Source organism: Ziziphus jujuba, chromosome 2 (assembly GCF_031755915.1).
Source record: "Ziziphus jujuba cultivar Dongzao chromosome 2, ASM3175591v1".
Classification (NCBI taxonomy): domain Eukaryota; kingdom Viridiplantae; phylum Streptophyta; class Magnoliopsida; order Rosales; family Rhamnaceae; genus Ziziphus; species Ziziphus jujuba.
In genome coordinates this window covers 3987009-4042932 of record NC_083380.1, presented here as the reverse complement: position 1 = coordinate 4042932, position 55924 = coordinate 3987009, and the positions used below count along the sequence as shown (strand labels likewise).

General features: G+C 35.4%; 3 protein-coding genes across 3 annotated transcripts; all 3 read right to left on the bottom strand.

The window, feature by feature from the left end:
* Nucleotides 1–24589: 24589 nt before the first annotated feature.
* On the bottom strand, nt 24590–26098 carry LOC132800660 (uncharacterized). The gene is made up of 3 exons (XM_060814868.1): nt 25423–26098; nt 25140–25285; nt 24590–25033 (listed from the first exon to the last, which is right to left on the bottom strand). The coding sequence occupies exons 1-3, from the start codon at nt 26096–26098 to the stop codon at nt 24689–24691; spliced, it is 1167 nt and encodes a 388-aa protein (XP_060670851.1). The 3' UTR covers nt 24590–24688.
* Nucleotides 26099–28213: 2115 nt separating this feature from the next.
* On the bottom strand, nt 28214–29946 carry LOC107417925 (F-box/FBD/LRR-repeat protein At5g53840-like). Its single transcript, XM_016026584.2, has 3 exons — nt 28981–29946; nt 28727–28888; nt 28214–28489 (listed from the first exon to the last, which is right to left on the bottom strand). The coding sequence occupies exons 1-3, from the start codon at nt 29944–29946 to the stop codon at nt 28214–28216; spliced, it is 1404 nt and encodes a 467-aa protein (XP_015882070.2).
* A 9752-nt stretch (nt 29947–39698) lies between these two features.
* LOC132800630 (uncharacterized) lies at nt 39699–40823 on the bottom strand. Its single transcript, XM_060814790.1, has 2 exons — nt 40276–40823; nt 39699–40120 (listed from the first exon to the last, which is right to left on the bottom strand). Exons 1-2 carry the CDS (start codon nt 40324–40326, stop codon nt 39863–39865), a joined length of 309 nt encoding a protein of 102 aa, XP_060670773.1. The 5' UTR covers nt 40327–40823; the 3' UTR covers nt 39699–39862.
* Nucleotides 40824–55924: the final 15101 nt, after the last annotated feature.

Below are 55924 nucleotides of genomic sequence, written 5' to 3'. Positions count from 1 at the left end.
AAAGTAACTCAATATTTTTCGAAAATAATAATAACAAAGTAAATAATCTAATTAAAGTTATTACTTGTCTCACACTTGACTTTACTTTTAAAATATTAAATATCCCAATATGAAAAATTAAAAATAAAAAAAAAAAAACAATTTCGTTTTTTTCTTTTTTTCTTTTTTTTTACCCCTAATAGTTTACAATAAATTCCAAAACGTAGATTAAAAAAATTGCTCATGGAAAAAGATTCCTAAGAAAAGCATACAGGAAGTTAACGAAAATGGAAAACAATTTGGCAATAAAAGGTCTATTGTTTTATATTTCCTATTTGAATATCTTCAATTACTTTTTCCAATAATGAAACAAAACTTGTCATACATATATAGTAGCCGAATTCTACATAATTTCAAGAGAGAACCTTCCTATTCAGTAGCTACTTCACAAGAAAAAATAATAATAATAATAATAATAATAATAAATAAATAATTTAAAGGCAATAAAATTAAATAAAAAATACTTAACTAGTATGTAACGAGAGAAGAAACGACAGCAGGAGAGGTGAAAGAGAAGAAGAGAACGTGAACAGAGAATATTAAAAGAAAAGAAAAGAAAAAACTGCATGCAGTATGGATTTTTATTATATCAACTAAATGAGCTGTCCAAACAACCCATCAATTAATAGCTTATTAATTGAATAAAGAAGATTCCAACTATTAATAAACTGAAGACATGTAATTTCTGTTCTAGGTTTACTTTCTTTTTTTTTATTTTATTATTATTAATATTTAGCATAACCAGTCATCACTTCTAATTTATTATTAAGTTTATTTTGGGTTTGAGAGATTATTTATTAGCTATGCAATCAAAGTTGTATCTTGAAAGAAGCACTTTATCATCTCTGCTCAAAAGTCAATATACTGACTCCTTATTATTGTAAGCCCTGCCACTACTTGAAATTATCAACCATTTTTTTTTTCTTGACTAATTTTGTGCTCCTTTATATAATGACAAGCCAAGAACATGGTTTTCATGACCATCATTTCCATTACAGTCAAACCAGAGCTAAACTCCGTCATCAAGCCCTTTATATTTATCTCTTACCCTCAAACTCATGGCACAAGGAGATCTGTTCAGTGCTATTACATTATAAAAATTAATGAAGAGAAGTTTTTTACCTTTTCAATACTATTTTTTGTTATATATAATCTTTTATAGCTAGCCAAAGTATTGAAAGATAATTTCTTTTTTTTAAAAATTTTTTTTTTCAAACATATATTAAATATATGCTTAAAGAAAGAGATTCCTTAAAAAATATGCTATATATAAGTAACGCAAACGGAAAAGACTTTGGAATAAAATAAAAAGGAAAAAAGAAAATATGTCCTATATATTAAAATAGTTTCCTAACTGCTTTCGAAATGTTTAAACAAAAGAATGGGTTAAAGCAATGTTATTAATATTTAGTTTGAGAGATTATTATTGTTATTATTATTATTTTTTTTTTTTCACTTTTTGGCATAGTAAAAAGTCAAAAAGTGATAATCCCTCAATAACCATTCTTGCTTGTTTATGTTACTCGCGACTAATGGACTTAAGATTTTCAGGTAAGGACAACCTCATCATCCTTGGTTGATGAAATCTGAAGAAAGCATCTATATTTATTTGGTGAAGATTAAGATTTTGAGTTATGTAAATGAGAGTTAAAAATGATTCTATTTTGTTCATTACTATTTAGATTTTAGATGATCAAAAACCCAAAAGCCCTCTAAAGAATTGGAGAAAGCTTATTTAAAGAGATTAAGAGAAGGAGAGCAAGAGAGATTATCACATCAATAGAACAAGATTGGAGCCACCTCTTGCTCCTTCCTTGTCTCAACAACCAGACTAGGAAGCTGATTTATTTTCCATTTTCTTGTTAGTTTGAATGAATAAGTATTTTTAATGGAAAATATATGAAAACAGAAAGCTCAATCTGAACTTGGATTTCCTTCCATATGAGGATGGTTTTTTTATTTTTCTCTCTCTCTCTCTCTTTTTTTTTTTATAATTTTTAAGGACTAGATCACTGTTCAGGATGAATGAATGAAATGATGCCCACACTTTGCCATTGTTTTTTGCTTCTTTTTTTTTTTTTCTCCCCATGATGTAGCAGAAGATATATATATATATATATATAATCTACTTAAGCTGTATTCAGAAGCAGCTTGATAGGCCAACATGAGCTACAGTATTCCCTGTTCTTCGTTTAAATATACTTTCAACATTCAGGTAGACAACAACAATGCAACGCAACCATAAATTCAATAGTGAACCAAAGATTGAATTCAAAGTTTCGAAGAAACCAACTCATACATTTTCAATTTGCCAAGTTGGTTCATAAGACTCATAATGAAGCCAGCCAAATAATAGATCCACCATTTGATCACTAGGAACAATGTACCACAAATAGATGAACAATACTAATAAATGTAACTAACTAGTACAAACCTTCAGTCATAAAGTAGCATTGGTTGACATATTCATGGAACTGTGACCAAAATGCCAACCCACTTAACCTTCAATGTCATTTGACTAACTAAGTTTTCATAACAAAGCTCAGAAGTATGTTCAAACAATATAATTTCTATTTTTGACTGTCACAAAATGCTATAAACTAAAAGACATAATTATATTAGAAGCATCGGATTTTTTAAATTGCATTGGAAGGAAATACAAAGAAAACGAGGAAGAAGCTACTTGAAATTGCTGAATCTTTCTAGTCACAGGTTGTCTATGTAATGCAAATGCATAGAGAATGGTCATTTTCTTCAATGCTTTTGTGTTTCTGAGAAAATACTTGATCAGCTCTATCTCATCCTCATATCCTTTAATCTGCATTTCTACTTCCTTCACTAAATGACCAAATTCCAGATTTTGAGACTCCCAATACTCTGCATTATAACATATCTTCTCGTTCTGTGATGATGTTGAGCAAGACTAATAAACGTTAGACAAAAACCATATCATAGATAATGAACAAAGTGCAGATAAGCACCCATATCATAGATAATGAACAAAGTATAGATGAGCAACTAGTAAAATAGGTTTATGTTTACCATCAGTTTGAACTATGAAGTTATGTGTCAGAAAAGAATGAGTTTTTATATGCAGCATCAGAATACAGAACGAGACCAAATTATAAACCATTTTTTCTGAAATGACACATGAACAAGACATGATAGTTAATGTGAGGTGACAATTCTCATAGACATGTGAGATTACTTACTTTTCTAAATGATCAAACCCATAGATTTTCTGAGTATTAAGGAAACTCTATTTGGGATTATGTTGCCTTTGCCAACATTAACCTCCGTGCAGATTATAGTCGATGAACGCAAGTTGCAAAATTCTGGCATAACTCAAGCGGAAATATTAGTTCCTAAATGGTAAAGAACATTTAGTGCTGCAATTTATATGAAAACAAATAAATTCACACAGTTGACTGAAGATAAGGAAACAAAAATATAAGTGATCTTATAAGCACCTGCATAGAATAATCATAGTTACAATAGATGAACTCTGCATATTGTTTGAAGAACCTTACCAAGGATTCCATTAGCAAAGGTCCATTGTTCACTGTCCGAACTGGGAGGAGGAAGTATACATATATCACAATAAGACAGAGACTCAAAATTTCCTTCATAAGAGTACCGAGAAACATCTCCACCCCAGTGAAACTGTTCAAGTTTTGGAGCATGTAATGTAAGTAGTTGCGACTCGGGGTACTCAGACAAACAAGCTATACACAGATAGCTAAGTCTCTCTGTTGAAACTTTGATACTGAAACCATGCTCGTTGGTACTATGATACATTTCCTCACCTATCAATTTTTCAAGTGATGGAGAACTAGTATTCAGGTGATGCATACCACCAACTTCAACAAGGAATAGCATCTTAAGGGACTTGCATCGTGAAATCCACTCATCAAAATTAGGAATGGTAACATACATATTTTTCAATGTCAAATTCTCAAGCCCCCTAGAAGAAGTGGAACTAGGCAGTGTTAGTGTGCCCTCAGTTCGAAATCCATTTCCAAATCTCTTAAAGATGCACAGTTCAAGACAGCACTAGGCAAAGTAAATAATCTAAAACCATGCGACTGCAAATAAATCCCTGCAACATTACACCTGGTTTCCTCAAGTAACCAGCTACCTTTCTTCACCACCATCATCATCAGGATTTTGTCTATACAAGTCTAGTTTAAATTGACACATACCGACCCCATTACATAAAGACATAAACCGATGTAGAAATACGTCAAACCTGTAAAATACATCAGGATCGTCGGTGTTCCTTAAACAAATGTTCAAGAATGGCGATGACAAGCAAACATTGCCGCATCTCCTAGACAATGTAGATTCTTGCAACGCACTTAATATCAAGAAACGAGAGAATATGATGAAATATGGAGTCCAGAAGATTTGTAAGACAATCCAAATTATTTGATTTAGGTGGCGGTTCCGTTTTAGATCATTATATATATATATATATAGATGGATTTTATCACTGACCTACTTTGCATAGACTGATACTGAGGCACCCAACACAACCAAAACCAAGCGCTTCAGAAGAAGCACAAAGATAGCAAAGAGCTTCTTTGGGATTTGGAGGATCAGACAGAAAATGGAGAAAAACCTATAAAAAAACAAAAGAGGTGGTAGTGAAAAAGGAAGAGCACGACGAGGAAGAATGTCACACAGAGCATGGCATAATATAAGTTCTGTTTGCAGATGAAAATACACTTTTGTCCTCCAAGCTTGACATCTACCACAGTGAAAATACACTCTTGCACTTGGAAGTTCCCAAGAAATACATCTAAAATGAAGATCGCAGAGAGACTAAAACAGTTTGGATTTTTCAGGTGATAGCATGATCACCAGCATTGGTTCATGAAATACAAAGCAGAGCATTTTCAGACTTTGGATCAATAGAGCAAGGTGTCACGGGCCTAACTTTTCCAACACTCCCGTGCGGCACTTAGCACCTCCCTTGCTAAGTAAGCCTTGCTCACAAGCTATGAAAATGCGGAAGCTAAGAGTGAGAGAGTAGGAAGTAGGAGAGTTTGAGAGAATGTGGAGAATACTTGTATTGCTAGAATTCTTGATGTGCTTGGATGTGCTTGGATATGCTTGGATATATTACAAATGAGAGTCCAACCCTTTATATAGAGGGCTTGGCATGTAGGAAAGTTCTAGATATGTACACATGTCACCTATCTAGTTATGGTTCTAGATTATTCTAGGGTTATGTACAAGATATTTACATGGAGTATTCTAGAGAGATTCCAATCTATATTAGTCTAGGTTTCTCTTGAATCTTCTAGAATATTCCGGGCTTCTCTTGATTCTTCATGGAGAGTGTAGAGTCTTCCGGTTAAACCTCAAGGGTTTTACTCCTTTCTCGCGGGACGTGACAAAGGACTGAGATTTTGAATCATGTAAATGGGATTTTATGTAATTGAGATATATATTGTTGATGTAATGCTGTGACAATATAGATGTAAGGTGTTTTTTTTTTTTTTTTATTATTATACCTACAAGTAACTACCCCATTAACAAGTTTGAAGTCATGTCCTTGGTTCATCAATGGGAGGTAAACATTCTATTTTTGTTCACTACTATTTAGATGTTTTTTGGCTGATTAGAAAAACCTAAAGCCCTTTAAAGAAGTGAGTTTATCCAAAAGATTATGAAAAAAGAGCAATAGAGAATAAAAAAGAACAAGATTGTGGCCTCCTCTGACTCCTTTCTTATCTCAACAAATAGACTAGGAAGTCAATTTCTTTCCCTTGCTGGTTTAAGTGATTAAGCTTTTAATTCAAAATGAAAGCAGAGTAAGCTCACTCTGCACTTTAATTTCCTTCCATTTCATTTATTAGTGAAAAAGTACACTTGAATTATCCCATTTCCAAACGTAGTTATTACTTTACTTTTGAATTTTAATTTTTTTTTAGTGATTATTTCACTGCTCATGATGAATGAATGAAATGCTTCCCACACTTTTCCTTTATTTTTTGCAATTATTTTCCAATATATAGCAGAATATATAATCTATTTAAGGTCTATTCAGAAGACGTCAAATAAACTTGCAATATTAGGTTGAAATACAATAGTGCAACCATAATCAAATATAAAGAGAAACACAATTCGGTCAAATAACTAAGTTTGTCAGAAACTGGAAGAAAATAATTTAAATAGCAAGTCAGATATTGAATTCAACTTTGGAAGAAACCATCTCTAATACATTTTAAATCTTTAAAAGAAAATCCTTGAGTTCAAGCTAGAAAATCCATGAAAATATCTGCAAGCATGAATGAATAACAAAAGCTACATCTGAAGCTCCAACAATGCTTACTGACAATTTAGAAAACAATACAGATGCATGCCAACACCAAGAAGTCTATAAGACGTTCAAGCTAGAAGTTCAAGGTTCATTTCCTAAATTAATGAGACATTAGGGTTTCTATTTTTCGATTGTTGGAATATGCTAAAGCTAAAAGGCTGAAATCAGAAGTACCAGACATTTCACAAATTAGCTTTGAAGGAAATATAATGCGATAGAGGAAGATGCTATTTGGAATTGTTGAATCTTTATGCTAATCACAGATTGTCTACATAAGTCAGATGGATAAAGAATGGTCATCTTCTTCAATGATTCTGCATCTTTGAGTAAATACTTGATCAATTCTATCTCATTCTCCTCTCCTCTAATTTCCATTTCTACTTCCTTCAATGAGTAGACAAATTCCAGATTTTGAGACTCCCAATATTCTGCAGTATAGCATATCTGCTCCTCTTCCTCCACCTATGATGATGGTGACTAAAACTAAGAAAGTTAGAAAGAAAACCACATTAGATATAATGACAATTTGTAGATTAGCAACTATGGAAATGGGTGTATGTCTACCAAGTACGAGTTCTTTTATGCAGCATCTGAATGCATATGTGACCAAATCATGAACCATTGTTTTTGAATGATATATGAAAATAATGACATGATAGTTCATGGAGGGTGACATTTCTCACAGAGATATTGTATCACTTACATCCTCTGAAATATCCCACCGATGTATTTTCAGGGTATTTAATTGTAGCGTTGAAATGAGTAAGAAAACTCTAAATAGGATGTTATCGCCCCAATAAGTGCGGATTAGAGTCAATGATCGCAAGTTACAAAATTCTAGCTGCAACTGATGCACACATATTACCTAAATGCTAAAGAATGTTTAGTACCCAATTGATATGAATACAAATAAATTCACAATGGAAAGAAGATCAGTAAGCAAAAATAACGTCACCTGAATACAATGATCATGATACAGAGTGATGAAACTCGGCATATTGTTTCAAGAACTTTACCAATGATTCCATTAGCCAAGGCCCCATGCTCATCATCAGAACTTGTACAGGAAAGTATAGATAAATTAGAATAAGACAGGGACTCAAAACTTCCATCATAAGAATAATGAGAAACAATTCCATGCCAGGAAAATTGTTCAAGTTTTGGAGCATGTAATGTTAGTAAGTATATTTGGGGCTTTACCATCCAATATTTTATACGCAGATAACTAAGTCTCTCTGCTGAAACTTTGATACAGAAACTATCATGATCATCAAAATTGACCATCAAATCCTCAAGTATCAATTTTTCAAGTGATGAAGAACTAATGTTGAGCTCAGCAATACCAAAAATATCATCAAGGAATAGCATCTTCAGGGACTTGCAACTTGAAATCCACTCACTAAACAACTCAATTGAAACTGACATACGTTCCAATTTCAAACTCTCAAGGCCCCCAAATGAAGTGGCCGCGGGCAATTTTAGCAAGGAATCAGGTACAATTCCCATAACCACCTCCAAATATCTTAAAGATGCAGAATTCAAGACACCACTAGGCAAAGCAAACATTTCTGTAACACCCCGTCCCAAATCGCACCGGAATCCGTGCACGTTGACCGTTGATTAAGCGGGTCAAAAGTTGACTTTTTATCCCAGTTGGAATTGCTAGTTGACCAGGGTACCGTGGCGAAGTGCATGATGCCTCGAGTTCGTAGACTAGTAGCACGTCGAAAACGAAGCTACGGTTTCAAAGTTATGGGCAAAACAAGTTGAGGTGCAAATAGTCCAAAAGGTGCCGGGAGTTGACTTTTTCTTGTGGTATAATTTTGTTTTGACTGTTGTATGGTTGTAAAATACTCGTCGATATGAGTTCATAGACTAACGGCACGCTTAAATCAGACGTTTGGTTAAAAAGTTATGGACGTTTGAAATTCGCCGGATACCATAATATTTTATTATATCTGGCTTAAGTGCACAATGACGCCACGTGTCATCACCTGATTGGTCCATGTGGAATGAACAGTGTCACACTGTGGCTTTTATTTGATAAAAATCTCGGGGAAGAGAGAGAAAGAGAGAGAGGAGAGAGAGAGAAACCGACCGGCCGCCGGAATTTTTAAATTTTCCTGCCGATTCACGTTACACGCACCCAATAGACGGAATCCTCTCCCCATTTCTGGCAAAACCCCAAAATTTCACGACCGTTGGTCGCCGAACGCGCCCGGATCGAGGCGGCTAAGATCGGCGGCGATTTTTCCCTCCACCACCGATTGACCCTTTTCCTGCCATTTTCAGACCACATGCGCCAGCCACCCCTCACCACCTCCTCAAGTCCTGCCTACCCACCAAATTTCACGGCCACCGGACCTCCGACGCTCCGGGATCGGAGCTTTTTCAGGCGAGGGGCCGAAATTCTTCAAACCCCGATTTCTTCGCTGTCCGACCTCCGTTTACCTCACCACTGGTCCCGTTGGATTCTTCTCCCCTCGATCTACATATTTGCAAAAAAATCTTAGCCAACGGCCACCGCACGCGCCGCCGCCGGCAACGGTTGCCGGTGACCACGGTGGCTCACCGAAAGTTACTGTTCCGGCAAGTAACCAGTTGCACCGCCGATTCCTCCCGACTGTGTTCGACCTCCTGAACCCGAATCCAGCATCCGTTTCCGCCAATTCACGACGATTTGGGAGAATTGCGAAGTCGAAACCCGAAAGCTTTCCGGCCAGATTCCGACCACCTCGGGTCCGATCACCGGAAAGTAAGACCGAATCCGTGATCCTCATCACTCGAGCTTCGATTCGGTATATAACTCGTAACTTTTACTTATCGTTGTGTTTGCTCCCCGGGTACCCATTTGGGAATTACCCGAATAAAATATTATTATATTTGGTTGGTATACTGTGGATGTTTTAGGTGCGCGTACGAGTAGTGGAGTTGATCCCGCGGAGGATCTTAGCTGATTTACGTGCTTAAGGTGAGTGACGCACCTTCAAAAATATTTTGGACAATTAATTATGTTTAATTGGTATTTAAATTATGCTCATGTGGTACAATTTAATTATGGTTTTATGGTGATTTAATTTATTTATTATGCATGAGCAAAGTATATTTCGGTAATAATCGTACGAGGTTTTAAGTATTATTTTCGGGCATAATTGGGTTAATTATTTTATGAAAATATTTGTTTAAATTGTATAAATTATGCCCGCGGTATTTTAATTGTTGAACCTCGTGTTACGAGGAAATTATGGTTTATTTGTTATCGATATTTCCGTACCGCTTGTTAAATAAAAATATGTGGGATGGTAATTGAGAATTTTGGTATATTTCCCACGGTAGATTTTGGAAAACGGTACAAATGGTTTAATAATTATTTTTAGACGCATTCATATAGTATTGGTGTTCTGGTATATGTATATGTGGTTCAACGCGCAAGTATTATTATTTCACCCGTGAGTTGCTATTGGACCGTGGGCAGGCAAGTTTGTTATTAGCCACAGCCGCCCTCCTCCTTGGTCGGGATGATGGTTCAGCAGCGGTACTGTCGGGACGCCGAAGTGCCGTTTGCAAGTCTCTCTCTTTAATCTCCCCTCCAGTCGGTGCTCAGGACGCTGGGTATTGGAGGGCATCACCGGTATATGGTGTGATGCTTCAAGTGTAGTTTTCAAATAAAGTTTCAAACCCCAAAGGTGTTCAAAAATTATTTATTATAATTTATTACATTTTAATTATATATTGGGGTATTTATTTATTTACTGTTTCTCAAATGGTTTGATCCCTTGGTTTTCGAGAAATGCGAATATTGGGTTTTGTGAAATTGTTTTAAAAAGGGAACATTTCCAACGGAGTGATTAGTGAGAGTTTTGAGGGAAAAATTATCATTTCCAACTGTTATTATTTATTTATTAATTGTTGGTATTAATTCAATTCCCTTATTGTATTATTATTATTATTATTATTGTTATCATTAAAAGTGTTCAGTAGTTAGGGTCACTCATTGAGATGATTAGCATCTCACGTTTTTAAGTTCCGTTCCCTTAGGTGCAAGGGGTGATAGACGTTCTTCCGGAGCGAACCAATTTTCCGCTGCTATCGTGTTTCGAGAAGTACCTATGTACTCATTCATTTCAGTTGTATTATTTCTTTCATCTTTGTTGTATTTTTGTTGATTAGCACTTCATAAAGCTCTGTATACTATTTGGACACTTATGTTTTATTTATGCACTGGTTTACCGCTATTGTTGTGAAGTGCTGTAAATTGTGGAATCAATTTGTAGTTTTGCGGGAGGAATAAGGGGATGAGTATAGAAGTGTATTTTCAGTGCAGGTAATTTTTGGTAAGTCCTACCCTTAGGGGAGGTGCTGCCGGATTTTCCGTTGGAAGGTTCGGTGGTATTTTCCTGGGATCAGGGCTTGTCTAGGGTTCTGGGAAGGAATTCTGGACGGGTCCTGACATTTCAATGTCGCTTAAATGCAAATAAATATTTTCAACATTACACCTGATTGCGTCAAGTACCCAGTTACCAATCTAAAATTCTACTTCCTCAACATCATCTGGAATTTGTATGCAAACTACTTTAAACTGACACATAACAACCCCATTACGCAAAGACATACACCGGTGCAAAAATGTACCAAACTTGTAAAAATCTTTGTGATCACGGGTGTAACATCCCGTCCCGAACCATGTCGGAATTTTTACACGTTAACCGAGGTTGACTATTGATCGTTAACCGAAGGGGTCAAAAGTTGACTTTTTGATCCAGTTGGAATTCTGGGTTGACTGAAGTACCATTACGAAGTACACGTTGGCACGAGTTCGTAGACTTGTAGCACGTTGAAAACGGAGTTACGGTTTGAAAGTTTTGAGCAAAACAAGTTGGGGTTCAAACTGTCCAAGGGGTGCCGGAGTTGACTTTTTATTCATGCAAGGTTGAGCTTTGACTCATGCATGGTTGTGAAGTGCTCGTCGATACGAGTCCGTAGACTAGCGGCACATTCGATTTGGACATGTGGTTTGAAAGTTATGGACCTGTAAAGTTTTTCAAATACAGAATTATTTTAATATTATTTTTACACGCATAACGAGGTGCCACGTGTGACTTAATGAAAGTGGCCATGTGTCACCATGGTGAAATGCCACATGTCAACCATGTGTAAAATTAAATTATTTTTATTATTATTTTAAATAATAATATTATTATTTAATTATTTTTATATATTTTATTTTATTTTCTTTTCTTTTTCTTTTTCTTTTCTTTTCCCCACGTGGGAAAACACCTGTTTTTCTTTTTTTCTTTTTTTTTCTTTTCCTTTTCTTTTCTTTTTTCCCTTCTTCTTCCCCGAAACACACACACACGCACAGTACCTTTTTTTTTTCTCTCCCACCGGCCGTCTCTCTCTCCCCCGTGTTTTCTTTTTCCTGCCACCCATATTGTACACGCGCCGGCCAGTGACGTGCGGAAGGAGGAGGCGAGCTCGGCCGCCAAGTTTCACGGCCAGCCGCCGCCGGACGCGCGCCGATCGGGCCGGAGAAGCCGCCGGCCGTCGGATTTTCTCTCTCCTCTTTTCTTGTGTTTTCCGGCCAGCCCACTCCCAATTGAGCCTCCTATCCCCCTATTTTGGGTCCTCTAAATCCAAAAATGGCCTCCAATCCCAAAAATTCGAAGCGGTTTGCGAGATACGAGGGATTGAAAACCGGCCGAAACTTTCCGACCAAATTTCGGCCACCTCCGGCGGAATTGGGGTCGACGGAGACCGGATTGGTGATCCTCGTCCCACAAGCTTCGATTCGGTATATCATTCGCCTATTTTGGTTAAAGTTTGCGTTTGACCCCCCGGGTACCGGGTATTATTTACCCGATTAAAATATTAATTTATTTGACTGTCTGTGAATTTTGTTCTAGGAGCACCGGTGAGTCGTGAAATTGATCCCGTGGTGGATCATGGGTTAATTGCGTGCTCCAGGTGAGTGACCCACCTTTAAAAATATTTTTGGAGTAATTAATTGTATTTATGTGGTATTAATTTGATATTTGTAATTTGTGCTTATGTGGTGTACTTTAAATATAATCGGGAAAAAAAAATATTATTTTATATATATTTACCCATTGGTAATAAATGGAAATTTTGGGGTCATTAAGAAATTCCCGATTATTATTTTATTGTGATTAAATGGTATTTGTTACACATGAGCAAGTATTTTCAGTAATTAATTGCGTCTGGATTTTATATCATTTTTGGGCAATTAATTATATTAAATTGGTATTTAAATTATGCTCATGTGGTGTGATTTATTTATGAATTATATTGTGGTTTAATTTATTATGCATGAGCAAGGTGTATTTTGGTGGTATTTGTACGTGGTTTTTAAAATTGATTTTCCGGGCATAATGGGGTTAAATATTTTACGAAAATATTTGGTTAAATTTTATAAATTATGCCCGTGGTATTTTTATGGTTGCATTTCGTATTTCGAGAAAATTGTGGTTTGTTGTTATCGCTGTTTCGTACCGGGTTGTTTAAATAAAAATATGTGGGATGGTGTTTTGTGAAAATTTGGTATACTTCCCACGGTGGTTTTTGGAACAACGGTACGGTTGGTTATTATTGTTTATTTTTAGACGCACTCATACAGTATTGGTGTTCTGGTATATGGTGTATGGACACGTGGTAGTGCGCGGTTATTATCTGGTTTAGCGCACGGTTATTACTTCACCCGTGAGTTGCCATTGGACCGTGGGCAGGCAAGGTTATTGTTGTGCACAGCCGCCCCCCTCCTTGGCCAGGTGATGGTTTCAGCAGCGGTACTGTCGGGACGCCGAAGTGGCCGTTGCAGGTTTCTCTCTTTAACTCCCCCGCCAGTCGGTACTCAGGACGCTGGGTATCGGAGGGCATCACCGGTATATGGTGTGGTGCATCGGTGTAAATTGCAATTAAAGTTTAAAACCCCAAAGGTGTTCAAAAATTATTTATTATAATTTATTACATTTTATTTATATTTGGGGTATTTATTTATTTGTTTGTTGTTTATTAAATTATTTGATGTCTTGGTTTTCGGGGAGTACGTACATCGGGTTTTGTGAAAATGTTTTAAAAGGGGAACTTTTCCAACTGAGAGAATTGTAAGGGTTTTGAGAGAAATTATTATTTTCCAATTAATTATTATCTATCTACTGTATTACTGTGGTATTATATTGTATAGTAGATAGGGTCACTCACTGAGATGATTAGCATCTCACACTCTTAAATTCCGTTCCCCTAGGTCCAGGTTGGAGACGTTGATTGTCCGGGGCGAGCCCAACGTCTCAGTTCGTTGCCGAAGGTTCAAGAAGTTTTTCTTCCCTTTTTCCTCTCTATCTTGTATTGTTTCTTTATCTGTCATTTTATAAATTTCACATTTGTTGTATAATGCTCTGTATACTGTATTGGACGTGTGGTTGTTAATTATGCACTGGGTTGCTGCTGTTGTTGCTTTTTGAAGTGCTGCAATTTGTGGAAACAATTTGTAGTCTGTGGGAGGAATAAGGGGATGTTGTTAGAAGTGTGTTTTCAGTGCAGGTAATTTGTGGTAAGTAAATCCCTTAGGGGAGGCTCTGCCGGATTTTCCGTTGGTTCGGTAGGGTTTCCCTGGGATCAAGGCTGTCTAGGGTTCCGGGGAAGGAATTCTGGACGGGTCCTAACAACGGGCCTCTAGATCGATGTTCAAGAATGGTGATGACAAACAAACATTTCTACATCTCCTAGACAATATAGAAACTCGTGCAACTTGCTTAATATCTAGATATGAAAGAATATGATGAAATATTGAGTCCGGAAGATCACTAAGACGATCGGAATTATTTGATTTAGATGGTGGTTCCATAAGATCTACACGTACAGAGAGAGTTGTAATCACTGACCTACTTTCTAAAGACTGAGGATGAAACACCCAACCCAACCAAAGATAACATAATCAATCACTTCAAAGAAGCTTAAAGGGCTATGAATTGACCGTGGTTAAGCTTGCTTCCCACCATAGTAGAGAGCTTCTTGGGGGGGTTTGGAAGATTAGAGAGAAATGGAGCAAGAACCTGAGAAAGGGGCAGTGAAAGGAAAGAGCCCGACAAGGAAGAATGTGAGACATAACTAAGAGGCGCATGCACAGTTTGGAGGTACATATATACATACATATATATATATATATATATAGTCCGTCTATGGTGCGGACGGTCCTCATGTGGACCATAGTATTGGTGACGATTTTCTAAAAAACCGTCGTTAATACTATGAAAAACCATCACTAATACTACGGTTCTCATGCGGACCGTCCTCACCATAGAATTTCCATATATATATATATATATATATATCGATATATATATATATGGAAATTCTATTTAAGTTGAAATACACTTTTGCCCTTCAAGCTTCTATAGGTTTTGATAGCATTATCATACAATCATGAATTATGTACAAATGGCTGAGAGAACTATGTCTACATGCTTTATTAAATTACTAATTGTTTCTTTAGGATTTTTTAAATAAAATATTATATATTCATTAACATTGATATAAACTTATTTGAAAATTATCAGTGTCCATGTCTGAGTTGTGAGGAATAAAGATCAACCCATTAAATCCATTATGTTAATGGGTGGATCATTAAACCCATTGACTCATAAAAAGGTATTAAAGTTATTTTAATATGATAAGGAATTTGTTACCTGTCTCTGTGCTTCATCATGGACTCATACATTTGGAGTGAAAAAAGAAAAAAAAAATTTATTTGCTATAAATTTCTCTATTATTGTTTTATGATTTTCAACAATTATTTTTGTGTTATTTTATTTGATTTTATGTCTTTGATTTATTACAGTAAATAAATATCTATATGTGCCTCTATGTTTTGTTTTTTTATTTTATTTTGTTTTTTACAATTGTATATGCTTAAAATATACTTCATTTCAAAATTTAATATATAAGTATATATCTTATAATTATATACATATTTTTTTATTAATCGGGTTGTTAATAGGTAAGGCATAATCTTAACAAATTACAAGTTTAAATTTTAATCTCCACTCTATTAGTTTAATACGAATATGATACAATACAACTCCATTCCAATACGATCCATTGCAACGCCTACTTATAAACTTATAGATAACCTCATCTGTTTCTCTTTATTATGGATAAGTAAATGCCTTAATAAACCTAACAATTTCTTCTCTCTTTTTTTCTTCCATTTTGCTTTTGATCATTTGTTTTGACTTGTACAATTAAACATGGTATTATAGCCTTGATGATTGAACATCTCAATAAATGAGGCTACAGAGTACAAAACTTCAGTCACGAAGTTGTTTTGGCTGATCATATCAGTCATGGCAGAGTGGCCAAGGCACCAGCCTTTTATGTGCTGATCATCCAACCAGATTTGGTAAAAGCATGGTCAGATTAAAGTAGGTTCACTAAAGAAAAGAATCACCTTAACCTGCCTAATTAATTTCTTATTAGCGAATATTGACTTCAAGGCTAATAGTCCCATTTATAACTTGTAACAGAAAATTCAAACTTGAAGCTAGAAAATCCGTAGCATATCTGCGAAGCATGCATGTATCACAAAGCTTACATGTGAAGCTCCAACAGTGCTTAAAGCCAATTGAAACCTTTTGCGAGGCTCCAAGAGGGCCAAGCAATACAATTACATAAATCTATAACAAGCTCAATCTTAAATGGCAATTCCCAAAATTAGCCTTGTTCAAACTATTTTTTTGACTGACAGAAAATGTTGAGCTCGTGAATACCACAAACACCATCGATGTATAGCATCTTCAGGGACTTGTAGCTCGAAATCCACTCACCAAACAACGCAATCGAAACCGACAAGTGTCTCAATGTCAAACTCTCAAGCCCCCCAAATGAAGCGGCGGGCAATTTCAGCGAGGAACCATGTGCCATATCCACCTCCAAACATCTTAAAGATGAACAATTCGAGGCATCACTAGGCAAAATTAACATTTCAATCTGGTTTAACTTCAAATAAATCTTTTCAACATTACACCTGGTTGCCTCAAGTACCCAGTTACAGATTTGAAACGCTTCATCATAATCAGTACGATTTCGCCTACTCATGTCTACTTTAAATTGATGCATATCAGCCCCATTACGCAAGAACATAAACCGTTCTAGAAATGTACTTAACTTGTTAAATTCTTTGTGATCACAGACCTCTAGATCAATGTTCATGAATGGTGATGACAAACAAACTTTTCCGCATCTCCTAGACAATGTAGAAACTCGTGCAACTTGCTTAATATCAAGAAATGAAAGAATATGATGAAATATGGAATCGGCTAGATTGCTTGGACGATCCAAATTATTTGATTTAGGTGGCCGTCCATTAGATCTATATATTTACACATATATAAATAATCAATCCCTTCAAAAACCTCAAAGAGCTAGGCACTCACCTTGGTTAGGCTAGCTTACCATCGAAGAGCGCTAATTTGGAGGATATGTGAGACAGGGCTTGTGCAAGTGCTCTGTTTGCTGGCACACATATATACATGTAAATTGTCCATGTAAGGTAAAATACACTTTTGCCCTCCAAGCCATTACATGTGTTTTTTTTTTTTTTTTTTTTTTTTTTTTTTTTTTTTTTTGGTTTAGCTCCTTCAAAAACCAACCACATAATTTGAAGAAAAACTTATATATATATATATACACACACACACACAAACACAATGGTGTACCAATAAGTGCTGCATAGAACTATGTCTACATGCTTTGTTAAATATTAACTGTTTATGTAGGAATTATAAGTTATTATTTACAATAATTATTGTTATAGTAGTAAGGATATATTAGCCTTGTTAGTCTATACATACTCTTTTTTTTCTCTTTAATCATTGATTAGCAATTTCGTTTTTATTTTTATTTTTTTTGCTCTTTTCTTATTTCTTATATTTTGCTTTGATTATTTGATTTGTGTTGAATAACTTTATGTGATATCAAAGCATTGATGACCATAAGGCTTTTGAATTTGATTCTTAGTATCTCTAAGGGAATAAGATTATTATTATTATTATTATTATTATTATTATTATTAGTATTAGTATTAGTATTAGTATTATTATTTATGGAAGACATGAAAGCAGCAAAAGCTCAATCTAAACCTAGATTTCCTTCCATATGAAAGATGTTGGCTGTGGGTTTGACGATTTTCGCAATGATATAAAATGAGTACTTATCATCGACTCCAAAGGCAAGTTACCATATCAAATTTTTAATTTTTTTTAAAGCCTTTAAGCTCATAGATTATCTTCTTCTTTTTTAAATTATCGATTAACAATTGCCTTAAGCTCCTTCTCTTCTCTCTCTTTTGCTTCTTCTTCTTCTTCTTATTTTTATTTTATTTTTATTTTATTTTTATTTTTTTTAATTATTATTATTTTTTTTTTCGCGTGTATAACTTGATATGAAATTATAGCATTGATGAGCATGAGATTTTGAGTTTATCTAGGGAGTAACGGAACTTCAGTTACAAAGTTGTTTTGGTTGACAAAGTCATAGCAGAGTGGCCAAGATACCAACCTTTCATCTTCAATGATATATCACTACTATGATAAAAAAATAATAATAATAAAAACAATAAAAAAAAAAAAAAAAAAACTCAGAATTCTGAACTTACTTATCAGAAGCAGTCCACTTAAAATATTACCAGATAAAAAGATTATACCCTTTATAATCTTTTAGAGAAAATCCATAAGTTGAAGCTAGAAAATGCATAACATATCTCCAATCCTGCATGAATCAATCACAAAAGTTACATGTGAAGCTAAAGAGTGCTTATAGCTAATTTAGAACAAGTTCAACCCAAAAAGAAATTCCAAAATTAACCGTGTCGTTCAAACATCAGAGTTTCTATTGTCAGAAAATGCTACAACTAAAAACTTTTTGCAAATTACTTTTGAAGGAAATATAAAACAATAGAGGAAGAAGCCATTTGGAATTGTTGAATCTTTCTACTAATCATAGATTGCCTACGCAATGCAGATGGATAACGAATGGTCATCTTCTCAATGCTTTTGCATTTTTGAGAAAATACTTTATCAACTCCATCTCACTGTCCTTTCCCTTGATCTCCATTTCTACTTCCTTCAATGAGCGGACAAACTCTAGATTATGAGACTCCCAATACTCTGCACTATAATGTATCTTCTCCTCCACCTGCTGTGAGGAAGTATACTAAGACTAAGAAGGTTAGAAAGAAAACAATATTGTAGACAATGACAATGTGCAAATTAACAAATAAGACGACGGTTGTATGTTTACCATAAGTTTGAATGTAAATTTCAGACAAGAATGAGTTCTTTTATGCAGCATCAGAATATAATACGTGACCAAATTATAAACCATTGTTTTTAAATGACATATGAACACAATGACATAATAATTCGTGTAGGGTGACGTTTCTCACACACATATGTTACTACTTACATCTTTTGAAATATTCAACCAATGTATTTTCAGGGTATCTAATTGTGTCATAAAATTGAGTAGAAAAACTTCAGGTAGGATTCTGGCGCCCAAATCAGTTCGGATTAGAGTAAACGAATGCAGGTTACAAAATTCTGGCTGCACCTCATGCAAAGATATTACTAAATGGTAAAAAATGTTTAGTGCCCAATTTAGATGTAAAAAAATGAATTCGCAGTTGAAAGAAGATAAAAGAAACATAGATAAAGTCACCTTAATGCAAAGATCGTGGAAACAGATTGATGAAACTCTGTATATTGTTTGAAGAACTTTACCAATGATTCCATTAGCCAAGTCCCCATGTTCATCGGCAGATATTGGACAAGGAAGTATAGATATATCAGAATAAGATAGGGACTCAAAATTTCCTTCACAAGAGTAATGAGAAACATTTCCATGCCAGAGAAACTGTTCAAGATTTGGAGCATGTAATGTAAGTGAGTTTCTTTGTTTCTTTACCATCCTCCATTCTAGACACAATATCTAAGTGTCTCTGCTGAAACTTTGATATTGAAATTTGCATTAATGCCATAAAAGCCAATCAAATCTTCAAGTATCAATTTTTCAAGTGATGAAGAACTAATGTTGAGCTCACGAATACCAGTAACACCATCAAGATATAGCATCTTCAGGGACTTGAAACTTGAAATCCACTCACCAAACAACGCAATTGAAACTGACAAATGTCTCAATGTCAAACTCTCAAGCCCCCCAAATGACGAGGCCGGCAAATTTAACAAGGAATCCGTTGCCATATCTACCTCCAAATCTCTTAAAAGATGCACAATTCAAGACACCACTAGGCAAATTTAACATTTTTTAGTTTAACTTCAACTAAATCTTTTCAACATTGCACCTGGTTGCCTCAAGTACCCAGTTACCACTTTGTAATTCTTCATCATAATCATTCCAATTTGCCCTATACATGTCTACTTTAAATTGATGCATACAGGCCCCATTACGTAAGGACATAAACCGGTGTAGAAATGTATTAAGCCTGTAAAGCTCTATGTGATCACGTACCTCTAAATCAATGGTCAAGAATGGTGATGACAAACAAACTTTTCTGCATCTCCTAGACAATGTAGAAACTCGTGCAACTTGCTTTATATGAAGAAAATCAAGAATTTGATGAAATATGGAATCCGGTAGATCACTCAGACGATCCAAATTATTTGATTCAGGTGGCTGTTCCATTAGATCTATTTATATATATGTATGTATATATATATATATATATATAGATAGATATAGTCAATCCCTTCTAAGAATCTCAAAAAGCTAGGCACTCACCTTCGTTAGGCTAGCTTCCCACAATCGCAGAGAACTTCTTTGTGGCTTGGAGGATATGTGTGAGGCACAGTTTGTGCAAATGTTATGTTTGCAAGAGCTCACACAAACACACATATACGTTGTCCATGTACACTTTTGCCCTCCAAGCTTCTACATGATTATTTAATTAATTAACTATTTATTTATTTTATTCTTCCAAGCTCCGACCAAATAGTTTCAAGAAAACACTTATATATACAATGGTATGCCAATGGTGCAGAGAACCATGTCAACATGCTTTGTTAAATATTAATTCTTTATGTAGGATATTTAATATGTTAGTAGTAAGGATGTAATAGTCCTTTTACCTTTGCTTGTTAGTATATATATACTCATTTTGTTTCTTTAATCATTGATAAACAATTGCATTCTGTCTCTTCTCTTCTTTTATTATCTTTTGCTTTGATTCTTTGATTTTTGTTGAATAGCTTTTATATGATACTAAAGCATTGGTGACCATAAGGTTTTGAATTTTAATCTTCGTGTAGTATTTGGATACGCATCTATAGTAATTGTTTGGCATGTGAAGGCCACAATTTCTTTGTCATTGTACCACATGGCATCCTTGCCCCTTGATTCATCAATTGTGAGGTAAACTTCTGTTTTTAATGCATTCCTATTTAGATGTTGCTCATTAGTCATTATTCAATGTCATAGATCAAAGCAATTTTATATATCCAAAATATTTTGCAAGAAGAACAAGAGAGACCAGGGCATAAAGAAGAACAAGGAAAGAGCCACCTCTTACTCTTTCTTTATCTCAAAAGAACAAACCAGAAAGTTTATTTTCCTTTCCCTGCTGATCTAAGGGAATAATTTTTTTTTTCCTTTTTCAATGGAAGACATGAAAGCAGCAAATTCTCTATCTGAACCTAGATTTAAACTTTAGAAAGTAATGTTAGCTATATGACACGTGTTGTACTAACTTGATACAGTATACAATTAATAGTATGAACACTTCTTTTTGTATTTTGTAGTTGGTGACTACACATAAGTATATGAAGGAGACCTTAATATTTGCTACATTAACATAGGCAGGGTATCAAAATGCCAAGCTACTAGCCTGCTAAAGTCTTTCACTTGTTAAACACTTCCTTAGTGGCACAATGCATGCTCCCAAATATATACTTCATGTCATGATACAACCATATTTTCTAATAAAGACCATCTATTCAGCAATATTTTCATTCTAGAAAACGTTATAGTTAGTATTGTCAGTTTTCTAATCAAAACTATGTTTGTTTCTTTGTTCATGGTGGATGAATGTAATGCTGTCCACGCTTTTCATTATTTTTTTTGCATCCTTTTTTATTTTTTTGTCAATTACATAGGAGAACATCTACAATAGGTGTATTCACAGGCATTCAGCTTCTTATCATTTGCAGTCATGCTGTCCGCTCAAAATTAGCCGCATCAGATTAAAAAAATGATATAATGGTTCGAAATTCAAGAGCTTTTAACAAGAAACATTACATATAGAATCATCTTAGCAAAGCCTATTTCTTATAAGTCATTAAAATATACCTTCCATTCAACAATTTCATGCCTGTGGCTATTATTTCTGATGAAGCTGCAAAATAAAATCCAAAACCACAGTGAATTTTCATCCAATGCAACAAATCACTACGAGGATTGTCTATGTACAAAGATGATCCTTACTTTGGGGTTGTTGTCCCTTTGCACCAGGAAGTTCCCATAAAATTTATCTAAAAGAAGATTGCAGCAGAAACGGTTTCTTTTCCCCTACCCCAGTAAACTTGGCCTTTAAGGCACTTATTTGATTGTCAATTGGTTTTAAGAAACTTCAACAGGTTTTTGGGTTTCTGTAACAGATAATATCACAAAGTTTGATCAATGCAGAGCTTATTTGAATAAACCAGATTTTCAAGGTGCTCTCCATGCTAAATTAGAAAGACAGTCCCTCAACCATTCTACCCCTTTTTCCACATCTTTCACGGCTAATGGACTAAAGAGTTTGGATTTTCAGGTAATAACATGATCACCAGAATTGGTTCATGAAATCAAAGCAGAGAATTTTTTAAACTTTGAATCAATATAGTGATGAATAAGATTTTGGAATAATGTAAATGGAATTTATGTAACGAGTCCTATTCTGTCGTAGATACAGATTGTTGAAACTCGTATATTGTTTGAAGAATTTTACCAATGATTTCATTAGCCAAAGCCCCGTACTGATTGTCAACTTGGACAAGGAAGCATAGATATATTAGATTTAGACGGGGACTCAAAATTTCCTTCATAAGAGTAATGAGAAACATTACCATGCCACTGAAACTGTTCCAAGTTTTGAAGCATGTAATGTTAGCGAGTATCTATGGGTATATACCAATTCACCAATCTATTAGCAGATATTCAAGTTTCTCTGCTGAAACTCTGATATTGAAACTAGCAATTAACATCATAACTACCTACTATCAAATCCTAAAGTGTCTTTTTAAGTGAAGAAGAGCTAATGTTGAACTTATGAAAACCATCAAAACCATCGAGGTACAGCATCTTGAGGGACTTGAAGCTTGAAATCCACTCACCAAACATCAGAATCGAAACCCAAACCTACCAAATGAATTGGGGGACAATATTATCCAGGCAATAAGGTGTCAAATCCACCTCCAAAAGTTTAAATTGACGCATACCGGCCCTGTTATGCAAGAACATTAACCTTTGTAAAAAAGTACTGAATTCCTGTAAAATTATTTGTGATCAGGGATATCTAAATCAATGGTCAAGAATGGTGATGACAAACAAACCTTTCTGCAACGTTTAGACAATGTAGAAACCCATGCAACTTTGCATTATGTCAAGAAAAGAAAGAATATGTGAAACATTAAGTAGTGAAGTTACTTGATTTTAGTGGCGGTTCCACTATATCTGTATTTGCTCTATATATATATATGTAGAGAGCGAGAGAGCGAGAGAGGTAATCAATGAGCTACTTACACCTGGTTGCCTTAAGTATCCAGTTACTCACTTGAAATGCTTCATCATTATCATCATTATCATCATTAGAATTTATCCTATGCAAGTCTACTTTAAATTGATGCATAGAAGCCCCATTACGCAAGAACCGAAACCGGTGTATAAATGAATTGAACCTGTAAAACTGAACGGATTGATAGGCCTTTAAATCAATGGTCAAGAAAAGCGATGACAAGCACACTTTTCTGCATTTCTATTTAAAAAATGCTCTGCTTTGATTTCACGAAACCAATTCAAATGAATTGGAGAAAGATGGTCTGTATATCCAAACGATTATGAAGGAAAAGCAAGAGAGACCAGGGCATGAAAAGAACAAAAAGTTTATTTTCTTTCCTCACCTGTCTAAGATGGATAACATGAAAAGTAGAAAAGCTCAATCTGAATTTAGATCTTTTTATTCCATGTGAAAGATACAAGATATTGGCAATGAATCTATTTAACTTATCATCAAATAAACTCCAAAAGTAAGTTAAAATATCTACTTTTTAAACTCTAGAAAGCAATCTCAACTATATATCCAACTGACATATCTACTAAGCTGATACAGTAGATAGTTAACAATATCAATACTTCTTTTGGTATTTTACAGTTGGTGGTTAAACACTTTGCACAAAAGTATATGGAGACCTTAATATTTGTTACAGTAGGAGAGGCAGTGTATCAAAATTTAAAAATGCTAAGCTACTAACCTGCTAGAGATCTTTCACTTGATAAATTAGCATCACCAATTATTAGCCCGGCCAATTTTAATAAACAATGTTTAAAGTCCAGGCGTTAGAGTAGCTCTTTTATGATTTTGATATAAAAAAATAAAAAAATAAAAAAAAAATTCAATAATAAGTTGAAGCTAGAATCGATAACATATCTGCAGTATGTATGAATCACAAAAGCTACATGCATGTGAACCTATACAAGTTCTTATAGCCAATATTAGAAAGAAAAAAAAAAAATTTATATATATATATATGTATGTATGTATGTATATTAACATAGATTTCACCACTTATAATTCTATTAGAAGTAGAAGCTAGAATAGAATTACACAAATTAACCACATTCAAACATCAGTTTTTAACGGTCAGATAATGGTATATTTAGACTGAGCTAAGAAAACAACAGAACTTTTAACCATCACTGGGTAAGCAAAATATAGCAATGGAGGAAGAATCTCTTTGAAACTGTTGAATCATTCTACTAATCTCAGATGGTCTACAACATAATTTACTTGAATAATAATGAATCAACATATTTTTCATTGCTTTTGCATTTTTGACCAAGTACTTAATCAGCCCAATCTCATAATGGTCTCCAGTAATTTCCATTACTGCTTCCTTCAGTGAGTGAACAAATTTTAAATTTTAAGACTCCCAATACTCTGCACTAAAACTTATCTTCTCCTTCTGTGATGATGTTGAGTGACACTAAAAGAGTTAGAGAGAAAACCACAGAAACATATAATGACAAATGTGCAGATTATCAACTACAATATGGGTTTATGTCCACACTTTCGTTTGAAGGAATCTTTTTATGCAGCATGAAAATACCATATATGACCAAATTAAAAATCATTATATAAATGACAATGACATATGAGGACATAATAAGAAGATTCATGTGGGGGTGACAATTCTCAGACCATTTATTGCTTACCTTTTCAGAAGAGTCCCAAGACTTCCAACCCTCTATTTTCAGAGTATTTAAATGTGGCATCGAATTGAGTAAGAAAACTATAGATGGGATTAGGCCACTGGAATTAGTGATAATTAGAGTCAATGAACGCAAGTTACAAAAGTCTGGCAGCAACGTCCGTGGAGAAATTTCCTACAAGGTTAAGAATGTTGGAAGCCAAAATTATATGGACAGGAATAAATTCAAATGATTGAAAGAAAACGAAAAAAAAAAAAAAAATTGATGATTAGAAGCATACCTGAATAGAATAATCACATATAGAGATAGATGAAACTTGATATATTGATTGAAGAACATTACCAATGATTCCATCATCCAAAACCACATGTTTATCTTTGTCCAAAACAATAGACATGTCAGAACAGCACAAGGACTCTAAATTTCCTTCACAAGAGTAATGAGAAACACATCCACCCCATGTAAACTGTTTAAGTTTTGGAGCGTGTAATGTAAGTGACTGCAAAAGTTGTGAATCAGACAGCCAATCTATAAACAGATTTTTAAGCCTCAAATATTGATACCTAAATTAAGCGCACTAGGAAGCATATCCTCAAGCCTTAAGTCTTCAAGTGATGAAGAACTAATGTTGAGCTCATCTATGCCAGTAACATTATGAAGATATAGAATCTTCAATGAATTGCAGCTCGAAATCCATTCAAAAAACGTATTTGAAACCCGAACATCTCTCAATCTCAAATTCTCAAGACCCCCAAATGACACTTTGGGCAAACTTAACATGCCTTCAGGACTCAACCACACTTCCAAATCTCTTAAACAAGCAGAGCTCAATAATACACTACTAGGAAAAGTAAAGATTTCAAAGTTAAACAAGTGCAGACTAATCATTTTGACATTACACTTGCTTGCCTCAAGTATCCAATTACCAATATGAAGTTGCTCATCAACACCAACATCTTTACCGTACAATTCCACTTCAAATTGATGTATAGCAACCCCATTACGCAAGGACATAAACTGATGTAAAAATCCACTAAGCTTGTAAAATCCTTGGCTATCAAGATCCTCTAAATCAATTTTCAAGAAAGGAGATGACAAACAGACTTCTCTGCATATCCTAGACAATGTAGAAACTCGTGCAACGTCCTTGATACCAAGAAAAGAAAGAATTTTGTGAGATATGGAGACCGGAAGATCCCTCAAAAATTCAAATCTTGCCGATTTACTTTGAGGTTCCATAATTATTTATGTAATTTTATAGAACACAGCAAGAGATTATATAGTTAATACATTCACAGAGCTCGTCATCACTAACCGTAGTCTAGTTTGCTTCACGATATAAGAGAGAGACCTTGGAAGCAGAGAGGTTCTTTGGGGTTTGGAGGAAGAAACAGAGAAATAGACGACAACCTGATAGAGGCAGGGACGTCAGGACTACTGTTTGCATCCAAACTCCTATTGAAATCTGAAGTTAAATAAACTGTTATACCCACTCTTAAACTTTTAAATATTTGTTATTTTACCTATTAATTTTAAAACTTACTACATTGCCTCCTCCTAAATTATTATTTTTAAATAAGAACAATTAGGTATTGTTTGTTAATGTGTTCTGTTTTTGTTCAATCTAAAACAATATAATGGAATTACTAATTTAGATATTAAGGTACAATTACAAGCCAACACTTAAAAATCTATAAGAAGTTCAAAATAAAATGGAATTACCAAAAGTTAACCAAAATCATCTAAATGAACCGGGGAAAGATACTTTATGTATCCAAAAGATTTTGAAAGAAAGCAAGAGAGACCAGGGTATAAACAGAACAAGAAAAGAGACACTTTGACTCTCTCCTTTCCTTAACAAACAAACCAGAAAGTTTTTTTTTTTTTTTTTTGCTTGCTTGCTGGTGCAAGTGAATAAGTTTTTAGTGGAAGATATTAAAACAGCAAAGCATAATCTGGATTTAGATTTCCTTCCATATGAAAAGATATTGGAATCGGGATTGACCAATGATATCTATTAAGTTATCATCAATTCCAATAGTTTAAGTTGATATACCAGGTTATGTTACTACCATATCAACTTTGTAAACTAAGTTCAACCATTTATCCAGTTAACACATGTATCAAAATGATTCAGCATGCATCAAATTATTTCTCACTTGATTACTCTTCAATTTCATTGATTAGGAAAAAGTTCATTCAAACTATCCTAATTTCAGTGCCTGCCTTTTGATTTTCTTCTCTTGTTTTTTTGATTTATTTCTCTGTTCATGGTGGATGAATGAAATGCCGCCCACTATTTTACATTATTATTTTTATTATTAATTTTTTGCAATATTTCCGTTATCATCTACTTAAGGTGTATACAGAAGGATGCAGCTTCTTAAGATGTATACAGACGCATACATATTGGCAGAAGGCTTTGACAATTTTGTCAATGATATGTATTATCATCAATTAGTTCCAAAAGTTTCAAGTTTTAAAACAATTTTGAACAATAAGTTTTGATATAAATTATCAAATCAACTTTTTATTTTATTTTATTTTATTTTTTTTGTAAGTAAACTCAATTGTATATTGAACCAACACATGTACCAAGCTGACACAGTATACAAATATCAATACCACAATTTTTGGTATTTTGACACTTACACATAAGTATATCGTAAGTATATGAAGGAGACCTTAGGACTTGCTACAGTAGGAGAGGCAGGGTATAAAATGCCAAGCTACTAACCTGCTAGAGATCTTCCTCTTGTTAAATGCTTTCTTAGTGGCACACTGATAAAGCCTATCTATTCAGCAATATTTCCATTGCCAGAGAATTTTATAGTTTGTATTTCAGTTTCCAAATGCAATTTATTGTTCTCACTTGATTCCTTTTCATTTTCTTTGATTAGTAAGAAGAAGTCCATTTAAATTACTCCAATTTAATTGAATACTTTTGAGTTCCTTTCTTGTTTTTATGATTATTTCTCTGTTCATGGTGGATGAATGAAATGCCGCCCACATTTTTCCATTAGTTTCTTTTTTGGCAGTTTTTCTCATTATATAGGAGACGATATCAGATATGTTACATTTAGAATCATCTTAGCCTGGCTTATTTCTTAAAGAAAATCCATAAAAAGTTCAAGCAAGAAAATCCATAACATATCTGCAACATGTGTAAATTACAAAAGCTACAAGCGAAGCTCAACAAGTTCTTATAGCCAACTTAGAAAACAATATTAACAATCAATTCCAACAATTAAAAATCGATCAGAAGTTTAAGCTGTAACGGAAATTTAACCACGTTCAAACATCAGAACTTCTGTTAACTTACTATCAGAAAATGTTATAGCTCAGACCGAGACATCACTCTGGTCTATGGAAGAAATATATAACAATAGAGGAAGAAGCTATTTGGAACTGTTGAATCTTTTCACTAATCTCACAGTATCTAAGATTTGATTTACTTGTATAATAACGAATCGTCATCTTTTCCAATGCTTCTGCATTTTTGAGCAAGTACTTGATCAGCTCCATCTCATTATGCTCTCCGCTAATCTGCATTTCTACTTCCTTCAATGAATGGACAAATTTCAGATTTTGGGACTCCCAATACTCTGCACTATAATATATCTTCTTCTCCTGTAATGATGTTAAGTAACACTAAAAAAGTTAGAGAGAAAACTAGAATACAGGTAATGAATAATCTGTGCATGTACACCAATCCGTTTGAAGGTAAATTTCAGACAAGTTCTTTTTAAGCAGCATAAAAATACCATATATGACCAATTTAAAAATCATTGTTTCTAGATGGCAAGGACACAAAAAAATAATAGCAAGTTACTAGTTTACAATTCTCAAAGACATAATATTGATTACCTCTTTGGAAAAGTGATAACCCTCTATTTTCAAAGTATTTAAATGTGGCATCAAATTGAGTAAGGAAACTGTGGATGGGATTTTGTCACTAGAATCAGAGCGTACTATAGTCAATGAATGCAAGTTGCTAAATTCCGGCAGCATCTCTTGCGAAGAAATGTCCTACAATGTTAAAGAATGTTAAGAGTTCCCCAATTATATGGAGATGAATAAGTTCACATGTAGAGTAGAAAAATTAATGATTAGTAGGACACCTTAATAGAATTATCATGTATACTGAATGATGAAACTCGGTACATTGATCGAAGAACATCACCAATGATTCCTTCATTCAAGTCACCATGTTCATCTTTGTTGAAATCTATAGATATATCAGAATAGCACAAGCAATCTAAATTTCCTTCACAAGAGTAACGACAAACGCGTCCACCCCACGAAAACTGTTTAAGATATGGAGCACGCAATGTAAGTGACTGTAAAGGTTCCCTTTCAAACAGCCAAACTATTTGCAGATTATGAAGTCTCTCTGCAGAAATATTGATGGTGAAATTACGTGTACTTGGAATTTGCATGTCCTCGAGCATTAAGTCTCCAAGTGATGAAGAAGTAATGTTGAGCTCATTTATACCAGCAACATTATGAAGGTGTAGAGTCTTCAATGACTTGCAGCCGGAAATCCATTCACAAAACATACTCGTAAGACGCATATCTCTCAATATCAAATTCTGAAGCCCCCCAAACGAGGTGGTGGGCAAATTTAGCAAGCCTCTTGGACTAAGCCACACCTCCAAATCTCTTAAACGTGCGGAGTTCAATACACCACTAGGAAAAGTGAAGGTTCTAAATTTAAACAGGTGCAAACAAATCTTTTCAGCATTACACTTGTTTGCCTCAAGTACCCAGTTACCGATGTGAATTTGCTCATCAATAACACCTCTTTGACTATATAATTCTACTTCAAATTGTTGTATACTAACCCCATTACGCAGGGACATAAACCTGTGTAGAAACGAGCTAAACCTGTAAAATCCTTGGGCATCAACACTCTCTAAATTAATGGTCAAGAATGGCAACGACAAACAAAGCTTTCTACATGTCCTAGACAATGTAGAAACTCGTGCAACATCCTTAATATCAAGCAAAGAAAGGATTTTATGAGATATGGACTTCGGAAGATCTCTAAAAAATTCCAACTTTGCTGATTTATTTGGCAGTTCCATATATTGATTTATATATGAAAAATCCCTTCACAAAAAGCCTTAAAAGAGCTTGTCCCTATCGCAGAGAGACCTTAGAAGCAGAGAGGCTTCCTTAGGGTTAGGAGGAAGAAACAGAGAAATAGGCAACATGAAAGACGTAGAGAATGTGTAGACTCCTATTAGCACTTAGTAAACATATTATATATATATATATATATATATCTAAAATTTAAAGGTAAAATACACTTTTACCCCCCAAACTTCTACATGTTTTTTGTTTTACCCAATAATTTTGAAACTTACTAATATTGCCTCCTAAGTTATTATTCTAAAAACAAATAATTAGGCGTCCTTTAGCTAAAACTAATAGAATATTGAAGTAAAATAACGTGCACAAGTTAGGTACAATAATCAGAAGATAAAGGGTATATATGAAAGATTTTAAAATTAGAAAGGTGTTTAGTTGAATCTAATAATGATATTCTGAAGAACAGAACATTCTGCTACGTAATGTGCTTGTAGTTCCTTCTAACTTTCACCTCCATTGCTGTCACCACTCACGCCAGTTCCATGTATATACAGCTTGTATGGATAAATTGTTTTCTTAAGAGGGTAAAGCTAAATGTGTTATTATTTTTCTCTGGTTAGAATTTCTATCTGAATTCCTCACACGTTTCTCTAATGTCTCTTAAGTTGAAATTCTGATCAAACTGTTAAAAGCTTGTTACGCCTTCAGATTTCTTCGATAACATGTCTGCAGCATGTATGAACTACAAAAAGCAGTTTTTTGTTACATGTGCACTTTTTAAAAGCTACATGTGAAGCTCCAAAAGTTCTTAACAGGCAATTTAGAAAACAATGTTAAAGTTCGATCACATGCCAACACTTATAAAACTGCTAAGAAGTTCAAGCTAGACTGGAATAACCAAAAGTTTGGCAGTTGATTTTGACAATTTTGGCTATGTTTATCTATTATTATCAACCCCAAAAAATTTGAGTTTCAATACCATATTAAGTTGCCCTATCATTTATGAAGCTGAAACAGTACAGTTAACAAAATTGATACTGCTTTTGGTATTTTGTAGTTGGTGGTTACACAAAAGTATGTGAATAAAACCTCAAGATTTGACAGGGTATTAAAATGCAAAGCTATTTAACATGCTAGAGGCCTTTCTACTTGTTAATCACTTAGTGACTGCTAAAGCCTATCTATTCAGCAATATTTCGATTCCTAGAAATATGTCGGTTTTCCAATGCAAATGGTTATTATTTCTTTGTTCATTGTGAATGAATGAAAGGGTTCCCCCACTTTTCCATTATTATTATTATTGTTATTTTACATTTTTTACATTATCGGAGAAGATGTAGTGTGCTTAAAATTACCATCACAAGATAACTATATATATATATATATATGATATAATGTTGGGAACCAGAGAGCTATTAACAACAAACATCGCACTTAGAATCATCTTAGCCTAACCAATTTCTTATAGCACAAAGCAATAATTAAGCTCCAAGCTTCAGCTCCTTTATGGTTTTTATAACAATAGCCATAACAAGTTCAAGCTGGAAAATCCATAACATATCTGCAACATGTATGAATCACAAAATCAGCATGTGAAGCGATACAAGTTCTTATTGCCAATTTAGAAAACAATATTAATATACGGTTCCAATACTTGTCCAATCAATTAGAAGTTCAATCCAAAATGGAATTTCCAAAAACTAACCAGTTCCAACATCAGAATTTCTCTTCCTTCTTTTTTTTTTTTTTTTTTTTTGTGTGTGTGTGTGTGTGTGTGTGTGTGTGTGTGTTAACGGACACCATGTTCTGCTGTGATATTTGCAGGATAATGAGAAGTCTATAGCAGGCACAGGTGAGTTAGAATGACTTACATTTCCTACATTTGAATGACAAGTCAATCTTAGTACTTGGTGTAATCGATGGTTTGCTATGCGTTATGAACCAAAACACAATTGAAGTTGTTTCTAGCTTTGCTTTCAAAGGCAAGAGATTAAGTCCTCAACACCTGTATGGTGCCATTGAAAGATGCCAAGGAAGAAGGCTTAAGAAGATGTTAGTATTGCAGGATTTCCAGAAGTGCTTGGCCACCCATCTTTCTTGACTGTAGGGATAAAAAGTTTCCACCACAAACAATTAGGTACATAGGATGTGGAAACTCAACAAGTAATTCAGATCACACTGATAAATACAAGGAAATTTGGTCTTCAATGTAGCCTGTAGAACTGTATGACTGTTATTGTTTTCATTCATAAAACCATAAGCAAATCTTTTGCTCTTCGATTTTAAAGATATTATTACTTAATGGAAAATTTGGTAGTTACACAGAAGCAAATGAAGGGGTACAAAATATTTGCTAGAGTAATGAGAGGCAGGGCATCAAAGCTCTAAGCCACCAGCTAGAGGTCTTTCACTTGTTTAACCATTCCATAATATAGTACACGGCTCCCAGATAATTCATGACCCAACCAAATTGTCAAATAACACTTTTATAAGAAATTCAAGCTATAATGGAATTCCCAAAAGTTTATCATTTACAAACATCAAAACTTCTATTTTTTGACAGTCAGAAAATGCTACAAGTCAACGACTATAATCAAAAGCACTAGAGCTCTTACAAATCATATTGGAAGCACATTTATAATTATAAAGGAAGAAGCTTTTTATAATTTTTCAATCATTTCAAACATTAGAGAATCTTTATGAAATCATTGGGATGAATAATGAATGGTCATCATCTCCAATGCTTTTGCATTCTTGAGCAAGTACTTTATCAGCTCCGTCTCGTCCTGCTTTCCCTTAATCTCCATTTCTACTTTCTTCACTGAGTGGACAAATTCCATATTTTGAGACTCCCAGTACTGTGCGTTATGTCTCCACCTGTGATGAGTTGAGGAAGACTAAAATTAGAGAGAAAACAACATTGCAAATAATGTAAACGTGTAGGTTAGAGTCTACAAATATGAGTATTTGAAGATAAATTCTAGTCAAGAATGACTCTTTTATCTAGTATCAGATACCATATGTCACCTAAGTATAAACCATTGTTTCTGAATTACATATGAACATAATGACATGATAATTCACGTGGAGTGACATTCTCATACATCTAGTATTCCATTACTTACAAGACTGTAACTGGAATATCCATATCGTCTTAAGCCTAATTTCAGAACATTCAAATGTGGCGTCGAATTGAGTAATGCAACTCTAGAAGGGATTTCATCAGCCAAACCAGTGCGTATTAGAGTCAATGAATGCACGTTATGAAATAGTGGCAGCCTTCCTTGCAAAAATATTTCCTACAAGGTTTAAGAGTGTTCAGTGCCCATTTTTTTTATGGAAACAAATAAATTCACATATATAGCTGATGAAATAAGATAGGCAAACAAAAATATATAATGATGATGAGAAGCAACCTTAACACAGTAATCAGTGATACAAATGGATGAAACTTGGGATATCGTTTGAATAGCTTTAGCAATGATTTCTTTACGTGAGGAATCTCGTCTAGTAAGTATTGATATATCAGAACACCGTAGAGACAGGAAATTTCCTTCAAAAGAGTAATGGGAAACCCATCCACCCCAAGAAAGCTATTGAAAATTTGGAGCATGTAATGTAAGTGAGTGTACAGGGCACTTTCTGGGGTCTCCATTCCAAATACTGGGCGCTTTCTGGGGTCTCAATTCCAAACTATATGTAGATATTGAAGACTCTCTGCTGAAACCTTGATATAGATATCACCAAGAGGAAATCCCTTCACATCCTCAATTGCTAAGTCTTCAAGTAATGAAGAAGTAATGTTAAGCTCATCATCCATAAAAGCAACATCAATAAGGTGTAACATCTTCAATGTCTAGAAGTGGCACAATCGAAACCGTCAGATGTTTCAAAGTCAAATTCTCAAGCCCCCCAAGAGGAAATCTTCAATTTCTAGCAGCTCAAAATCCATTCACCAAGTGGCACAATCGAAACCGTCAGATGTTTCAAAGTCAAATTCTCAAGCCCCCTAAGGTGATATCTCTGCTGAAACCTTGGTATAGATATCACCAAGAGGAAATCCCTTCACATCCTCAATTACTAAGTCTTCAAGTAATGAAGAAGTAATGTTAAGCTCATCATCCATAAAAAGCAACATCAATAAGGTGTAACATCTTCAATGTCTAGCAGCTCAAAATCCATTCACCAAGTGGCACAATCGAAACCGTCAGATGTTTCAAAGTCAAATTCTCAAGCCCCTCAAATTCAGTACCAGTGGGCAAGATTAGGAAACCATTAGGACCCAAATTCACCTCCAATTCTCTTAAAGATTTACAACCCAATATTCATCTTCTGTCAAAAGGAGGACACCAATCTTGTGTAACACCAAAAAAACCTTTCGACCATTACACTTGATTGCATTAGATATCCAGCGGTCATGGATAAAATCTCCAACATTAATACCAAGATTTTCGCAACAAATCTCTACTTTAAGTTTACCTATTATTGTTATCTCCACGATGCAAGTTCAAAAACCAGTTTGTAAATTTCCAAAACCTGGAGATTTCAGTGCGGTCATGGAAAATTTTTACCACAATGTTCAAGAATGGTGTCGACACGCAGAGTTCTCTGCATCTCTTAGATAGAGTAGAAACAATGGTGTCAACATGCAGAGTTCTCTGCATCTCTTAGACAGAGTAGAAACTCTTGCAACGTCCAAAGAATTTCATGAAATATGTCTTTCTCAAGATTGGTGAAACGATCGGAATTATCATATTGATTGCTTTTATGAAAATTCTAATACTTCTAATTAATCCCTTCAGAGGGAAAAAACGAAACTCAAAGATAGTGAGCTTAACACTACTAACCTTGGTCCAGCCTTTTGTTTCCTATACCATGGCAAAGAGGGCTTGAAAGCAGAGAATTTTCTTTTGGGGTTTGGAGGATTTGTAAAGAGAGTTTAATACAATGGCATAGAGAGAGAGAGAGAAAGCTTGAAGCAGAGAGAATCTCTTTGGTTGAAAGAAATGGACAAAGAACGTGAAAAAAAGGGAGGGAAAGAATTAGAAAGAGAACATTAACAAAGAAAGAGAGAGAGAGAAGGAAAAAATGATTACTCTGTCTAAGAGATGTAGAGAACTCTGCTTGTGGACACCATTCTTGAACATTGTGGTCAAAAATTTCCATGACCGCAATGAAATCTCCAGGTTTTGGAAATTTATAAACCGGTTTTTCAACTTGTATGGTGGGGATAACAATAATAGGTCAACTTAAAGTAGAGATTTGTTGCGAAAATCTTGGTATTAATGTTGGAGATTTTATCTGTGACCGCTGGATATCTAAGGCAATTAGGTGTAATGTTCAAAAGGTTTTTTTGGTGTTACATAAGATTGGTGTCCTCCTTTTGAATGAATTGGGTTGTAAATCTTTAAGAGAATTGGAAGTGAATTTGGGTCCTAGGGCTAACATATATATATATATATATACTGTAGTCAATCCCTTCACACAAAAGACTACTTTCGTCACTAAACTTCATCCCAGTTTGCTTGGCGATATACCAGAGAAACCTTCGAAGCAGAGAGCTTTTTTAGGGTTAGGAGGCAACAGAGATATAGACAACGACTTTAAAAAGGGAGATAATGTGAAGACTCCTAGTGGCATGCGGACTCCTATCCTATTCTTATCTCCTATTGGCATGCAGACTTCTATTCCTATTTAACACAATTATATCTGAAATTTAAAGTTGAATTGTCAGGACCCGTCCAGAATTCCTTCCTCGGAACCCTAGGCAAGCCCTGATCCCAGGGAAACCCTACCGAACCCTCCAACGGAAAATCCGGCAGAGCCTCCCCTAAGGGATTTACTTACCACAAACTACCTGCACTGAAAACATACTTCTATAAACATCCCCTTATTCCTCCCGCAAACTACAAATTGATTCCACAAATTGCAGCACTTCAAATAAAAACAACAGCAACCCAGTGCATAAAAATAGCTACACGTCCAATACAGTATACAGAGCATTATACAACAAATGTGGAATTTATAAAATGACAGATAAAGAAGCAATACAAGATACAGAGGAAAAAGGGAAGAAATACTTCTTGAACCTTCGGCAACGAACTGAGACGTTGGGCTCGCCCCGGACAATCAACGTCTCCAACCTGAACCTAGGGGAACGGAATTTAAGAGTGTGAGATGCTAATCATCTCAGTGAGTGACCCTATCTACTATACAATATAATACCACGGTAATACAGTAGATAGATAATAATTAATTGGAAAAATAATAATTTCTCTCAAAACCCTTACAATTCTCTCAGTTGGAAAAGTTCCCCTTTTAAAACATTTTCACAAAACCCTTGTACGTACTTCCCAAAAACCAAGGAACCAAACAAATTAATAAACAACAAATAAACAAATAAATACCCCAAATATAAATAAACTGCAATAAATTATAATAAATAATTTTAGAACACCTTTGGGGTTTAAAATATTATTTGCAATTTACACCGACGCACCACACCATATACCGGTGATGCCCTCCGATACCCAGCGTCCTGAGCACCGACTGGCGGAGGGTTAAAGAGAGAAACCTGCAACGGTCACTTCGGCGTCCCGACAGTACCGCTGCTAAAACCATTAACCCGGCCAAGGGGGGGGGGGGGGGGGGCGGCTGTGCACAACAATAACCTTGCCTGCCCACGGTCCAATGGCAACTCACGGGTGAAGTAATAACCGTGCGCTAAACCACATAATAACCGTGCACTACCACGTGTCCATACACCATACACCAGAACACCAATACTGTATGAGTGCGTCTAAAAATAAACATTAATAACCAACCGTACCGTTTTTCCAAAAACCACCGTGGGAAATACATTAAATTCTCACACTTACCATCCCACATATTTTTATTCAATAACCCGGTACGAAACAGCAATAACAACAACCACAATTTTCTCGAAATACGAGATGCAACCATAAAAATACCGCAGGCATAATTTATAAAATTTAAACAAATATTTTCGTAAAATATTTAACCCAATTATGCCCGGAAAATCAATTTTAAAAATTACGTACAAATACTACCAAAATACACCTTGCTCATGCATAATAAATTAAACCACAATAAAATAATAATCAGGAATTTTTCTAATAACCCCAAAATTTCATTCAGCACCAATGGGTAAATATATATATATATATAAAATAATATTTTTCCCGATTGTATTTAAAATACACCACATGAGCACAAATTACAGATATCAAATTAATACCACATAAATACAAGTAATTACCCCAAAAATATTTTTAAAGGTGGGTCACTCACCTGGAGCACGAAATTAAACTATGATCCACCACGGGATCAATTTCACGACTCACCGGTGCTCCTAGAACAAAATTCACAGACAGTCAAATAAATTAATATTTTAATCGGATAAATAATACCCGGTACCCAGGGGGTCAAACACAAACTTTAACCAAAATAGGCGAATAATATACCGAATCGAAGCTCGTGGAACGAGGATCACAAATCCGGTCTCCATCGACCCCAATTCCGTCGGAGGTGGCCGGAATTTGGTCGGGAAGCTTCAGCCGGTTTTGATCTTGAGGGATCTTTCAAACGGTGGGGATTTTGGGCAATCTAACCCCGGAAATGGACTCAGAGGGGTCGAAAATAGTGGGATAGAGGTATGGGATGGGCTGGGTTGGTCGGAAACGGCGAGAATCGCCGGAAAAATTTCACCTCGCCGCCGCAACTTCGCCGGCCCGATCTGGGCACGTCCGGCGGCGGCTGGCCGGGAAACTTGGTGACCGAGGTAGGCTTGGACGGTGGCCAGCGCGTGTAGCATTCCGGCGACTGAAATCCGGTGAAACGCCGGTCAAACAAGGAGAGGCAGAGAGTCAAAGGAGAGAGAAAGGGAGAAAAAAAATTTTCTGCATTTTGTCTCACGGGCTCGGGGAAGAAGGGAAGGAAAGGGAAAGGAAAAAAAAAAAAAGAAAAAAAGAAAAAAGGAAAGTGTTTTCCCACGTGGGGAAAAGAAAAGAAAAAGAAAAAGAAAAAGAAAAAGAAAAAGGAAAAGAAAAAGGAATAAAATATATATAAAAATAATTAAATAACAATATTATTATTCAAAATAATAATAAAAATAATTTGATTTTAAACATGGTTGACATGTGGCATTTCACCATGGTGACACATGGCCATCTTCATTGAGTCACACGTGGCACATCGTTACGCGTTTAAAAATAATATTAAAATAATACAATATTTGAAAAACTTTACAGGTCCATAACTTTCAAACCACATGTCCAAATCGGACGTGCCGCTAGTCTACGGATTCGTATCGATGAGCACTTCACAACCATGCATGAGTCAATGCTCAACCTTGCATGAATAAAAAGTCAACCCCGGCACCCCTTGGATAGTTTGGACCTCAACTTGTTTTGCTCAAAACTTTCAAACCGTAGCTCCGTTTTCAACGTGCTACTAGTCTACGAACTCGTGCCAACGCGTACTTCGTAACGGTACCTCAGTCAACCTAGAATTCCAACCGGATCAAAAAGTCAACTTTTGACCTCTTGGGTCAACGGTCAACCGTCAACCTCGGTCAACGTGCACGGATTCCGGTGCGATTTGGGACGGGGTGTTACATGAATTATATTTTACCCCTTGATTACAAGGATTACTACATATCCTCCTACTGAATTACTAGTTTAAATAAAAACAATTCAAAATTTAATTAAATTATCAAAACTTTAGTTCAAATGTGCATAGGTAATGTACAGTAATCAGAAAATAAAGGGTATATATGAAAATTTTTAAAACTGCAAAGGTATTTGTGTAATTGAATCCTATCACTTGCATTATGAAGAATAATAGGACGTTCTATTGCTTTCTAACTTTCACCTCCATCATTGTCACCACTCATCATTCCTTATCCATCTACATAGCTTGTATAAGTAAATGGTTTATGTCATTTTTAGAAGACATAAATTGCTGTCTTAAGAGGATAAAGCTATATACGTTATTCTTTTCCCTTGGTTTGATGTTTTGTCAGAATTTTAGTTGCCAGGAAGAGTAAACTTTCCTCTCAAATGTTTCTCTAATGTCTCATAAGGTAAAATTCTTAACAAACTGTTAAAAAGCTTGTTACTGATGATGTTTAAGTTCGAGGATTTACCCTCATGATTTTTATAAGAAAATTCATAACAAGTTCAAGCTAGAAAATTGATAGCATATCTGCAGCATGTATGAATCACAAAAGCTAAATTTGATTCGTGAAGCAGCAAAAGTTTTATAGCCAATTAAGAAGACAATATTAACATACAGTTACATGCCAACACTTACAAATCTATAAGAGGTTCAACCGTAGTGAAATTACAAAAAGTTAAAGGTGTACAAACATCAGAATCTCTATTGTTCATGTTTCATCAAGATGTTTGGAATGGTTTTGATTGAGATATCTTGATCTTTCATCAAATAAAATATGAAGGAGCTATAAGTTCCATAACAAAACTGAAACAATTTACAAACACAGATTCTCACTTGTTGTTCAGAGCCATTGAGTTTGCCTTAACCATTTGAAGTATATAATAAACCTAAAACATCTTCCACTTATGTTTAAGTTTTGAGGATTTACAGTCAGTTATTATGATTTCTATATGAAAATCCATAAGCTGCAGCATGTATGAATCTGAAAAGCTACATTTGTTTTGTGAAGCTCCAAAAGTTCATATAGCCAATTTAGAAGACAATATTAACATACAACTACATGCCTACAGTTAAAAATCCACAAGAAGTTCAACTATAGTGATATTACAAAAAGTTAACCATGTTTAAACATCAGAATCTCTATTTGTTGACTGTCAGAAAATGGCTATAATTAAAAGACTGAAATCAGAAGCGCACCAGAGTTTTCACAAATTACACTGGATGGAAATATAAAGCAATACGGGAAGAAGCTATTTGGAATTCTTCAATCTTTCTAATCGCAGATTCTCTACATAATACAGCTTTATAAAGAATGGTCATCTTCTTCAAAGCTCTTGCATTTTTTAGCAAATACTTTATCAGCTCTATCTCATTGTTCTTTCCCTCAATCTCCATTTCAACTTCCTTCAATGAGTGGACAAACGGAAGGCTTTGAGACTCCCAATACTCTGCCCCATGACTTATCTTCTCCTGTCATTATGTTAACCAAGATAAAAGTAGTTAAGGGAAAAACCAGACCACGAATAATGAATTCTCATTTTTGTATTATATATGTTATATATTTGAATTGTCATTTTTATTTATACAGTAGTCGTGACAATTTTCCCAGACATGGTACGACTTACCTCTTTGGAACAGGGAATCCCCAGTATTTTCAGAGTATTCAATTGTGGCATCGATTTGAGTAACAAAACTACAGATGTAATTTCGTCGAGGGGATTGGTGCGTTTTAGAGTCAATGAAAGCAAGTTACAAAATTCAGGCAACAACTCTGGCGAAGAAATTTCCTACAAGGTTAAGAATGTTGAGTGCCCAATTTATATGGAAAAGAATAAGTTCACATGGCTGATAGAAGAAACAGAAACAAAAACAAAAACTAGCGATCATTGGAAACAAACCTCAATGGAAACATCACGTATACTCATCGATGAAACCCAGTGCATTGATTGAAGAACTTTACCAATGATTCCATTATCCAAGGACTTGTACTCATTGTTGGCAATTGAAGTATGTTCTATAGATATATCAGAATGGCACAAAAACTCTAAATTTCCTTCACAAGAGTAATTAGAAGCAGAGCCAGCCCAAGAAAACCGTTCAAGTTTTGGAGCATGTAATATAAGTGACTGTGAAAATTCTTCATCACTGGGCAATATTATACGCAGATTTTTAAGCCTCTACACTGAAATTTTGATTTGGAAATAATCAGGGAAATCATCATCATCAATTATTAAGTCTTCAATTGATGAAGAACTAATGTTGATCCCATCTACCATTCAACTCCATGAAGGTATACCATCTTCAGAGACTTGCAGCTCGAAATCCAGTCACCAAACTCACTTGGAACCATCCCTTCTTTCAAGGTCAAATTCTCAAGCCCCCCAAACGAAGCAGAGGGAAACTTTACCCAGGCATCAGAAACCGTCGACAACTCCAAATCTCTTAAAAATGCAGAATTCAAAACAGCACTAGGCAAAGTAAAGGTGCTAAAAGACTCCAAATCCAAACAAATCTTTCCAACATTACACCTGGTTGCCTTGAGTAACCAGTTACCCATGTGAAATTCAATATCTTCTTGAGACCTAAGATTACAAATTTTTACTTCAAATTTATGTATATTGACCCCATTACGCAAGGACATAAACCGGTGTAGAAAAGCAATAAACTTGTAAAATTTTTTAAGGCCACAGAAATTTCCTAAATCAATGGTCAAGAATGGCGATGACAAGCAAATTTGTTTGCATCTCCTAGACAATGATGAAACTCTTGCAACGTCCCTAATATCAAGCAAAGAAAGAATTTTATGGAATAGAGTGTCCGGAAGATTGCTCAAAAATCAACTTTTTTGGATTTACATCGACATTCCATTTGGTTTTATGAAAATTCTAAGTCACTGAAACTACTTTTACAGACACCCAACCAGAGGATATAAAGCTGTATAATATATAAGTCTTTTCTTTAAAGTGGGTCTAGTTGGATATGTTCTATTTTTTACAAGTCTTTGTAAGTGAGTAAAGAAAGCTTGGTCTTCCATCTTTTCTTATCTCTTGGAAAGTTTTATGTTCTAGCAGGTCCCTTTTGCATTCACATAAGAGGTTACTATTGAATACCATTTTCTGACCTATGTCAGTTGTTAATTACTCATTTTTACTGATTCAGCTTGTCTTTGTTTTCTGGTTGATTGATCCATTGATTATCTTATTTATAATGTTTATTTTAAAAAGTGTTTCATGTTTCATCAAGATGTTACCGCATATTTTGATAAAGTAAAAAATTTACGAGTTTTTGATCTTTCAGCTAATATGATTGGAGCTAGCTGCCAAGTTTTATAACCAGCACTATGTTCAGACACTCTGGCTCTCCCTTTGGCATGTAGACTCCTATTTGACACTTAGGTAAATGCACCTTTATCCTCCTAAATTTCTATACGTTTGTTATTTTACCCCCCTGGTTCCAAAAATTACTACATTGCCCCCTACTATTATTTTAAACAAAAATAATTAACATTATAAAAAATTTAGTTTAAATGGCTACAGGTTATGTACAGTAGTCAGAAAATAGAGGGTATATATGAAAATTTTTAAAATTAACCAGGTGTTTGTTTGTCTAACTGACCCTAATATTGATATTCTGAAGAATCAGACATTCTGCTATGAAAATGTCCTATTGCTTTCTAACTTTCACCTCCATTGCTCTCTCAACTCATCCCAGTTCCATCAAATATGGATTGTACAGGTAAATGATTTATTCACTTATACTAAACATAAATTGTTCTCTTAAGAGGATAAAGCAATATATGTTATTATTTTTCAGATGTTTTTTTTGAATTGTGGTTGTTAGGGATGTGTCAACTTTCTCCAACTTGTTTCTCTAATGTCTCATAAGATGAAATTCTTATCAAACCGTTATTAAGCTTGCTTTGTCTTCAGATTTATATTATTATTATTCGATTGATGGAGTTATGTGTTGAGATAAAAGTTCCTTTTTTGACAAGTTATTTTCCAAGTGGGTGAAGGAAGCTTGATCTTCTATTGGAAATTCTGTTTTATGTGACCCTTTAAGCATTCACATAAAAATTTACTAGCTATTTCAAAAAATATAAAAAAAAAAAAAATCTGTTATTTTTTTGCTAATTATATGTCAGAATCATACCCCTAGTCCTCACGGAACCTTAATAACTATACAATCACTTGATTGTAGCACTAAATATTGTCTTTTTGTTTCATCTTCGTCTGGCTTTCCTTCATCTTTTCCCTCAACTTTGCTAATTCTTTCTCGATCCTTTGGAAGTGGTTCTCTCACTATAAATCATTGCACCATTTTATTATTAATTGTTTGCTTGAAACTGATGCTAGGTAACGCGCCTTTGGTCATTAGAGAGCTAAAAATGTGTGGAAGAATATTTCAACCCAGAAACAGCCCTGTAGTCGGCTTAGATGAGAGCAAGGTAATCTGAACTCACCAATTTTATTGTATGGTTTTCCTTATGTTTTCCCTTTTCCTATTTGCTTTTTCTGTATTTGATAAGCTTACGTGGTATAAAAATTGATTAAATTAACAACTGCTATAAGTATATCAAATATATCGTAGCCATCATAAATAGTCATTTACCTACCTATTTATGAAACAATTTCTTTCTTCTTTCCAGACATGGATATATAGGAAAGGTAATGGCATTATACTTGGATGTTATGTAAATGGGATGCTACATAACTTTTCAGAATCTTTGAATAGGATATTATAATTGCAAAAAAGATAGTTAAGAGTATTCATTCTTAGTTACTGATAAGAAACGGGCTGAAAAGTTATAAACTACATAGTTAGCTCTAACTAAACAAGTAACTTGTAATTGAGCAAGCATGTTCTGCCATGGTATTTGCAGGATAATGAGAAGTTTATAGGAGACATGAGCCTGTAAGATTGTCAACATTCCTTAGAACTACAAAGGAATGACAAATCAACCTTGGTCCTTGGTAGAACAGATGGTGTGCTAGGAATTTTGAACCATAACAGAGGTGAAGTTGATCCTAGCATCGTTTTGGAAGGCAACAGATCAAGTTCTCAACACCCACGAAGGCATTAAAAAAAAAAAAAAATGTTGCCACCACACACCAAAATAGGTACATCAAGATGTGGAAATTCAACTAGTAATTCAGATCACACTGTTAAATACAAGGAAATTTGGTCTTCACTCTTCAATGTAGCATTGAGAACTGTATAATTGTTATTGTTTTCATTCATATAAATAATTTATATATGCTGTGCTCTTCAATTTTTGAGAGCTGTTTTCCATCCTTTTTAATGTCTCTTCTATTTCCATATTATATCTTGTTGGAAAGTTGGTGGTTTACACAGAAGCATATGAAGGGGAACAAAAATTTGATACAGTAGGAGAGGCAGGTTATCAGAGTGCCATACAACCAGCGTGTTAGAGTTCGTTCACTTGCTGAACCCCTTCCTTAATGGCACAGGCTGCGGAAAGTTCATGATACAACCAATTTCCCTAATAAAACTTTTTAAATTAAGAAGTTCAATCTATGATGGAGTTACTATAAATTTATCAATCTTCAAACATCAAAATTTCTATTTTTTGACAGTCCAGATAGACTAAAATTACAAACTTTATGCATTTTATAAGTCCTTGTATATGTTAATATATATATATATATATATAATTTTTTTAATTATAGTTAGTTTATCATTTTTCATTTTTTTTGTTGTTGCTATTATTATTATCATTATTAGTAGTAGTAGTAGTAGTAGTTGTAGTAGTTGTGCTTCACAACTTCAGAAAACATGGTTACCATTGCTATCATTGACTTTTGTGTTTATAAACTGCCTTTAGAATATTAACCATCTCTGTCAAGTCAATGCCACCTTTTTTTTTTTCTTTAAAAGACCAGTAGACTATAAATAATATCAAATTAACCCCCCTAAAATAATAAATTAACAAAATTAATATCTCCTAGCTTCTTATATATTGGCAGGCAGTGAGCCGGCTCCAAACATCCCCATTTCCAACCTCTATCTCAAACATTAAGGACAAAGGCAGTTCTCTCCCAGCTGCTTCTTCCATCAATAGAAGTTTGGCTTCTCCAGCTTTTAAAGAGATAATAGAGATTTCAAGTCCTTAACCATGAGTCAAATATTGGCTTCAAAGATTTGAAGGTGCAGTTCGTGATCTTGACAACATATTGGATGGATTTTGCACCGAGGCTTTGAGGCATAATGTGAAGTACTCTTGGTTTGAAATGACTAAGGAGGTATACATTCTCTTCGCAACCTCAAACCAGTTTGCTTTTAGATTAAAGAAGCATATTGGATAAAACATATTAGGGAGACACTTGATGATCTTAAAGCTGATAGAACTTTTGGTTCACTAGTTTTGCTTGTCCTGCAAGAAACATGCTATACTAGTACTCACTAAGAGAAAATACTCAATTCTTTTGTACATGAAGAAGAAGTTTTTGGGAGGGATGATGAAAGTCCAGAAGATATTGATTATCCTTACAGATTTGGAGGTCTTTTTTTCAAGAAGCGAGGAAAAATGTATGAATATTATAAGTTATTTGTTGTGGTTCTCTGACCACTTTAGAGAAGAAATATGAGAAGAAAATAAAAAGAATTCTATTAATTGCTTAGAAATAGAATACAAAAATACAAAAACTTCTCTCTCTTGGATTCTCACGTGGAATCTCTCCCTACACCCTCCAATTCTCTCTGGAATTGCTCACTCTTCTCTCAAGCTCTCTCTGGAACTTAAACACTCTCTCTCTCGGAGTTTTCTCTCAATATTCCTCACTTGGGATAATATTGATGCTCTCTTGGCTTGGTTTGCATGCAACGGGAAGGAGCCTATTTATAGGCAAGCATGGCCACAATCTTCAACAGCTTAGCCCACAATTGTTGATCGGTGCAGCAATGGTGTCAAGAATGGTGGCTGTCAAAAATGGTGGCTGTGGTTGGTGTGGTTGGTGCGGCTGTGGTTGGTGCGGCTGGACTTCACAATTCTCCCCCTCCAGCTGCATTTAAAACTGATGGTCATCTACCATCTATTCCAGCTATGTCTCTGCATAGCTTCAGCTTCTCTTGAGCAACAACTTTTGTTAGCATATCTGATGGATTCTCTTTTGTGTGGATCTTCATCAGTTTCAGCAACTGTTGATCTATTACTTCGCGTATCCAATGATAGCGAATATCAATGTGCTTTGTACGGGAATGATACATTGAGTTTTTGCTCAAATCCATGGCACTTTGGTTATCACAATGTATCTTGTAGTCTTCTTTCTTGATGCCCAATTCTGTGAGAAAACGCTTTAACCACAACATTTCCTTACCCGCTTCCGCTGCGGCAATGTACTCTGCTTCAGTAGTGGATAAAGCAACACACTTCTGCAATCTTGACTGCCATGACACAGCTCCCCCTGCAAAAGTGTAGAGATAACCTGATGTAGACTTTCTATTATCAGGGTCTCCGGCCATATCTGCATCTGTATAGCCTTCTAAGATTGGATCACCTCCCCCGTAGCTCAAGCACAGCTTCGATGTACCTTTAAGATACCTGAGAATCCATTTGACTGCTTCCCAGTGTTTCTTTCCAGGATTTGAAAGAAATCTGCTCACAACACCTACTGCGTGAGCAATGTCTGGTCTGGTACACACCATTGCATACATCAGACTTCCTACCGCTGAAGAATATGGTACTGAAGCCATCTCCTCTATCTCTTCTTTGGATGAGGGGCACATTCTCTTACTCAACTTGAAATGATTTGCAAGTGGAATGCTGACCGGTTTGGCTTTATCCATGTTGAATCTCTTTATCACCCGTTCAACATACTTCTCTTGAGATAGCCATAACCTTCTATTCTTCCTGTCTCGGATTATTTGCATTCCCAAAATTTGTTGAGCTGGTCCTAAGTCTTTCATATCAAAGGACTTAGACAATTCTTTCTTCAGCTTACTAATCTTCATTGCATCTTGTCCAACGATCAACATGTCGTCCACATATAGCAAAAGTGCAATGAAGTTTCCACCTGAAAATTTTTGAATATAAACACATTGGTCTGCTGCAGTCCTTTTATAACCTTGACTCACCATAAACGAGTCAAACTTCTTATACCATTGTCTTGGTGCTTGCTTGAGGCCATACAAGCTCTTCTTTAGCTTGCATACGAGGTTTTCTTTCCCTGAAACCTCAAATCCTTCTGGCTGCTCCATGTAGATTTCTTCATGTAAATCACCGTGAAGAAATGCTGTCTTCACATCCATCTGTTCAAGCTCTAGGTTTAGACTTGCTACTAAACCAAAAATGACTCGAATTGAAGTCATTTTTACCACTGGTGAAAAAATCTCATCAAAGTCAATTCCTTTTTTCTGAAGAAATCCTTTGACCACCAATCGGGCTTTGTGTTTCACCACCCTTCCGCTGCCATCTTTCTTGAGCTTGAACACCCATTTATTCTTTAGTGCCTTTTTTCCTGTTGGAAGCTCAACCAACTCATAAGTATGATTTTTCTGCAAGGATTCCATCTCATCTTGCATTGCTTGCAGCCATTTTTCCTTCTCTTGATGAGAAATAGCTTCCTGGAAACCCTCTGGCTCCCCCTCTTCAGTAAGCAGAATATATTCAGATTCTGGAAATCTCTTTGATGGAATTCGGCCTCGCTCAGATCTCCGAACTTGTAAACCACTGGTTTCAGGAGATGTACCATCATCTGACCGCTGTGATGGCCCTTCAGCTGTTTGAGAGGATTGAGTCTCCCCCTGCTCAATATCCCCTTCTTCCTCCTGGTCTGCTTCTGGTATATCTTCATGCACTTCATTATCCTTTGTGGCTATTTGTGCTGGTGCTGGATTAGGACAAAAATTCTCGGCACTAGAACTACAATTAGGAGACATTCTGGGCTTTTCAATGTCTTCCATTTTCTGGTTTTCATGGAATACTACATCCCTGCTTCTAATAACCTTCTTTGTTTTCAGGTCCCATAACCTGTATCCGAATTCTTCATCTCCATATCCTATAAAGATGCATGGAGTAGATCTTGCATCGAGCTTCTGTCTAAGCTCCTTGGATACATGTACATAAGCTAAACAACCAAACACTCTTAAATGAGAGTAGGAGGGAATCTTACCCGACCACATTTTCTCCGGAATTTCAAAATTCAACGGTACTGACGGTGATCTGTTGATTACATAGCAGGCAGCACGAACAGCTTCTCCCCAGAATGGCTTTGGCAGCTTAGCCATACTGATCATACTTCTGACCTTTTCCATAATGGTTCGGTTCATTCTTTCGGCTATTCCATTATGTTGTGGGGTGCGAGGGACCGTCTTCTCATGTCGAATGCCGTGTCTTCTGCAGTAGGCATCGAACTCCTTGGAAGTATACTCGCCTCCATTATCTGAGCGGAGACATTTCAGCTTCTTTCCTGTTTCACGCTCTACCATGGTATGAAACAGTTTGAAGTAATCCAATACCTGGTCCTTTGTCTTCAAGAAATATACCCACACCTTCCGTGAAGCATCATCAATGAAGGTCAGGAAATATTTGTTGCCACCTAATGATTCCACCTCCATGGGACCACAAACATCAGAGTGCACCAGACTAAGCAACTCTGATCTTCTCGATGTAGAGGAACTGAAGGAGACTCTATGTTGCTTACCAAACAAGCAGTGATTACAAGGATCTAGCGCAGCATCCTTGCAAACAGTGATAAGCTTCTTCCTTACCAAAGTGGACAATCCTTTTTCACTCATGTGACCGAGTCTCTGGTGCCACAGATTTTGAGACGCCTCTCCTTCTGCAATATTGAGGCTATCTGCACATATCTTCACATGAGTCTTGTACAACGTTCCACAAATATGTCCTCGGGCGACAACTATGGCACCTTTCGTCATTTTCCATGTGCCTTTACTGAAGTAGTTGTCATAGCCTTCCTTGTCTAATGCTGCTCCCGAAAGTAGATTAAGCCGAAGGTCTGGAACATGACGGACATCCTTCAAAGTGATTGTACAACCAACATTCGTTTTTATCTGAATATCACCAGTTCCCATAATTTTTGCGAAACTGGAATTTCCCATCTTTACCGTACCAAAGTCTCCTGCTTTGTACGTTTTAAAAAAATCTCTATGTGGAGTGACATGGTAGGATGCTGCAGTATCGACTACCCACTCAACATCTTGGGTTGATATATGAAGGCATGTCTCTTCTTCGGTGGAGCAGAGCGCCACTTCTCCTGTACAAGTGACTAGTGTCTCTCCATCCTTCTTCGGCTGATTACCTTGGAGTCTCTGCTCTCTCAACAATTTTCTGCAATTCTTCTTCATGTGACCCTCCAGGCCACAATGATAGCATTTATATGATGATTTTCTGTCGTCTGTAGATCTGCCTCTGCTCTTGCTCTTGCCTCTCCCCCTATCTCGACCACCTCTTTGCTGTCTTCCTCTCTCTGTGACGAGGGCATATGACTGATCCATGCCAATGTCCTTTCTCCTGGCCTCTTCATTAAATAGGGCATCCTTAACCATAGCCATAGTAAGTTTGCCATTCGGGGCCGAATTGCTGAGAGAGACTACCAATGTCTCCCAACTGTCTGGAAGAGAGCTTAGAAGTAGGAGGGCCTGATCCTCATCCCCTAGTTGGTAATCCACAGCAGATAGTTGATTTACCAAGCTCTGGAACTCACTGGTATGCTCGGCTACAGAAGTTCCACTCTATAATGTGAGATGTACCAATCACTTAAGCAACAGGGCTTTGTTCCGAGCAGTCTTGGCCTGATACATGTTCTCCAATTTTTTCCAGAGGGCATATGCATCCATTTCCTTTGCTACATGATGGAAGACACTGTGGTCGATCCATTGCCTGATCTGACCGATCGTTTTCTTGTTTAATTTCTTCCATTCTGCTACTTTGTTGGGATCGGGGATTTCTCCTTTAGCTTCTATAGGATCAAACAGATCCTTACAATTGAGGAGATCTTCCATCCGAGGTCTCCAAAGTGTATAATTTGTGGCAGTGAGCTTAACCATAGCTCCCGAAGATGATTCTTCCATTGACATTATGGCTTGACCAAAAATGGAGCTGAATTTGGCAAAACGGAGTTAACCGTTGCGTCCGGAACGGCCGAAAATGGTGGACTTGACTCTTCCGGGGTCAAAATATAATTACCATAAATTTTGGGGCAACAATGTAATTTCACAAAATTTCTGGGTCAACCTGCAAATACAGAAACTACAGGGGTCAATCTGTAATTTCCAATAGTTCAGGGGCTGTACCGTAATTTCAGAAACCTACAGGGGTCAATCTGTAATTTCCAATAATTTAGGGGCTGTTCCGTAATTTTTGAAAATATTGATGACGTGGCAGCCGATGCTGACATGTCAACACGTGGCAGATGACGTGGCTGTCGACGTGTCGGCTGGCGTGGCAGATGACGTGGCAGGGGTGTGCTGACGTGGCTGATGACGTGGCTGCTGACGTGGTCGTCTTCAACCTCCAGACGGCGCGTGTGGCGCGTGAATTGTTGCAGAAATCTTTAGGCGGCGCGTGCGGGCGCGTGCGACGTTCTCTTGCTCTCCGGCGAACTTCGTTGTTCTCCTCTCGTCGGGCACTTTCACCTGGTATTGTCAAATTAATTATTTGAGCAACTTTTCGAAACACCAACTTGAAGAACAGTAGCTTTGTTTCTTCAAATTTTGGACCCAAGCTCTCGACCTGGGGCTCTGATACCACTTGTTGTGGTTCTCTGACCACTTTAGAGAAGAAATATGAGAAGAAAATAAAAAGAATTCTATTAATTGCTTAGAAATAGAATACAAAAATACAAAAACTTCTCTCTCTTGGATTCTCACGTGGAATCTCTCCCTACACCCTCCAATTCTCTCTGGAATTGCTCACTCTTCTCTCAAGCTCTCTCTGGAACTTAAACACTCTCTCTCTCGGAGTTTTCTCTCAATATTCCTCACTTGGGATAATATTGATGCTCTCTTGGCTTGGTTTGCATGCAACGGGAAGGAGCCTATTTATAGGCAAGCATGGCCACAATCTTCAACAGCTTAGTCCACAATTGTTGATCGGTGCAGCAATGGTGTCAAGAATGGTGGCTGTCAAAAATGGTGGCTGTGATTGGTGTGGTTGGTGCGGCTGTGGTTGGTGCGGCTGGACTTCACATTATTGTAAGATGAATGATCTTATGCATGATTTTGCAATTTTTGGTTGCAGGGAAACATAGCATCATAATAGAAGAAAATGCAGATACTTGGTATTTTCCTAATGGAAATATCCACCATATATGTTCTGGTATTGGGTTTGAAGGTCTTCAGATGCTTTAGCATGCTTATTTAAGGTAAATCCATAATGATATTTGACCGCTAAAATTTTGGAAACATAGAACTTTGAGGTATGCAGCTTCTTATAAGATAAAGCCTACTCAAAATTAGCATTACCAGATAAAAATGTGATATACTGCTTGGGATCTGATTACCAAACTAGAAAATCCATCACATACATTCAGCATGTATAAATCCCAAAAACCAACATGTGATGATCCAAAAGTTATTTTGGCCAATGTAGATAACAATATTAATGAACAATTACATGCCAACACTTCTAAGTCTATAAGAAGGTCAAGATAGAATATAATTACGAAAAGTTAAACCATGATTAACAAGAAACATAACAATTAGAATCATGTTGACCTGGATTATTTCTTATAAGCAATGTTTACGTTCAAGGCTTTGCCATTTCTTTATGATCTTTATAAGAATATCCATAGAAATTTTAAACTAGAAAATCCACAACATATATGAATCAAAAAAGTTACATCTGAAAAGTTCTTATACCAAATTTAGAAAACGATATTTTCATTAACATGACAAAACTTAAAATCATGGCGGATAGCAAGCTTCCTCTGCTAGCTTGCCAGTGGTCCCTACTTGCTTCCCTTACGACAGTATGATTAATGGTATTATATAGATCATGATGACGTATAACCCGATGAACAGGACAACAACCAACACCAAAATCCAACTTTATACAGCTTCATTTTCTATAGAGATAATTTAATAATATCCTCGTAAAAAAACTCTTCCTGTCCAATAGTGTAAAAGCTAATACAAAATTATGTTAAAGCTTTCAGTCTGATATAGCTGTGGGTTTGACAATTTTGGAACTCCTCAAGTGTTCGTTTTGAAGTTACATAATGGACAAGAACATGAAAGAAAGAAAAAAATTAATTATTGCTTCTGTTTACAAAAAGGAATTATGTGACATGAACATGATTTTTTTTTTAGTGAAAATGTGACATGAACATGATGGGTACGGATATTACCAAAAAGTATAGATATTCTTCGTTGAGAATATACTGCAATGTAGCCCATAGACTTACAATGGGCCTGCACCTATTATTGGTAGCACTTAGCATCCATTCCAAACATAAATTTATATTACCTGTCGTTATTCCAAAAGTAACATGATAGTGGCTGCTGATTAATTAAATAATTTTTATAATGTCAGCTAAATTGGTAGAACAAACTCAAATCATAATTAAACTATATTACAATAAATTAAGAAGTCTGAAAAAACACACAAATCATTAAGTCGAAAAAAGATTCGGCATTGCTGCGGTTGTCCTTTTCATACGCTCTCATCATTTTCCATACCCAAAAGCCACTGCAATTGTGAGTATGCATTTCTGATAAGTCTGATATGCTACAAATTATATAATGATATATTTTGAAAATTTTTTAACCATCATCATTATCATAATCATTATTATTATTATTATTGGAGGTGAAATATTTGAATTCGAATCATTGTTTTAAAAAAAAAGTGACTTTTACCTCTTGTCCTTGCATGAGCATGGTTTTTCAAAACTAAGGAAGTTTCATCTTTTCTCAAATGTTTGTCTAATGTGACACAAAGGTAAAATTTTTATCAAACTGTCTTAAGTTTGTTATATGTCTTGACATACAAACATATATTTATATATATATATATATATAAAATAATAATAATAAATACATAAAAATTTGAAGTAACGGAGTTTGTCTTGAGCTAAAAGTTCTATTTTTGACAAAACTATTAAAGTGGGTGAAGAAAGAAGTCTTCTGTTACTTATTTATCTTTTGGAAATTCTGCTTTCCAGTAATTTCCATTGGCCTTCACATAATATATATATATATATATATATATGATACTACTTTATAACCAATGCCATTTGTCAATTACTCATGTCTACAGATTTAGCTTAGCTTAATTTTCTGGCTGATTGGCCATTGATTATCTTATTATAATGTTTATTTTAGGAGTTCCATGCGTCTCATTTTTATTTTTTATTTTTTTGGTAATTGTTTCATATGTGCCTCATGTTCATCAATTTAATAGCCTTAATATCTTCGGATTTAGCTAAGCTTCATTTTCTGGTTGTTTGGCCCATTGATTATCTTATTATAGTGTTTATTTTAGGAGTTCCATGTATCCCATTTTTATTTTTTTATTTTTGGTAATGGTTTCTTATGTACCTCGTGTTCATCAACTTAATACCTTTAATAATTAATATGCTTTACAAATGGACCAGTTTCACCAACCTTCAACCTTCAATCTTCAATGATATTTGAAGGAAATATCAAAGCTCAAGAGATAAGAGTGAATATCTTGATATTTGGAAGAGCTTTGAATTGAAAAGCATTTTGAATTCAAGTTTCAGGCATTAGGACCATGGCTTTGCGCTGAATACCTACAATACTTTTTTTTCCCAAGAGACAAAGCCGCAGCCCTCTACTCCTCCATGTGCGGCGCTCCAAAGGTAAGGCTGAGGGTGATTTTTGGCGAGAATTTTAATTTAATTGTGAAATAAAACCCTAATTTATGAGGATTACAAATAGAGATCAGTAGGTTGTTAGCGTGGACTTTTGGGATGGCTAGAGATAGATAGAAGATGTGTAAGAAGGTAAGGTACGAAGAGTAGATGAAGTCCAAAGATGGAATTTGATCATCATTTTTCCTAATTTTCTAGTTTCCTATTCCTTTTTCTCTATGCTTAACAATATGTTTAGGGGATTATTAAACTTCATGATATTATAAATTTCATTTTCTAAGGTCATGATGTTTCTGGATTATGAATACATGAATTCCTTTCTAGTTTTAATAAAACTGATATTAATTTATTCCATATATATGTTGAATATTTTATCAATTATATAATTAATGAATTAATTTGATCTGAGAGGTAAAAATTGAATTAGATCATAATAAGATACCATAAGAGTGTCATAAGATAGAGATATTCATAAGACCTTATGCACCTTTATTAATTTCTTATGCTTAAGTAGTTCTAGTAAATTATAAGTAATGTAAAGATATGATTGCTTGTTTATTAGAATTTGTTGGTTCGAGAGAGATTAATAACCACCTTAATGAAATTCATTGTCAATGTAAGGAATAAGCATTAATTTATTCATCTAGATGACTCAAGTAGGATTAATCTTTGTGAATCAAAAGCCCTAAAGCTTTTAATCGTTGGATTTTCTATTACTTTTTCATATCACCATTACCATTCACTTCTTTTTCTTTGTCTCCCCATTCCTCTTCCTCATCCCCAACTGTCTTCAGACTGATGTACTTGTTGATTGTAGATTGTAAGGGTTTGGAATATCTTCGAATAGGGATATTCAGCCTCTCACCACTTCTTTGATATGTTAATATGAGGAACTGTCCTAATCTGCTATACCTACCAGAGGAGATAGCCAACCTCTCATCTCTCAACTCCCTCATTGTTTCAAACTGCCCCAGCTGGACAACACCAGTGGGAATAAGCAACCTCTCAGCACTTGACTATCTTTCTATCGAACAATGCCCGAAACTGGTATCATTGCCAAATTCTATAACCAATCTCTCATCACTCGGGCACTTCAATATGGTAAATTGTCCTTGGTTGGCATCACTACCAGAAGGCATGCATTGTCTCACCTCTTTAAGGTGTCTTAACATTTCTCAATGCCCCAATTTAGTATCACTGCCATTCAGGATAAGCTATCTCCCAGCTGGTTTTGCATTGAAAGATGTGTAAGTTGTCATCACTGCCTGAAGGGATGCATCATCTCCCCTCTCTAAGGGAACTAAACATTTTTGGTTGCCCAAATTTAGAATCATTGCCAAAGGAGATGTGCAATCTCTCTTCACATATATGTCTTAGTCTTGCAAGATGTGATAAGTTGGAATCACTGCCTCAAGGGATGCATTGTTTCACATCTTTAAAGGAGCTAATCATTACTGAATGCCCTCTCTTACCACGAAGAATCATGGACGGCCACCACACTAAGATTGCTAACATCCAGAATGTTTATATTGATGGTAATCTCATCGACACTGCTCCCTGCCACAAGTTCTATCCAGCTTCTATTGCAGGTTCAGTTTTTATAATTCAAACACCAGTTCTGATAACAAAATTTGCAACTTGCAACTAAGCTGCCATGTTCTGATAAGTGTTTATTGCAGGACAGTGAGAAGTTTAGTTGCGACATGAGTCACATATTCCTCACAACAGCTGTGGGATGACAATCAACCTTAGCTGTTGTTGGACTAGATAGATTGTGTGCCAGCATTTTGGACCAGAAAACAGGTGAGGTTGTTATTATTTTGGAAGGCAACAGATCAAGTTTTCAACAACTATACCACATGGTACATTGAAAGATGCAAAGGATCAAGTTTTCTGGGTGATGAGCCTTTGGTAATTTGAAAGCTATAAATTTCTGTGAAGCTTATTTCAACCCAGAAAGAGCTCTCTAATTGGCTTTGATTTTGATGAGAGAAAGGTAATCTGAACTCATCAATTTCTTGTTGTAGCTTTATATGCATTTGTAACTTGTGTAAAATGCTACTACTCATCTACAGACAGACAACTCTTTTGAGACTGAATCTGGATGTATTGTTTACTTGCTGTGAAAAATGTGCAGCATGAGTCTGATATGTTCTTTTCAATTGCCTGTGGTATCGTATAGAATGGTTTCTATCTTCTGTGGAGTTTAAAAAGCATGGATTATGTTCTCATTCCCTTTTTCATAGGTACCTTTTGATTAATAAATAACAAATTTCTAGAAGCAGAAACTATATGGTAGCGGTTATAAAAAGTTATTTAACGGACTGTTATGAAACAATTTTATGTATTGTAAATGACACCATGCTTGGCCATTTTGCAAATTAGTTTTTATATAACTTGTCAGAAGCTTTAAATAGGATATTATAATAAGGAAAAGTGGTTAAGACTATTTAATCTA

What these genes read in the sequence shown, in the direction of transcription:
- LOC132800660 (XM_060814868.1), bottom strand. Translation starts at nt 26,098, where the DNA reads ATGGAACCTCAAAGTAAATCGGCAAGATTTGAATTTTTGAGGGATCTT. An exon ending in TCCTAGTGCGCTTAATTTAG is followed by an intron (nt 25,286 to 25,422) that starts GTATCAATATTT and finishes ACTCTTGTGAAG; the next exon opens with GAAATTTAGAGTCCTTGTGC. An exon ending in TATGTGATTATTCTATTCAG is followed by an intron (nt 25,034 to 25,139) that starts GTATGCTTCTAA and finishes TTAACCTTGTAG; the next exon opens with GAAATTTCTCCACGGACGTT.
- LOC107417925 (XM_016026584.2), bottom strand. Translation starts at nt 29,946, where the DNA reads ATGGAACTGCCAAATAAATCAGCAAAGTTGGAATTTTTTAGAGATCTT. An exon ending in TACATGATAATTCTATTAAG is followed by an intron (nt 28,889 to 28,980) that starts GTGTCCTACTAA and finishes TTAACATTGTAG; the next exon opens with GACATTTCTTCGCAAGAGAT. An exon ending in GTTATCACTTTTCCAAAGAG is followed by an intron (nt 28,490 to 28,726) that starts GTAATCAATATT and finishes ACATCATTACAG; the next exon opens with GAGAAGAAGATATATTATAG.
- LOC132800630 (XM_060814790.1), bottom strand. Translation starts at nt 40,326, where the DNA reads ATGCCACAATTGAATACTCTGAAAATACTGGGGATTCCCTGTTCCAAA. An exon ending in GGATTCCCTGTTCCAAAGAG is followed by an intron (nt 40,121 to 40,275) that starts GTAAGTCGTACC and finishes ACATAATGACAG; the next exon opens with GAGAAGATAAGTCATGGGGC.